Below are 50,811 nucleotides of genomic sequence, written 5' to 3'. Positions count from 1 at the left end.
AGGAATGCTTTTATGAAAGGCTCTCTAATGGAAATTAGCTCGTATTCCTATCACACGCGTGGAAAAATATGGAAACTTCTATGCAGCCAAACCGCATTTAACGGGAGCTGGAAATCAGGGTAAATTACCAGTATTCAGCGGCTTCATCCACTCAGCTAATGGTAGGCTAAAACGTCGGAAACGCTATCGATCACATTAACTACTTTTAAAACCGTAAGCCAATGAGTAAATACTGTAATCGACCTTAGAACATTTTAACAGACCGAAAATAATTTTTAAATACGAGGGCCATCCAGGAAGTAGATTACGTTTCCGTCTGCGTCCGCTAGGGGCGGGGCTAGCGCGGCCATCTTGGGGTCAGAGCGTTGCGCAGCTCAGTCTGCATCTAGCCGTGCTAGTGAGAGGTTCGTGCTGTGCTTCGTTCAGATACTGTGACGGTTTGAAATGTCTGCGTTAATTGAAAATCCCGCGAGCTGCGAGGTGCGCTCAGTAATAAGGTTTCTGACTGCAAAAAACTGTAAACCGATAGAAATCTATCGGCAGCTTCGTGAAGTGTATGGGGACAACATTATCACTGAAGGTGGAGTGCGTCAGTGGGTCATAAGATTTCAAAATGGCCGAACCAATGTTCACGACGAAGATCGAAGTGGGAGACCCAGCATAGTGACCGCCGAACTTCTCGAAAAAGTCGATGCTAAAGTCCGTGAAAATCGAAATTTCACAATAACGGGACTTTCTTTGAGTTTTCCACAAATTTCGCGAAGTTTGTTGCACGAAATCATCAGCGAAAAGCTTGGTTACCACAAGTTTTGTGCAAGATGGAAGGCAAGAAGAGGTAACGAAGTGGTTGAAGGCGCAGGCGGCCGAATTTTTCGACGAAGGAATTTCCAAGCTCGTACATCGCTACGATAAATGCCTTAATTTGTATGGTGACTATGTAGAAAAGTAGTATTTGAGTGTGGCTTTCATCTGTATATAATAAAATTTGTTTCCTATACTTTGTTTATTTTTTTATCCCAAAACGTAATCTACTTTCTGGATAGCCCTCGTATATTCTGTATTCACGATAAAAATGGCCAAAGAAATAAAAATAAAGGGCTTTAAAAAACTGTCGTTAGATGTTTTCTTAATCAAAATAATTTTCATTACGATTTGTAAGGTGTGATTTACGGAGAAGATCCTTATTGTTAATACAGATTAACACTAAAACTCATTAACATAAAAATTATTATACTAAGGATATGTCTTACAAGTTCAAGAACATAATACTAATTTTTGTAACATAACATACTGTTCAAACAGAATTCATCCTTCTGACTTTTTTGTTTCTGAGCTGATTATTCCTTTTCGCCTCACCTTATTTTGAGTAACAGTTAATAATAAATTTTAGAACCTTGCCTTTAAATTCAAACTAACGTATATTTAAAATATCCTTTGTCTACAATAAATGTGCCTAAACATTTGCATGAAAGAAGTTTCGAACGACAGATTCTGACTTGATTAATAAATCTGCGAAAGTTTCATAAGTAGCAATTAGCTGGAAAGCTATCAAACTTAGCAAAACGAGTTATGTTTAAGGGAATTACTAACGCGGGGGTGTGATTTCACTGTTAAATACTAAAAAATACTTGAACCGATTTTAAACATCAAAGTAAACATGCACGATGCTAGTACATGCAATTTCCCCCAATAAATTACTGAAAAATTACTGAAATCCATATGTGTGACTGCCAACATTTCAATAATTCAGTGTGATTACCCAAACCTGTTCAAGGTAATTTGCGACTCCATATTTTGGACAATATTATGGGCATACAAAGGACTTCGTGGAAGAAAAAGTATGCACCGATATTAAATTATTAGAAACAAGAAAACAAGAAAAAAGTGGTGGTGGGGGTAGGTAAAATTGTAAATATGTTGACACGAAAATTTATAACAGTTACTGATGTCTTGGAAAGACTAATGGGACGTCAGTTGTCCACCTTCATACACATTTACTGTCAAACAAATTTGTATTTTCTTTTAAACCTTAAATGTTTCCCAATTACGCAAAAAAAAGCAAATGTATTTAAAGAAAAACAAAAGAAAATTTATTTAAAGAAAAACAAAAGAAAATTTATTTAAAGAAAAACAAAAGCAAATGCATTTAAAGAAAAACAAGAGCAAATGCATTTAAAGAAAAACAAAAGCAAATTTATTTAAAGAAATATAAGTTGTATTACGCAGTTATGAATGCTTAACTGGAGAAACTCGGAAACATTTTTCATTTCTTTAAAGTGTTTTTAAAACCCTAATTAAAGTTACTTGATGTTGAAACAGCAATTTCAGAAACAGTATTCCCGACACACTATTTTTGTTCTGTTGACATCCTTGATTTGTTCCTTACATTAAATTCCCGTTAATATGAATAATACTACGCATATTATTACTTGCTCTAAAGTTAGATTGTATTAAGCAATTATTTTAATTCGAAAAACTCATATTTCACTGAGAATATAAATTGATATTCGAACCGATATTAATGTGTTCAATATTTTGTTTTCAAAAATTTCTTAAGTGCAAGTTTGGTGTCTTTTTTGTGCATTTTGAATAAGACCCAGAGGCCGAAGTCCTAAAAGAATGGGGGAAGCGTGTGAGGGAAAGATAGGGTGGATTATCCTCACGGTCGAGGAGGGAGAAATTGAGAGCCATCTGATTGGCTAGCTGTTAGGGCCAACCGGCGTTTACTAGAGTCATTTGAAGCTGGCCCTGCTCAAGAGTTCGGTCCAGTAGATACGAGGATTTGAACAGCTCTCCTTGAAAACAGCATCTATCTTTCCCCAGCGCGTAAGAGGTGAGTTTGTTTTCTCCATCCATTTTTCTCTCACAATCAGTTCGCTGTTTGGCAGACTGCGGGTTTCTGTCCGTTTCCGAATCAAAATGAAATTATTTTATTCTTAAAACTAAAATTTTATTGAATGTTTTGAAGGAGTTCAGTCATAGAGAATTTTATGTCTTTATACTCGTTAAAAGCCACTAACAACAAAAAGTCGTTAGGATATAAACATGTAGTCACGTATCTATTTTCTACTTTCTTTTGCTATAGTAGATCTTTCTCTCATTCTGTTTTATTCTTCAGAATAAAATGATCGTTACAAATAATTATAAAGTAAAATGTGTGAAATGTAATATTAGCACAGTTAGAAAGGAAATATGGTATGGCGTGAGAATAGGTTGTTGAAAACAATATGGAAGCTCACTATTTTTATTCTATTTCATTTTAAAAAGAGGCATTCTAGAAAGAGATATTTTCAGGTGCTGTTTATTGCTCAACATAAGAAGTGCGTGTGATTCAGTTATAAATTTGCAGTGAAATAATGAGAGATGAGACTGTCAGCATGAAAAGAAAATTTTAAACTGTGAGTTTAAGTGGTCCAAAATACTTACATGCTTACCTAGATTTTTGAAGTTGAAATGCAGGGCGTGCAAATATCCGCATGTTTCGATGTCGTCTGAAGAGCGCTGCATATCAGGAAATTGTGTTTCTCATATAAAATTTATCATGTTATTCTCCATTAAGAAACAACTTGCTTAGTTCCATCTAAATATAAAGAATAAAACTGATGACTAAAAGATATTATTCATCATTAGTCTACTATCTGAATGCAGATAATATCAGCCTCAACAGGCCTGGGCGTATACTGATGAAGAGTGCTCAGTTATTGAACTCAAAACTACATTGTCTTTAGCCAGACTATTGCAAAAATTTCCATGTCAGAATGTTTAAAAGCCGAATTACTTAGCAAATATCACAAAAAGGATTAAAAGTTAGCCATTTCATTTATAAAAATACTGCTGCTGTTGCTGTTGAAAATTATTTCCTTGTAGAACTTAAAACTGGGGGAAAAAATTAAAAATGTGAATGTTATGTTAATAAAAAGGACCAAATATCGCTGACATTAGTCAATTGAGTTGTTTGTTCTCACTCTGAGTAGGATCGAACTGGAATGTACGACATCTCTTCATGTCATTTCTCTATGCCTACTATCAATCCTATGAGTGGGAAAATAACATATTTTATTGTTATCCGAAAACTCTTTAAAGCGGCGCTTCAATAATTTCATGCATAACTTCAATACTTATGTTTTCAGAATGATTTTAGATATATAGCTATACTGACTAAGTGCATTCAAAATTCTCTCTGTTGCACTGAGTGTGAATAGAGAGATCATTGGCGATTTCTAGTGTTAGCTAGGGTTACCAAACAGGCGTCATGCATGAATCTACGTTTGTTTTTGGGGAACTGCCGACGCAAATGCACTGATGTGTAACCCCTAATAGTACTCTGCGTAACACGCTATTATGCTCTCAGTTCGAAAGAACGCGTTTCCTTTGATAGATACTTAACCGACTGTGAACTCTTGGAGGAAGTGGACTGACATCCCAGCACACACAAAAATCTGTTTTTGAAATTCACTTTGTATATATGAGTTTCAGAAAAACAATTGAGTGGTATAATGGATAAACAATAATAATGAAGTAAAACGAATCGAAATATTTTATACATTTTAAGGATCATTGAATGCTGTTTTTTTGCTTAAATATGTTGCATCCAAAACTACAAAACAGAGTTTCTTCCATACTTCATTAAATTTGAAGACTACGCTTAAATATGATGCCAGAATTTCAAATTCTGCATTTCAAGAATGACTTAAAGTTATTTGCTCATTTTCGGGCAAGCGTCAACAAGCTTGGAAAGTTGGGCAAGTCTCAACAAGCTTTTGAGTTTCTGAATTCTATAGTTCGCGTTTTGTTATATTGTAGCGTCTACCCGAAGAACCTGACCCACTGAGGTCAATGTTCGAGGGGCGAACAGGCCTCCTCCTCTTCCCAACCCCCACGGGTCTTGGGAAGTTGACCAGAAGAATGCAAGAGGAGAGGACGCTTAGTGTGCCTGAGCGAAGGATGGGGGGGGGGAGCACAATAATAAAAATATAATTGCAAATTTCCATCAAAGCTTTTCACTGCTGGTGATCCCATGTTGCTGAACATATTACAATATTTATAAATACTTATATTCTATTTTTTATAACTTTTTGACATAGTTTTTCACTGCACAGTCATAGAGTTGAGGTATGTTTTTTTCTGAACAAGTCTCCCAAACTTTGAAAGGAGTTTTTTGTATTATTTCCTAAGAAGAGATGAATGAAAACAATTTTAAAAGTAAACTTCACGCTATGAACAGTAGACAGAGATTCATTTTTCCAAGTACCAAAAATTGCTAAAATTCTAGACCTGCATTTTCATACGTTTGAAAATGAGGAATTCGCATGCGCTTAACCAGCGGTCCTCAAACTGTGTTTCCCGGAATCCCGAGTTTCTATGCAGCCCCTCGACTGGGCGGAGGGAAGGGTTCTGCAAATCAAATTCAAACCTAAAATGAATTTTTTAATGCCGTAGACTGCAAAACTAAACATCTAAAATAATTGATTTAATACTAATATTTTTATTTCTTTAGCTTCCTAGAATATTATTAACTAAATCAATTTTAATGAGCTAAATTTTAAAGGAATAATGATTTTATTTCCATTTCCCTCATAAAGGAAATGCACACATTGATATATTATGAATACTTTTTCAACATTTACTTTCCTGAGGATGATAAAAGTCCAATATATATAGAGAGAGTTATGGGTTCCCTTTATTGGTGAAGTTTCAAAACCACACTCACGAGGAACTGCTTTTTTCCATACCGATTATTCTCGAACTTCTCTGAGAATAATAATAGGCGCATTTAAGGTCTTAAGACTTAAACGTATTAAAGAATGGAAGTAATGTTGAGAAAGTGAATAAAAAAACATTTTTCCGCTATGAGCCATTTTCTGGCCTTTCTTTGGCTTCTTCAATGAGAAGAGATTACCAGCTCTTAAATCTTCTTTGAGTCACAATCATCTGCAGTTGCATGTTTATTTTAGATGATTATTCAATATTTAATTTTGAATCAAGGGAACATTTCCTGTTTTGATAAAGAAAGGATGTGAAATCTTTTTACATATGCTCATGCAGTTCATGTTTTATGCTTTTAAATCTGTATGTCGTTTGTATATGTATATTATTATTTCTGGTATCATTGTTACATGCAATCAGTTCAAAGACACTCTTAACTCCAGTGTACTGGTCTCACCATATGATTAGAGAAAATTTACACAACTAAAAGAATGAGGTGCAAATAACTTTTCATTGTTATTCTGTTTTGTGTTGAAGATGTCAGCATTCACGAAAAGGTTATTTAATAGAGCTACAGAATAAGAAATTTTGTTCCTTTAAATGGAAAACTTAATTGGAAAGTTGAAATCACTATATCATTTTCTCTAACTCATCATTTTACATGCAAAATGCATTAAAAGAAATATAGTAAGACGGCAAAGATATGTTTCGAATCAATTAAAATGAATTAATTAAATTAATTCAAATCATAAACTTATCTAAAATAACATTTAAATTAGTTCCAAATCAAGGAAGACTCTTAGTGGAATATCGAAAGAAACTGACTCTGTGGCTTTTGCAGTTTTTTGTTGCTATTTTTATGCTTTTTCTCATCACTAAATCTTTTTGCCATTCTGTGTTATTTTGTAAGTTTCATATTTTAAAAATAACTTCTATATCTTAAAATTTAGTACAATTTATCTTTTATTTTTTTCATAGCATGTTTATTTTAAATAATTTGCATTAATTTAAAGGAACGCGTATTTTTATAAATATGTAATAGTGCGATCAAAATTGTGTAAATCATATTTGTAATGATAAAGTACCTCCTTAGCAATCTCTACCCGTGACAGGTATTTATTTCTCATTATTTTACGTGTCTTCACATCATTTTTGAAATATATATGTAATCTAAGTTTTATAAATAGAATCTACTAGACCATATTAAGATTTACAGGAGTGTTTCTGATTTCCTAAGATACTGTTAGCTTTAAGTGGGGAAAGAGCTTTCGAACAGAATAGATTAAGAATCTGTTGGGTAAGCTTCGAACCCTCAACATAGGAGAGTAGCTCATATTAATTTAAATTGCTATTTACAACCTACTGAACCATAGCAAACTCATTTAACTATTATATTATTGAAGACCTGTCATGCTGAGGGAAGAATCTTTTCTCAGCTCTTGACTTGTTGCACCAGCTCCCAAATATCATTACTTGTGACTATAATTTTAATGTTTTGGTTGCCTTACTTCACATGCCAAGCATAATAAGTAGTAAATTATGCAATATGCGTAACTCCTGAAAATCAAAATGAATCATCGCTTATCATGTATTAGGCCAAAATTTTGCTCTCATTCTGTGAAATAAAAGTTACATATACAAAACTTCGTGACTATGAATATTTAAATGATACATATTGGGGAAAAAAAAACTGTAATGTATTTATAATCTTCAAGAGTTACTGCTCATTTTTTTCTAAATTTTTTTTTCTGGAATTATAATCGCTGACATAACATTTAATATCGAGAAGTAAATCTTAGAAACGATAGGCGTCAATCTTTCAAATTTCTAATCTAAAATCTTTTAAGGTACATATGAAGTGAGACTTTTTTTTCCCCATCTTGTTTGAGGTATTATTTCTAGGCTTCATTTAAGATGTAAAACAAGAACTGCGGAAACCATAGTGGCCCTTGTGAAAATAATTTGCTTTATTAAAGAGAAGGAATTAATAAAGAAAGATAGAAGAACTGCAAATTAATACAATGCTGATCTGTGCTTCAATAATGATCCATTTAGCAGGTATCATCAGCCAGCACTACTGTACCTAAGGAATGGTACCTTAATCTGCGCTTGAAAAATCAAATTATGCATTTCATAGCTTCGTATTCTTGAAGAAAGCTGAAAAAGCTTTGTGAAAGTCTTTTGATAACAGCTCTAACTTATGTCAATAATATAGCTGAAAGCGGAAGCGGTTTAGTTCCAAATCGCGGTTTCCCATCAGCCAACACTAATTAAGGCAGGGTTGAAATCCCGTGGAAGTAAACAACGGGGTTCCACATTTTCACAATACTGTCTGCATCCACTCTGTCAGCGAAAGATAGTAGTTTCAAACCACCATCCTTTCGCAAAAGGTTGATATTATGTGAGCCAATCGGTGCTGCTTTCGATGCGATCGTCCCAGATGCCTCAAGGGAAATTTCATTCAGCGCGGAGTGTGAAAGAAGATGGAGATTACAAACGGAAGAGGCACGAAACCAAGGTGTTGCATTTGCAGTCAAGCGAAAGGTTTTAAAAAGGGAGACTTAATAAAAATATTCTCGTGTTCTCTTTTACTATCTCTAATTGTTCGCACGTCATAAACAAGAATTCAAACATTAGTTTGAACAGCGTTCATTAATTCAAACATTAGATAGTTTCAAGAGTTGAAATCACACTTTTAGATAGAGCTTATACTAGGCGGGCGCACTTACAACACAAAACGAATTCAATCAGCACAATTATCTCTAAACATAAATATACTCAAGCATAGCATTAATACATACAATATATACATCCAAAGCAGGGTGAAACTTAGATCTCATGCGCCCAAAATGCTTTCTGGAAAATTTTTAAGTTATCTTTCTCAATTTTTTATTTGATGAATTTACTTACGTTTGTAAGGAAACATAGTTTTCAAATGATAGCTGTTAAATAATTCATTTTCTTATTTATACAACACGTTTGGTACCTTAGTTATTCAATTCGCAGTAAGCAGACTTATTATTAAAATCCGGGCCCAACAGCGGTCGAGCCAAGTCTCTGAACACTGGTAGTTCGGTCCGAGGTTCGAATCCCGCGAACGGGTTGGCTGCATGGGTGTTTTTCGCGGTTTTTCCCATGTGTAACGTGTATACAAGCCAGTTTCCCTTAGAAAGTCCTCCACGAAGGCATCCCTCCCCTTAGGCAGATAGCCCTCGAGGTTTTACCATAATCACACACACACGCATAGTATTAAAATCCGGAAACTCGGATTGCATGCAGAATTTATGGTATAATTGTAATCATTACGCATTTACAAGAAAATTAATCTATATCAGTTTTATTTCAAACTGTTGATTCTCAGAAGTTTTATTTCAAAATAAGGACATAATTTATGATCGCTGTCAAAAACACGGTATTAAAACATGGCTTTGTTTAAAAAATCCAGTTTGGGAATCTTTGTCAGCAGGCTGGAAATGGAAAAGTTTCTCAGTATTCAAAAGAGAGAATTTAGAAATTTCACACACACACACACACACAAAAAAAAAGAAAAAAAAAAGAAAAAAAAACCTTGAATAGATAGTTATTTGCACTCAGGCAAGATATATACATTGCATTTGAAAGTTAAAATGGGAATGTGCTTTTTTAAGAATATGGAGCCTTCTGCCTGCTTTGGAAAAGGAACTTTTATATCATGTCCTTCACAATATGCAATGATTTACGGCTCCTATACAGACGCTGTATACTGCGATGAACTTACTTTTACAGTTCCACTTACAAATGCTTTTTCTTGGGATAAGAAAGAAAAGCTGTATGATTTGTTTCTTTAACGTAACATATACTACGAAATTATCAGACTTATGAATCTACTCATGAAATGTATTTAATGCACTGCAGTATTGGTAGCTTTCATCGAATTTAAAATAAGACCAAGCTAAATTGCATTTTTAAATATTTGGAAGTGAGAATTACGTGCTGTGAATTTTTTGGGTGTTTCTCTTTTGGAAGAAGTACACTCCACATCAGTTATAGAGAATTGCCACTAAACACAGAATAGATTAGACTGCCATGTTTAAATTAATTTTCTCGAAGTTTTTATTGTTAATTTGAAACATATTCGTGACTTCGCTGTGAATTAAAAGATTTACCTTGTATTTATCTAATTCTCTTGTATTGCTTTAACAACTTGTACTTAACATAAGAACTTGTAGTTTGTGAATAATCTAGTTTCAGAATGACAACATGTATATATAATACAGAATAATAATGTATATATATGTAATCATGTATAACGTAGAACAATACTGCCTACTAAATTAATAATACTGGGTAGAAAAGAGTGCAGTTTCAGTGACATTTACAAGTAGCTGGTGTGTCCAAAAGAGAGCTGTTATTAGGATTATTGCTATTAAACAGGGTCGTCCTGCATTAAATTCTTAATAAATTAAGTAATATTAAATTAAATTAGAATTATTTTCTATGTAGATAATTAAAGTTATTGCTTCAAGATGAATACGTAATTAACATGGAACTATGTTAAACTTCTTATTACATTTACAATCGGATGCGAATGTTGCTTGCGCAAAGCTGCACCGAAAATTAATTGCAAACGGGTGAAAAGTAAGGATTTCCAGCAAATTGTTGAAACATGCAGCAAAAGCATACAACATATATGAAAAGCACAGAATGCGTAGGTCTGAAAGACACTATTTGAAAGATATATATATATATATATTTTACAAAGTGTTGCGACAAAAATTGTAAGTAATAACCCAAAACTGCATTAAATCGAAACATAGTCCTTTAGACGCTTGATGACAGAAAGAAACTGTGTAGTAAAAGCGAAAACAGTCTTTTTCACGTTCAGAAGTCGTGCCTACTTGACCACGCCTCTCTTTTAATCTCACTTACGCTATTTAATCAGCTTTTGACTGTGCATTACTTGACATCTGAATTAATAATTTCTGGAGTTGTTGAATGGAAGCCATTCGAAAAATACTCCCATGTGCGAAGAGCAAAGCCCTTTTTTTTCTTTTCTTTCTTAAGTCATCCTCCCGCATGTAGCGTGGGAAAAGAAAAAAGCGTAACTAAGCGAGTATTATCCTTTCCGAAGGCAAAACCACTTTTCTCTCCAGAGGGGGATGGAGGGGGAATTGCTTTGTCGGGGAAGGGGGAAAAGATATCCTCCGATGATTCACTCATTATCCTCAAAGGACTGTCACAGTTGGCAATAAAGAGCCATTTTTATATTCCTCAGGCCAGAAATGGTGCTTTGCTGTGTGTTAGATTGTTGGATACCAGATAATAATTTTAAGGATGTAGAATTTATTGATGAAATTAATTTCTCTTAAAAGATAGAAATATTGCGTGAATTCCTTAAAAGATTTTTTACTACAGTCAGGAAAAGTAGAGTACATTTGTGAACTAGTAAATAGTATCGCATTTGCTTATTTATGCAGTTAAAATACTTATTATTAAATCTATACAATAAAGGTTATCAATTTTCCAGGGAATGCCTTTCAATGGATTACAAGAAATAGCCATCAGTAGTTTCAAAAAGTTACAAACTTAAATGTAAGGAAAGTATGATTTCAGATTTATTTATTTAATTTTTTTTATGAAAAAGGAAACCCAATATCGCCAGAAGCAGTACCGCCGTATTTCGCGCTAACTCGGTGATGAGCAACGCCTTGATCAATGAAGACGTGTTCAGGGTAATATGAAAATGGTTATGATGCTATAGGAATGTATGTTAGAGGATCAGTGGGATGTGATACGTTTTTTGCGCTGCTAGTCTATTTCCGGAGGTGAGGAACGAATGCCATTGCTGCATCATACTGCGGTGTATGGCTGCTGTTTCGTACAGTCGGAATTTAGCTCCAAGTAACTTTCTCTTGTTTGGTCCTCTTAATTTTAGCTTTGACCTTTCTCGTACATTCACTTTAAATTTTCATTTGTTGGGGTAGGTACCAAGTATAGTCATATAGCTCTGTAATGTATCTTCCAATCTTTATTAATTGATGACAGAATCCCTGATCTTGCAAACCAGTAACTTGGACTGATTTTAAATCAATCAATTAATTTCACTATTTTAAAGTTGTTTTGCAGAATGCAAATAGAAACATAATTAAAAAATATATTGATTTATATTCGAAAATTTTACGATATCAGCAATCTCAGGTTGCTTCACGATGTACTAGTTGAGAAATGGAATTGTACTATATATATATAGACTGATCATGAAACCCACTTCAAACAGGATGTTCCTTTCTAGTCCCGTGTCGTACTTTCTTTTAAACAAAATCCTAGTTTTGTCCACTTTTTATGAGTACTTCAAATGCTTAAATGTTGATCAGTCATAACTGATCAGTACGTTTCTGTCGATGATACCTATCATGTTTGCGGAGACGCGCTGTTTGTCATCGACACGAAAGAAAGAAGTGTATTTATAATTAAAAAGCAGTGGGGAATTTTTATTTTTATTTATTTATTTATTTATTTATTTTAAATCCTGAAGAAGAAAGACTTGTGTTTGATCGCTTTTGAAACCGGGAAAGTTTTATTCAAAACCTTCGCCAAAATAAGGTTGATCGATCCTTTGTTTAATTTAAATTTCTGTATTTATGTGTTTTTCTTCCATTTGATAAAGCAACGTATGTTTGCAGCATTTGATATGTCCAAAAAGATGCTTCTTGCTGTGCGAATTTGCTGGTTACAGCATATCTACACCATTAACTTTTCGTTTTACGTTTTCCATCATTGTGTGAAATCAGTCAGTTAATAAACTTGGATATGTTATGAAGGTGAAAGCACACGTTCAGAAACGATGTTTGGAAAGAAATCTTCATTGAAGTGGTTAACTTGCATAACAATAAATTAAAAGTAATATGTTATAATCTTAATACTTTTTTGAAAATGTTCTTTTCCTCTTGTTAACCTTGTGTTAAGCGCGTGCGTTTGTGTTGCACAATTAATTAGACGATTGGCTGACAGATGTGTATCTAGAATAAGGAAAATCATTTTTGTGCTGCTGCCGCCACAAAAAACACCAAGAATTAACGTTCAGCTACTGAAAAATGCTACTGTGTTCAACACAATCAACACACTGTGTTGCAAACTTGTGACAAATATTACTGAGGGACACCTGTTACCCACGTGCTTAATCTACGATTATTTGTAGGCCATAAATGCAACTTGAGACGGAATAAATTTAATGGGAATATATCAGAAGATCAAAATTTGTCATCTAAAGTAAGTTGTTTGAAAAAATACTCATGATTTGGGCATGGTGATATGCAGTGTATTTCTACGTTCAGATAAGTGTTGTAGTTGCGGGTTTTCGGAAAATTTTTTCGAGTAAACCACTTTTGTAATAAAACAGTGTTGAATGAAATTGTGGCCAGTTTTTAATGAGAAGTATTTTCAGGTGCGTCATGAATTTGTTCACTTGCAGTAATTATAGGTAAAAACAAAAAGCCAAAATAATTTCAAGAACGTGGGTATTATATTTGTTTTCCATATTCAAATCCATATTTTCCTGTTTCGCAGCATTCTACTCCCTCCAGTTTGTATGTTTTGTGATACAAGGCGAAAAGAAAAATATTTGCGCTTAAAATGGGATTGTATGAAAAGGTACAAACGAAAGTTAATACAATAATTTGCTACACAAACAATTAATAATGTGGCAGAAATTGCAGAAGTTTTTAGCACGTTTTTATTTCATATATCTGAAGTTCTTCTATATATTTTGCTCTTTTTGTAAGATAGTCTCGTTAATGTATGACAGAGTAATAGGCTTTTGAATTCGGTTTCACTTGCCGAAGAGAAACTGATTAAAGTTTTTTTTTTTTTTTTTTTTTTTTTTTTTTTACGTACATTTACAGTTTTATATATAAATCATCATCAAGTGTAGCCATACTTGCTACCGATTTATATGAGCTGTTTTCATTTATTATATAGCAACTGACTTATACTTTATTTATACTTGGTACTGATATTAGATGTGTATATTCTCAGGGGAAATTTAGTTACTTATAGATATCAGAATGTTAAAATTATGAAATATTTTGTGAAAGTTCGTCGAGTTATATGTTTCATCTTAGTTAGGAATTTCGAAATTTAGTTAATTAGTCACTTTTATTTGTTAGCAAACTAAAAAAGTAACTTACAGCAAAGTCACTATCTTCATGGCAGTTCTAGCGAAGACATTTCTGCATTCTTTCTATCGTTAGGAATTTTTTTAATTATTTTTTTGGAGATGCTGTTCAGGTATTCATTCTTGCTTGGTTTTCATTCCACTTGAAATGCTTGAAAAGGACCAAAATACTGGATTCACATTTTCTGGGCCGAGCTAAAATTTGCGGAATAGCTGTAAGTGACCGTTTATAATCTCCATTTTCTCAGTCTCAAACGAAGAATGGAGTGAAGGATCTGTCACGCAACACTCATGATACAATAGAGCTCATTAGAAGAGGAAGTGGGTGAAATAATTGCTGAATACAATTATGCCAAGTCTCTTTTTCAATTCCCTGATTAATGAATAGTGGGAACCTCCATTGATACTTGAAAAGTTACAAATCTGTAGTCTTCTAATACTTCCCGAAATAATCGAGATTTTGAAAAACAAAAATTTATACTTTTTGTTTCATATATTACTTTCAGACTTGTGCGAAAGCGCCTTGTTAAGTATTCTGAAATAAACAGTTTATTACATTAAAAAAAAATTATATTGAAGTTTAGATATTTTTTTCGGGTTTTTATAAAGTTAAAATTTTGGGAATTTGTCTCAGCTACGTGGTCAAGGGATTTCTCCTATTTTGAGAATGATTGTAGTGTTCATACAATCATTCTAGATCTAGATCTTGATTCTAGTTCTAGATCTTTTCTTATTAGCTCTCTTTATTGACAGAGGTGGACATTCCAAGACAGCACTGCAACTTACTGCTATTGTTTCGAAATAATATGCAGATGATTAAATTTTTTTCCTTTCGCGTGAAATATAGTTTTAAATTGTGAGGGTCTTATTAATTTTTCAAGGTACTAAAACGCTTTGGTCATTTGTTATTGATTAGTTGATAGTTGCTGCAAAGAAAGGTTATACTGTACAACTTTTTTGTAATGCACATTTTTCCTGGTTTGACTGAAATTAAAAATTGAATATTTGCTTTACGACTTTGTAAATGGCAGAGCATTTTAAAGTAGGTAAAAAATAACCTGGCATGATTCAACAACTTGTATCGTGCAAATTTTACTTTCTAGAGCACAAAATGTATGCGCTACGGAAGCATACTGTTGCGTTCCATGTGATTACTCACATTCTCAAATCTAATGAGTAAAAAAAATTCGTAGTGGGGAAATGAAGTCTTAAAATAATGCAAATAAATGACATTTGCCCATCAAACTGTGTGTTTCTAATTGCTGCATAGTTCAGCATTCTGTTTTATTGTTAATTGTAACAAAATGTGCAGGGCCGTTGCCAGAGCCGGTGCAAACCATGTAGTCGCACCGGGCGGCAGAATTTAGGGGTAGCAAAAAATTTACAGTTGAGGAAGAAACCAGGCGGCAGAATTTTAAACTTCGGGGCAGTTTGCACCGGGCGGCAAAAAGCCTAACGCCGGTCCTGGTGTTGTGTTATATCATCAGTTAATGTAAAGATGTGTAATGTTACATGGTTGATTAATTAATTACGCCAAAGCACGCGACTGCTATCTGCCTTAAGAAGAGTGCTTTTGATGATGACTTTCTAAGGGATAACTCTTCATGTTACACAGAGCAGGGGGGGGGGGAAGCAGCCAGCCTGTTCGCCGGGAACCGAGCGCTGGGCGAATTACCATTATTAAGCAACCATAATGACTTGTTCATTGATGGGCTGTATAATGTTACATAATTTCTGTAACTTATAGTTTTTTTACTTTTAACTATCTTTGCTCAAAATTTGTATGAATATTCGGAAATAAGTTGCAGCTTCACGTTTTGCTTACTTTCAGGTACAACTTAAAGCGCAGATATGTTATAAGGATGTGATGATAGCTAATTTTTATTTGTACTGCTCTGTAATTCATAAACATGCAGTAACATATTATTTACTTTTCAGATTCAACTGACGTAAGTAATGGAAGGTACTAAGGATAAGAGCTCTAGATCAAGCTCGAAAATCAACTTGAATGAGTCTAGCGTCCCGTTACTGGAGGATGAGGTGACACTGAAAGAGGGCGAGAGCAAAGTGAACATAGAAATGGATACTCGCTCTTCCGAAAATGAAAAAGAAGATAGTGGAAAAGGGAAAGATGAAGAAGGCGATGGAAAAAATTCAGAGTCGAAAGAGGGTAAGGATGCCAAAAAGAAGGCTAAGAAAGAGAAAAAGAAGGAAAAGAAAGAAAAGCCTCACAAGCGGACATCTTCCTTGGCTGAAAAGTTAACAGCGGGTCTAAATTTGCTGGATAGGGATGACAAGAACGTGAATGATCATGTCAATGTAAGATTTTTATTTCATAACTATTCCTTCAGAAATCTGTTATGAACTCAAAAAAAGTGCAATTCGTTAGCTTGAAATCATGATACAGTCATTTCTGTAATGAGCTTAAGTCCAACTAAGAGCAAATTATAATACGTAACTTTTCTATAATTTTAAACGCGGTTATTCGTTTAAAATGAGTTATGAGTTAAAATGGTTATGAGTTTAAAGTATCAGTTAACATTACGGGACAAAAAACTTGGAATGAAGAAATAAGAAACAGTTAATAGTTCATTTGTTTCAACTTCAGAAATCATTATCAACTTAAAATATAACGATACAAAAAAGGGGGGAGGAAAGAAATGATTTGTTTTGGTAACATAAGCTAGTATCAGACTAAAACTTAAGAAGGTTAAAACAAACCTTTCTATTAAATCAGGAATTGAACATAAATGCACGACTCGTGCTTACTATCTCCACCAGCCACTTGTGGTGGGATAACCTAAAGAAATACTAAATTTAAATTAAGTAAGCTAGTAGTCTAAGCCTACACAATTCAAATTAACGTGAAGTTGGCTCAAAACTTCTTACCGGCGTAACAATTAAAATACCGGCAGCTATAGTGTAAAGCCGAATAATACAATCTTATCTGAACTAACTATCCTAGTGACGTGGCCTACAGCAGCAGAACACGCTGTGTCTTAAACTTCCGCAACCTTACTTTAAACACTGTCTTAATCTACCTCATTTACATTGTGGTAGGGAAATGAAAGCGAGAAGTGACAGTAAAGATCCAAAACATAAAATAACTGTTTAGTGAAAATAACAGCAATAACCTACACGCTTTTAAAAATTTTAAGAAAGATACAAGATGTTTACCATCCTACTCATTCTCTTTCTCCAACATGTAGTGCTTTCTACTGATTACTAGTGCCAGCATTAAGGTTCGACACCTCATTCAGTTTATGAAATAAAAAGCTATTTCCAGATTTTTTGCTCAACAAGATCATTAACTGATCGAAACCGAATGAACTACTTCATAATGTTGTTTACAAACCTAAACAAATCTCAAAGATGGACTGGCCGATAACTATATATTTAGCTGCCTTGAATTTAGAGTTCTGTTTATTCCCACTAATAAGAACTTCACATTTATGAGTTTACATTAAACCTTAGAATTTGGGCATGTTTTTAGCACAGCACTGATGAGAATTTTATAATTTTTTTTATATATATTTTAAACTTCATTAATTAATTTTTACCAGACTAAAGGAGGAATGCGTAAGGCTATCTCTTAAAATATTACCAAAAAAATTACAACTTAAACTATGTAATGGTTATGATAAAACTTTCATTTAAAATCGACAGACCAGTCTGTAATCAGCAGGACAAGTCTGTAACTAATATTAATTTCTATGCAGTATATGGAAATCAATATTTTTTATTGCTGTTATCAATGCTTATTCAAAAGAAATTATGTTTTTTTAATCCTCTCATCACTGCAAAAAGAAAGAGGGCTATAAAATGAATTTTGTTGAAATAATAAATATTTAACTTGAAAGGCATTTAAAATTTTTTTCGTGTTTGCCATCGAGACATTTTAATCTTTATTGCTGTAATAAATAGCATAAACTAGTATAAAGAAAAACAGGAGTTACGGAGTGGGTGGGGAAAAAAGGAACATTTGGAGAACTTACTAAACTAGTAAAGGTGTGGGATTATTTTAAGAACAGAGTTTTTAAGACGCGTTTCCTTTTACCAAAAAAAGTCCCATTAATCATTTTAATCTATTTCTCTAAATAAATATGACATGCAAAATAATAATAATAAAATTAAATAAACAGCATTGGAAAATATATTAAAGAAAAGACAGTGTTATAAAGAATTTTCATCATTTGTACAGCTGTTTGTAATAGAACGATTGTCATTACTAGTGAGCATTATAACAATCGTCAATGTAAATACAAAATTAATTGCAGAAATGGAGATTAGTAATGTCAGTTTCTTTGTAACATTCCAAGGATGGCATTAAGAAGTGGTTTTAAATGATGGCTTATTTAATATTATCATATAAAATATGAAGTGTAGCACATATACATAAAATTCCTTTTAACTTCTGTAGCGTATGCCACAGTGAATTTCGTTTAGTACATCAGGTAAAATAGCAGAAGACGAAAAAAAACGATTTCTGGTCTGAAGAGTGTACCATTTTGAAAAATGATTTTCGTGCATTAACTGTGCTCTTGTTACCCTAATGCCTGTAGTTTTTTTTTTTTTTTTTTTTAGTAGGGGATATGAAAAATGTTCAGTACCCTCGTTGGAACTCGAAACTTGGACCTGTCGAGTATGCTTCCAATTACACCACGAAGGCATGAGGAAAAAAGGAAGAAAATACCTTACATACACCCCCTTTTAAACGGCGACTGGAGACTATGGGATTCAATCGCTAAATCCTGGTTGTGACGAATTATTGTCTACAACTTTTAGTTAGTTATAACATTATTATTATTATTTTTGAGACAGGCTACATGTGCAGTGCTCTCGCCGGGACTCGTACCCTAGACTACTCGAATGCGCGTCGAGCATGCTTCCCATTACACCACGGCGGCATGCGGAAAAGAGGGAGAAAATAACTTATAAGCCTTTCGAAAAATGAGAACGGAAGATGCAAAATCGTTCGTTTGGTAGATTGATAATTACTTGCCCTGCTGGTTAACTTCTGTCTTTTAACGAAAGGATGGGAAATTTCGAGTTTATAGGTCACTCTCGTACATTTCTAGACGTAATAAGACTTCACTAATTTGAGAAAATGCAGACAGTGCAGACAGCTTTCTCATTTTTTTTTTTTTTTTTTTTTTAAAGAGAAGTTTAAACTCTTGTAAATTGGAAGTTATAGGAAAAATAATTCTATTTAAGGCTTGTTCGTTTTTTAGTTTAGCATAGCAGAATGAGCTCCTTATTTCCTAGTTTCGAAATATCTAGTATAATTTTATTACTAGATATAAATATCCAGTATAATTTTATTACTAGATATTTCGTTTTATAAGACAACAGTCCTAAAATAATATAACTTTTAATTGTTAATAGGGATGTATCAATAAAGAGAAAATTCTCCATATATCGAAGTCAGTCAGATCAATGTTCTAAATAGCCTAGGTTTTGTTTCTGTGAATAACTCAACTATCTACAAAAACAGAAAAAATTCACTTTCCTTTCGAAGTTTTAAAGAACAATTTCTTTAAAATTACTACTTGAAGATCTGTATTATACAGAGTGCCTTTTAGTAATAATGCTATTAAAAATGTAAATGAATTTACATAAAAATATGATATTCAGCAGAACAGCACGAACTGCATGGTTGATTTCTTTTCTCTCGTGAAACGAACTGTATGGGAAACTATTTCCTTCCTCTTAGTCATTACAGATCTTTTGATGCATCAGGTGAAAGTTTTAAAAAGTTGGAACTAACTTCATAATCACAAATTATTGCTTCAATGAAGTGACAGATTCAATCAATGAATGAGAAGTATGTCTTAAAGATAAAAGAAATGGAATGCAATTATTTTTAAAGCATGCATTATAGCAATTTTATTTTAGCGTAAATCAGATCTGAGAACACTAGTTAAAAAATTCGATGCTGATAAATTCTGAAGAATTCAACATCTGCTGTGGTTTTAAGAAAGAATTTCTTGGCTACATCGCTTCCAAGGAATCTTCAGTGACTTGCGACATTTCTGTTTAGGATTCAATGGACTGGTTTATTTGGATTTATCTGCCTAAGGGAAAGAAAGGGATGCCTTCGTGGGAGACATTTTAAGGGGACTGCATAATATCCATATTACGCATGGGAGAAACTACGAAAACTTCCAATTCAGTCCGTTAGCCGGGACGTGAACCACGGTAAAACTATCAATATTAAGCGAGTTTACCAGGCCACAGGCTTCAGTAATGGAATACTCGAATTTGCGTCCTGATATGTAGGTAGAGAAGCAATAGAAACAATCCAGCCCCACATACTGTAGGAAACCGTATTATAACCCTCCCTTGGAAGCTATTAAACGTGAAAATCGATAACTTTCAGCTATTACCTCTGGCAGTTTGAGTGAGGAAATTGTAAGTTCAAATTCTTTTACTATACTTGTTGGTACTTTGCTTAAAGACACTGCAAAATCCCATTCCTTTAGCATAATAATAAACGGCAGTATACCGCTTGTTGCTTCTTATCATATTTCAGTCAAGCTGTCTTTTTCTACCCAGTTAGCTCACCAAATCTATAGCCAGTCAAACAAATATGGAATACCATCGGCGTTATTTTACGTTTTCTCGTATTAATGTGTGGGATTATCACTGTGTATTTCTCAGTCGCGCATAATGTTAAGCGAATAATCGCTTGAGTTCGTGTAGATGAAACAACAAGCACAAAGGGTAAAATAACCCTTTATTATTCAGATAAAAGTTAACAGAACTCCGACTTGGAGTTTTACAATAAAGCCGAACACTCGGGCTTTGAACTTACGATATGAAGAACTAACTAATTAACGAAAGAGATACAGCCGAAGCTATCGAGATTCTAACCGAGTTGGCTCCTTAACTCTATTTGACTACGAAGCTATCAAGGGCCTGAGTACGACCGAGCATAATAACAGCTTTGCGGGAGAGTAGCCAAAAGGCAGACGCGCGCAAATCAGAAACTCTGATTCTCTCTAACTCAGCAAGTAGAACTTCGCGGTTAAATATCGCTATTCCTCATTATGTATTCAGAATGATTCTAAAACTACGTTCTGACCGGGAGTAGTAAGTTGAAGTGGAGAATTTGACAGGAAAGGAACTTTAACTTAAAATTTAACTGTTAATAAAATTAACATAATCCTTACAAATGTCTTACGTTTTTTTATACTATATTAATATCTTATGTTTTTCTCATATTAGTATCATCTGTTTTCTAGTATTAACATTTTACGCTTTCTGAAGATCCAGCAGCAAGAACTGGTGAGCAAAATAGCAGAAATGTAATAATGCACATTTATCAGTCCCACATTCGTTTCTTAAGCCGATTCGCTTTTTAATCAGTATTTGAATTACTGATTAAAGAGCACTGTACTGTCATTATATTAATTTGCCATTATGCACTGCCATTTATATTAACTACCAGCCGGATCAATTCCGCATCTTCCTATTTCATTCATGTGTTGATACTTCCATTTTTCATATAGGTTATTGATTTTTACCTTAATAATTCATTAAATAATTATTTAATTCATGACGCACTGAATTTGCTGCTTAACAATTTCACCACATTTTACTTAGCCTTTACTGAAATAATTTTCGTGGTGGCAGGTTTAATTTGCTTAAAGCTGAATTTTCAACAAATCTTTTTACAGTTATAAAGTTTTTTTAAGTAAAGAATATTACGAAAATAACCCTCCCAATATGTGTAGTTCCGTCAAAATAAAATTTTCGTATAGTCTCCGTAGAATAAGACTGCCCATTAGTAAGATTTTATTAGACTTTAATTACTTAAAAACTAGATGTCCCGTACCTTTATCTGTAAAATTCTTAGAGTTGTGTTTAAGGAATACCCTCAAAGTGTTAATCCACAAGTTTAATAATGAATGATAGTTTATTCAATGTTGAAATATTAAACAAACAAATTTTATTCTCTATAGCTGCTTCCTAAATTTGTTCTAAAAGTCTTGAATTTAAGAATAATTACAGCATGAAAAAAAAAAAAAAGTGTATTGAATAAATTCATTCTTGATTATCTTTGAGAATTTTGCACGTATAAGTAAGGTGGGAAAATGCAGCTAATCTATTCGAGCATCACTTGCTGCTCCAGAGCTGGTAATATGGTACCTGACGGTGGAAACACCCTGATGAAAGAAGTATGAGTTATTGAAAGAGTTACGGAAATGTTCCCTCCTTCATATACTGGCCTAGAGTTGCCGTATCATCCTTTATATAAGCACTTCTGAAATTTCGTATGCAAACGCTGCTTGAACGGCGTTTGCTGTAAGTTAGCTGCGTTTGTGATGTCACGCTATGTCTCTGTTGTAGTGTAATATGCGAGTAATTATCATTTTCCTTACGGTTAAGTTTTCATTGGCTGCTTTTTATATACATTTGCATACATATACACTTTCTTCAATAAATGATGTGAAAAGTCACAAAAAATAAGAGTTAAGAAACGTGCAAGATGGAAATATATTAAGGTTGGTTTATTTGATTATGGCAAAGCACATGAGGGTTATGTGATTAATAGAATGGATGCCTTCGTGGAGCGCCTTCTCTGGGAAACTGGCTCGTATACACGTTACACAAACGCATATACAGCCCGCGCGTTCCCCGGAATTTGAACTCCCCACCGAACTTTACCTTTCAGCGTTCGGCCGTTTGATGAGCCTGAAAAGGACAAGAACAGGTATGGAATAATACGTCAGCTGAAATTTTAATATGTACTCCATATTCTTTATACCCACATAATTTACATTAACTATTGACACATGTTTTTTTCTGTCAGGAAAACTAAAATAAAATGAAAAAATAGTGAAAAAAAGAGAATATTAAAAAAATATGGATATGAACGAGGATTTAAAAGCCCAAAATAAAATATTCAGAGGTTATCTTATAACCTTTATTAATGGGATCTTTCTAGAAACTTATACATTTTAAATTTTCCCTTTTGGGCAAATGCATTAATATGATCGCTTCCATAATTTGTTTTCATGAGCAGTTTCTTCTCCCTTCGTTAAATTTTCGTTTCATATAATGCTATGTATGTAGTGTATGTATAATGTGTTAATGGTACTGGAAGGAAAAATTTGCAGTTTCTACTCGCAAAAGAAGTTTTCGATTCAGAACGATATGTAATTTTATATGGAGAGGGGGGGGAGTATGCATATTTTTGCTATTCGAAGTCTGTACCAAGCCTTCCTGTAGATAATTTGGTACTGTTTCTTCTTTCATGAAGCATGCATTTTAAATTCGTTATACAGGAGTAAGTTCGTTGCGAGCCCCCCCTTTTTTTTGGCATTTTATGATACAAGGTAGCAGAAGAGGAAAAAATATTGTACAGCTTTTGTTGTGCCAAAATTTTAAGGTTTAATATTGTGCAAAATTCTCTTCCTCTCTCAAATATGTGAACACATTCAAAATTGTTTGTGAGTTTTGTTGCATAAAATTTGATAAAATCTTTATGTTACAGATTATTTATGAAAACCAATGTTCAATGTCTCAGTGATTTTTTGAGTTAAGTGCGAAACGGCAAAGATGTTGTCAATAGGAGTTATTAATAAAGAGATATCAGAGGATGAAATGCCATGATTTTGAGCCGAGGACGAAGGGGGGAGTAGATATCATCCCCACTGACATCTGTTTAGAAAACAGGGGTACAGTGGAAATGTCTTTATTATTACGCTCATTGAGAAGATAATACCTGACAAATCTCCCAAATTTGAAGCTTCATTTACAGTTCGTATCTACTCAAAAAATTAAATTTGAGTACTATTATTAAATAAAATCTTACTAATAAACCAAAGAAATAGATATAAGTAAGATAAAAAACAGTATGTAAATCAAAGCAATAGTCACTTAATCCACCCTGTCTATTTTAAAAGTAGTAATGCCTTTTTCTGGACTGCTGCATTTCTATATCAGTCCATATCACATGACTTGCATAACGCTGATGATGTAGCAAATTCGGAACTTAAATCAAAACTTTCTCTTAATAGGCTGCCATATTGGATAACTGCGCGCTTTTGCTTGTAGCTAGACGCTGGCGTCTTAACGGCTGCTTTTGTTTTTTAACGGCTACATTTCTTTCTATCGCAATAGTATCAAAAACGTAAATTTTCTTGAATAGGCATGATTAGAGTGCCAAGTGAATTGTGGCCGCAAATGTCAAATGAAATAAAGATGAATATTTAATTCACCTCGGCTGCTAACTTTTGCTTTTCAGTATGCATCAACATTCTACACCCAGGTGGCATGCCCTTTAGAATTTAAAATTTCTTTCATAACGAAATTCGCTTAACTTATGTGAAGGATGCATTCTTCGGACTGGTATGCTTTTGTTTTGGTTTTCAATATTCCAATAAACTATATGAAATGTATTCTTCTGTCTGCGTAGAATTCTCTTAGGAGAGTTATGCAGCACTTGAACGGCCACTAGAATGAAATGAAAATGGTACACCAAGGAGAAACAGACATATTTAATGAAGCATAACACTTTTAATTCGGCTGTTATCGCAAGCAACATAATTCTCATGTCACATACACCGATGATTTTGAAAACAATGTTATTCATCCCTACACTTGGTACGTTTATTTACCGTGTAGTAATGAGTAGTTTCCATTACATACAGTGATTCCGAAAAATATTGAGAATCTAGATTCTGCTTTAAAAGTAGCATGCAAAGAAGCTAAGTTTGAAAACATTTTCACTGTACTTTTTAAATAACATCAGGTAGCTTTGTTGAATTCTTAACAAAATGTGCCTAATTTTTTATCTAATAACCTAATCATTTTAAAAAATAAAACTTCTTTAATTGTTTAGTTAAACAACTTAAAAAAAGTTTTAATTTTTTTTTTTTTTTTTTTTTTTAAATTTATTTCTTGAAAACTGTTCAGCAAAATGGTTGTGCCAAATACAGTTCACAAATATACTGCTTATTTCCTGAGAAATTTAAACTTACAAATGCGGTGGTTCGAACTCGGGTCAAAGTCCGGAAAGAACAATATTTAATCAAAACCTGAATCGAAATAAGTGGCGGAAAAATATCGGAGCAAAAGTTTCAAAAGTTAATTCACTTAGTGCCGAGCAGATTGAATTAATGCAAACTGGGGACAATGAAATCCTCTTCAGATAGCAGGAACTGTTTTCTCTTCAAAGGTTAAATTTTTCGGTATATTAAGTGAAAAGACGTGAGCTCATACACGAGGCTGTAAGGTATTATAATTCTATTCATTTTGATCCTGATTCTGATATCATCGAGTTCGATCTAATGATTATCTATTTATCTTCTTCACATCCAGATTATTTGCTAGGGTATTCCTTAAATTCCAAGCTAATCGAAGTAGATTTAAACGTATCGAATATATTAAAAATACATTAATTACCACTGGAAGAATTGGAGAATTTACTATATGCTGGTTCTTTTTTGATGAACTCGGGAAACTGAGTACTTCAGTCTTAACACTGTTTCGTTGCTTTGAACAGCCATATGACCTCTTTGTCGCTACCATCTGAACTCAGCTGTTTGCCTCTCATTAAGGAACAACATATTCATTCTGACAGCCTCATCTAATAAGGGCATCGCGATTGTACTCAATCCTTTTTTCTTGAAAAGAATCTTAAAAAGCACTGGATATCTTTGTGTTGTACAAAGTTATAAAGCTTCGAGTGTGTTAAATTAACAGAAACTTTCTATGTTCTACTAAAGACAAAACGATATTTTGAAGTGCCTCGGATTGGAATTCATCCGAGATTTCTGGTAACTGTTTTATTGCACTCGTTATCATTAAAAATGAAAAACATAGTGCCTTTTTTATTTTATTTTTCCTTCTTAATATAAACAAACACATTTTATCCTTGAGCTAATATTACCTAATTAATCGCGTTAGTTAACTCTGTATTATGATTCAAGGAAAATTTGATGTTTAGTAAACAGCACTTGTGCCGTAAGAGAATACCAGCAGGGGTAAATCTAGCGGATACATTATCTAGAGAAGTAGTGTATCTTTCTAGTCCCTGAATTCTGATACTGAAATTCTGTACTTCTGATATAATAATAGTTAAATAAATTACTTCTAAGAAGAATTTTGTTCACCATGTTTTCTCAAATGAACAAAAGTCATTCAATATTTTAAAACATATGAAGTCATTATGATGTTCTTGAATGAGCTTCCTAGCTAATTTTTCTTGATAGTGAACAGCAGTAAGTGTTGTGACAGGAAATAGGTGAATGTTGCATTTATAAATCGCATACTTACTGATTGGGGGGGGGAGGAACTTCAATTCAACTTATCATCTGTATATTCCAGTCATGTCTTTTACATGTAATTATTTGATCATTTGAAAAATGGTTTGTTAAACAAAATAAAATAAGCATTTATAACAACGGGAATTTGTCATTAGTTATATTTTATGTGACACCTGCCTGAATTCAAATTTGACAGCCTTTTACTGTTTTTACCGAGTTTGTAACGAAATAAAAGAAAAACAAAAGTTACATTGCCCCCCCTCTCCAATTTGATTTCCTCAGCTATACTGATTTCCATTACTATATATTACAATACTGTAAAAACTTTTTGAGGGAAATTATTCTGATTTTTGAATTATCAATTTTGCACCTCGAAATTAGTCATCGTAACTTGCATAAATCAGTTTTAGTTGTCATAAAATATATACAGCTACTGATGTTAGGCAAGATTACGCTAAAACATGAAAGCATGTTCTGTTCTTTCTTTCTTTTGTGTGTGCCTGTGGGAGGCCAGGGATTAAAAATAATGTTTATTTAGAAATATAACGGATATCAAGGATAAATTTTGTTGTTTCCTAAGGTATCATCTCTTTTCTATTTTTTGAAATTCATCAAGCTTTTTAATTGTTAAAAATGTTAAATAAAGAAGATTATTGCCTGCTCACAGTCTCTTTTCCCCTTTTCAACTGGCGTGTTACCTCTTATCGTAGTTTATTTAATATAACTGACCTCGTGTTAGTTAACCCTCCACTTAGGTGAGGCGAGAGATGCCCGGAGTAATTTAGCATACTAATTGCAAATGAAGTAACTGCGTTTGGGGGTCAAACAAGGGAACATTTGGTGCAAGCTGAGACCGCATTCCGAACAGCGGAGCTTCAGAAGTGAAAATCCAAAACACCCTCAGAATGTTGTACAATGAGAGCCAATGAGTCTTTGTAGCACTTCGAGGTCAGACTGCCACTTATGCTTGGGGGCACTGTGGGTATGAAGGTCACTTGAAATTCCAGCTTCGATGACTCATTTGGGACGGTTTCTCCCCACCCATTCTTTTTTTGCTCCCTCCTTTTCCCCTTGTGCGTGTTCCCTCTGCTCCGTCGTCTTGCTCGTTAGTTCGGAATGAACCCTGCCCGTAAACTTATTTCCATTTTATTCACTGTTATTTCCTAATGGCCGGGATGCGAGGGAAAAAGAATTACCGAGCCGACCATTATTTCGAGCGAGGGGCGTGTGTTTTTAAATCTCGATTGTATGGAACTCTTGAATCGGTCGAATACATAATTTATTTTTGTGAATCTGAAATTCATAATTCCAAGCCTGCAGAACTTAACAAATCGGATTGAATCAAAAACTAGCTGTAAATTATTAGTTGAAGCATACGACGTGCTATCCATTGCTGAATATTTTTGAGATTCATTGCGTTATATTATTTTTAGCAATTAAATGATAGTATCTTTTATCGCAATTCTTAATTCAAATACCGTAATATATAGCATTGCCTAATATAATTAGAACTCTATTAAATGGAACTTTTCTTTTCGCTTCTCGCTTGTTTTCATGAAAAATTTCAATCACAATATTTCTTTGATTCAAAGACCAAACGCTGTGCAGCAACTCTTATTTGCATATTTAAATATAATAGGCCTCATGAGGGTCAAACAACTGATCATTTTGCAATTAAGGGGGATCGCTACTGCATGAAGCTAAGGAAGTGTGCTCAAAATTTACCATCTCTCCTTGTAATGTTATACTTAATTTAGATACTCGGCTAACCTTCTTCGACTGGCAGATCAGTTCGGTGTCTCGACTTTTAACTCCAACAACAAAGTAGTTACAAGAATCGCAAAATCAACTAGGGCATTTTTTTATACTTTGACTTTCCAAAACTAAAATGTTAAGAGAAATATGCTGATTTAATTCGCCAAATAACTTATAAAGCTCAATTATTATGCTAATTTATAATGAGTATGTTTGCGAGCAGTGGCGTAGCGAGAGGGGGGCAAGGGGGTGCATGATGCCCCGGGCGCCGCTCATACAGGGGCGCCAAATGGTCTCTAAACAAGATTTTCCGGAAAATTTCTATTTTTATTTTGATCGATTTCTGGAAAATATATTTAAAATTAATAACTATTGTAATATAATTAATTATTTTCTTGATTTGTCTGATAAAATGTGTAATAAAATGTTTGCAGTACATCAACCAAAACGTTCTTTCTGATCACTTTATTTCTCCAAAGTAGAGATATATATTTAAACGAAATGCACGTATATCTCCCGCTTTTTATTTTAAAACGATAACACGACCTTGTCCCGAATTTCTCAAATATATCCAGTTTCCAAAATCCAATTCCATAATCTGGAAATGACATTTTTTGAGATTCGTAACGCTTCCGCTACAATGGATTGCGTTTGACTCTCCTGTAAACGGCTGATGACCTTCCTGGCTACCAATTCAACTAAGCCATCTTCCTGAGACGTTGTATATTAACTTCTACGAAGCATTTAACGCATGTGAATTGTTTTTAATCTTCTATTACAAAAGGAATACTGCAGGTCGTTCCTTACTCCTTATCTAAAACGCATAGTTTTCGCCGTCACAGACTAAATTTGCATATTCCCAACTTTGTAAACGTTATAATTTTCCTTTATAATCTCTTCTATTTTCTTTTGTTCAAAAATGTTATCGATTATATGGTTATTTCATACCGAACCCACAATATCCCCTAATTGTTTTGAGCAGTGAATGTGACTGCATGACGTTACTCCGCAGTAGAAAAGAAACAGAACCTAAAACTCCACTACATATCTATAGAGAATATGTTTTTCCAAACCTAAGAGTCGCACTTTAAATACTACTTACTATGAACGTTCGTTCAGCAAATTAAAATAAATTTTCACATATTTACAATCAACGGTGGGACAAGATCTCCTAAGTCATCTAGCATTTTTAAGTGTGGAAAGAGAAAAATTTGGAAGGATCGACTTTGATGAAGTAAATGATAAATTTGCTTCATCCAAGGTAAGAAAAATATATACATAATAATTAATTTTATTCATGCATTATATTATTATTAATAAATATAAGAGCTCGACCAAGTCGAGGTGCACGTGATTGAAGCGAGATGAGGACAAATTAAAATTTTTAAGTTGGCTGGTAGTGTGTCTGACAATTTTAGATCTTTGGCACTCCAAGCATGAACGTGTCCAGTTGGCTATATCCTTTTGCATGCTAGGCCATACGAAACGTTGCTGTATGAGTTTCCTCGAAACCTTGATGCCAGGATGTGACAGACGATGTAACTGACTAAAAATGGCATGGCGAAACCCGGAGGGAACATAAAGTCGAAATCTTGAATCCTGAACATCACAATAAAGTGATTTTCCAGGTGACAGCTGCATAGGCTGCAAGTTGAGATTAGTGGAAGATTTTCTTTTCAAGAGGGTTTGTAGTTCTGAATCCCGGTGTTGTTCATCAGCAAGGGCAGCAAAGTTTATTGGCGAAGGAACGGCTAGTTCTTCAATACGAGGCAAGATGTCTGCTACAATATTCTGCGAACCCGCAATATAACAGATATCTGTTGAAAATTGCCCTATGAAGTCTAGGTGTCTCATTTGACGAGAAGAAGCTTTATTAGCTGCTGAAAGGAGGCTGCTGAAAAGTATAGATTAAGGGTTCGTGATCTGTGAAGATCATGAAAACGCGTCCCTATAGCATATGCCTATAGCATATAATATTTGACAGCTTCATAATTTCCTAATAATTCGCGATCGTAAGTGCTGTATCTGGTTTAGTGAGAGCTTTTTAGAAAAATATGAAAGTGGTTTCCATAATTCTTGACCTTTCTGTTTTAAAACTGCTCCTATACCTGTCGTTGATGCGTCAACGTGTAGAGATATTAAGTTATTTTTTGGAAGCAGAAGAGATGAAAAATATGCAACGCCTTCGCCAGGAATCAAAACGCGGACCTCTGGAGTACTGGCCCAGCGTGCAGAACCACTACACCACGAAGGCACGCTAGGAAAGCGGAAGAAATTCCTTATATACTCCCCTTTTTAAAGGGCGACTGGAGTTTTTAGGGGACGCAATCGCCAAATCCTGGGTGTGGAGAATCCTCATTCAACACCCCTTTTATTTCGGGCGCCACTGTAGAGACATTAGGATATTTGGAAGCAAGAGAGATTGAAAAAATAGCAATCGCCTTCGCCGGGAATCGAACCGAGGACCGCTGGAGTACCGGCCCAGCGTGCAGACCACTACACCACGAAAGCACGCTAGGAAAGCGGGAGAAATACCTTATAAACGTAGAGTGATAACGGTTTAGATGCGGAAGGATACTGCAGATTTGTTCCCGAAATTAAATCATTTTTGCATTTTTGGAATGCTTCGCGAGATTCTGCGGTCCAGGTTATAACATGTTTATCGTTTTACTTGATTCCAACCAAAAAAGAATTTAGAGGTGCTTGTATGGTTGTTGCATGAGGTAAGAAACGTCGATAAAATTTGAGCATAGCAAGAAATCTTCTTAAGTCGTTAGTCCTTCAGTGTAAATGGTTCGGGCATATCGCGGATAGTGGTGACTCTATCTGGAAGGGGTCGAACGCCATCAGAGGAAATTTCATGACCAATAAAACATACTCTTGGTTAGCCAAAAACGCATTTGGATGAATTAAGACTGACACCGTACCTTTGAAAACGTTCAAAAACTGTTCTCAAATGTGAAAGGTGTTCTTGCTCTGAAGAGGAGGCGATTAAGACGTCATCAAAATAAGGTACACAAAAGTCGAGGCCGTTTAACACCTGGTTCATGAAGCGTTGGTACGTTTGAGCAGCATTGCATAAGCCGAAATCATGACCGGAAACTCAAATAGTCCAAAAGGCGTAATAACCGCAGTTTTTGGAATATCAGTTGGCTTAACGGGCACTTGGTGATACGCCTGCTCAAGATCAATGGTTGTAAAAATAGCTTTTCACTCGAAAACTTGCATACAGTCTTGAATGTGAGGGACTGGGTAACGATCAGGAATTGTAGCTGCATTTAACCAGCGATAATCGCCACTTACCATTTCGTTTTCGAACTAGATGGAGCGGATTTACGCAGGAACTTTTTGAAGGACGGCAAATTCCCTGTTCCATCATGTATTGAAATTCCTCTTTGGCGGGTTTAAGCTTGTCCAGAGGTAAGCGGCTTGGTTTAGCGTCAATCGGAGGACCGGTAGTTTCAATATAATGTAATACATTCTGCTTGGGTTCGGAAATACCCATAACTGGGCGCGTGTTTGTAGGGAATTCTCTGAGAAGTTGATGTCGTGGGTAGTTACCGGAAATCAGTTTAATGCTCAAATCTTGACTATTGCGAATTACTCCCGGATAAGTTAAGTTGGTTGTGGAATCTATCAAACGGCGATTCTTAAGATCGGCAAGCAAAGAAAATTTTTTTAAAAAATCTGCGCCAATAATAGGACTTGAAACAGTAGCAATCATGAATGGCCATTGGAAGTTGCGGTGCAATCCTAAATCAACAGATATCAGGCGTTCACCAAAAGTTTGAATAGGAGTTACATTTGCTACATAAAGTTGTAACTTGGTAAGGTGCTTTTGTTCGTGAAAATGTGGTGGAACGACAGAAACATCAAAAGACAAGAACTACAAGAAACCTTAAGCCCGAATTCTTTTCGATGAGAAAAAGGCGTGCAATATTCCAGCCGCTGTCGTTCACAACTTCGAGCAACAGCCCTTCTGGTTTCCCTGGTCGTTATAACGACACGGTGGGCGGCATTTGTTTGCCTTGTTTCGAAATTTGTGGTGGTAAAAACAAATACCCGGAGGAGGGCTTTGATAACGTTTCCTCAGTTGGCTACGGCGTGTATTTCGACCACGTGATGTGGAACGGTTGCGCTGAAAAGGTTCAGCTTGGATGACTACTAACTGAGCAACCTGTTTGGACAAATCATCAATATAAGCTTGTAACGCCACAATACCTGGACCAGGAGCCTGCATTACGTGTATTTACGCTGGAATGGCCATCTCGTGAATTTTATCAGCGATTTTGGGAAGATTTTTAAGTGGCTCGCTACTGGCCGCTAAAATGGTTTGCATGTTAGATGGGAGTCTATTCATCCATAATGTTTTAAGAATGTTATCCGTTAGGTTACCGGCGACTAAATCTGACATTTTAGACAGCAAGTGAGAAGGCCTCATATCACCCAACCGTAAATCATGCAACAGCTGCTCGATTTTAACTGTCTCGGATTCTTCATAAACAGAAATTAATTTTTTTGTATTTGTTCGTCGTCGGTGGATTCAAAATTATTTCATGAGCTGATTGCAGTACCTCTGATTCTAACGCGGCTATCACTGTATAAAATTGAGTTTCGTCGGCAGTAATGTGACTCAACTGCGCATCCAATTGAATGAACCATAAACGATGGGTCTCGGCGAGAAAAAAGTGGTGGCTTAACTGCCACTCGCGCCAATTGCGAAGCAGCATCGTTGTCAACCACTTTAGATCAATCAAATATGCACAATAATAATATGTACAGAATATGCACAATAATAATATGTATAGAATATGCACAATAATAATATGTATAGAAAAATAATCAATATGTATATAGTGACACAGTTTCTTGGTATTTGAAATCAGAGATATTGGAGGCTCAAATGCAGCAGACGATATATGTAACCGCTGAAATTATGACAGAAATATGTTGACTCACCGGAATGCAGTAAAAAGCTTGAAATGACAGGTGAATGTCTTACTTCATCTCATCACACTGGATAACTTACTGCTGCTCAGAATTTAAACACATAAACTCCACATTCGTGCAACATTGAAGGTTGCTATTCGTAATAAATACGTGTCACCAATTATGGTAGTACAATTTTTTGAGACAGATCGTTAAACAATTATAACAATTGAATGGAATAAACATCATTTTTGTTTTTGGTTGCTATGGTTTATCAGACTCGCAGAGTTGAGTTGTAGTAGGCAAGTTGCCACATATCTATTTATCTATAATGTATAGTAAACTTTTAATTGTTTAAAAACTGTACTTTTTAAAAACACTTATATAAATATGTAAAATAAATAACACCTTTTTAACTAATTCTAGATCATCGTATGTCAGATTTTTCCGCCGACACAGATGCATTTCCGAATCCAAGGCTAGTGCAGTTAGGTAGTGACTAATCTTAATATATTTTTGAGTATTTTATGGCAGATTCAGCATTTTATTATTATTTGCATTATTTTCTTATTACGAATATATTCTATACACTATATTACTGAAAGTTTTTTTGTGGGGGGCGCCAAAAAATGAAGATGAAAAAGAAATTTTGCTTGTTTGGACTACATACAAATGCGTACGTACAAGTAAAGATAATTCGTTTGAATTTAAATTAAATTTTAATTAATTAACGCTTTCGTAAGTTATCTCTTTCAAGTTACTCGCTTAGAGCAGAGATTCTCAGCATGGGGTCCACAAAGCGTATGGAGATTGTATGTTACATTTGGATTTCTGTGTGAAATGCCACGGTAGTTTAAAGCTATTATTCCGCGTATTATTAAAATTTTTCGACAAATATTAATCATTTCCAATCGGTTATAAGTTATTTTCTCCCTCTTCCAGCATACCTTCGTGGTGTAACGGTAGCACACTCGGCGAGTATTCGAGAAGTTCAGGTTCGAGTCCCGGCGAGGGTCTTGCACATTTTTCACGTCTCTTGCTTCAAAATAACCTAATGACTCTACACGGTGAACAATTCCCGCCCGCAATCATATTCATTATTTGTCGACTGAGAAGTCAGTGACCTTTGATGTTTTCTTTCGACTTATGGAAATAACGACAGCTAATGATGCTGGAAACGGGGGGGGATTAAATCTTTTTTTAGCAAACATAACTTTAACTGGAGTAGTGAGTCATACATTTGCACAGAGCACCTGCTGTCCTACGTAATAAGGAGGCTTACCAGCTCAAATACAATAGGATTTTTTTTTTTTTTTTCCTACTGATAACCTAATATTTACTCCACAGACGTGAATGAGGGGAAAGGAAAGTTCGGCAAATCGATTGTTGTAATTGAAATTATAACTTAAATTTTTAAGAAAAGTTTCAGCCTTCTTATGTGGGGGGGTTGTTTTTAAAGAATAAAAAATAAGGAATTTCTTTGATTTAATATTCATGTGCTTTCCTCGCTAAAAAATCCCTTAACAGTTTGTTATACAGGAAGTCAGTATATTTAATAATATATTGACAGCACTAAGGAATATTAATAACAGTTATTCGTGTAACAAACATGTTTATATAAGCATGGTACATTGTATGGAAGAGGAATTATTTAGAAGCTTTGCTTTGTTAAAATTTAAAGTAAATAATACACTCTTGCAATTTTTTTTATTTTTATTTTTTTTTTTTTTTTTGTGCGTGTGTGAGTACTTTACCCTTAGCTTTTACTGGGACACACATGTGCAAAGAATCTCAGGTAATTTAAAAGCGAAAGAGAAGAATAATATATTATTTTCTTCAGTGCCGTTTTCACCTCTGATATATTTCCTCTTCTCTTACGGATGGGTAATGTCAGCTGCCTTGTTAATAATCTTCATCCCTGCCTTAGTTGCAAAGGAAAAAAATAAATACCCGGTAAAAAAAAAAAAGTACCCCATGCTGATGTAGCAGTAAAACATGAAGGCGTGTAAAAGGGGTCTGTATGGTAAAAAAAAAAAAAAAAATGCAGAAACTATGAATCATAGTGGTATCGTTAATAAAGTAACCCTCGAGTATCCTAGAATACGAATTAAGCAAAAGAAATGCTGAGAAAGTCATTTGTAATATTCGAAAACATCAGCTACTGAATGCAATTCCGTTTTTCAGCTTAGGGTAAAACATACTTTCATTACTTTATATCATCCTTGAGAGAATGTTTTCATGACAAAAATAAAAGGCTTCTGAGGAAAATTGGTTCGTATTTACATCACACATGGGAAAACTACGATAAAGAAATGATTAGTAAAATAAAAACAATTTTATATATTTACAAAACCCTCCAAAATTTTAGGCAAAATGACATTAAGTGACGACTTTAAATTAACGACGAATGAAAACGTATGAAGGAATGATGCTGTTAAAACGCGATTTCAAATAATTTTTGTTTTGTGCAACTTTTCGCTTCTCTTTCGAAACTATATATTAGGGGCATTTATATACTGGCTTCATTATTGTCATTTTATTTGATCAGATGATTAGAATTTTAGGGTTAACAATTATTTACAGTTACCATATACTAAATAGTTTTGTGCAATATAAAGGGAAATTATCAAATACTAAGTAGTATATTGATGTTAATGATTCTGTGTGCAACAAATAGTACTTGTAATGAAGCTTGCAGCATCGAGGTGTGACCGTCCAAACGTATGTCATTCCTTGATGACACTTGAAAAGAAATGATTACATATTTTTCATACAAATATTTTGAACAGATTAATAATCTGTTTGGTACAGACATCCTCATTTTTAGCTTGAGGCTGTTTAAATCTTAATGCGAAACGCGACGCCTGTTATGCTTGATGAATTTGTCAGACTTATAGTTTAATAAATAGGCAAGTGAGCTTAGGTTCTAGGAAAATTTATTTAAAAGTGGCCTTTTTCTTTCTTTTCTTTTCCCCCCCTCTCTCTCTCTCTCTTTTGTGACACTATATTCAAGAATTTTTTTCCTAGTCATTTAAATAAGAAACAGATTTTTTAACTTAGTTTCTGTACAAAGCTGCAATAGGCAATGTATTATGACGTTACTAAAAAGTAATATTCAAAAGGAGAAAAAAAGTATTTCATCTAATTTTAAATAACTTGTATCATTTTGAAGTATGCATACTTGACCTGCTAGATCAAACACAAATTATTCAATAAATGTACTTCCAAAACTCCAACTGATCGAACCTGCAGTAAGAGATTTTTTACGAAAAAATACCGAGGTGACTATGGACTCTGTTTGAAAGTTTGAATTCCACTTTATCATTGTCAATGCTACGAAACTAGGAAGATTTTTTGCTCTAAATTATGAATAATCTTTGATTGGGGACAAAATTTATAATTTAAGACATTATGCATAGAAATTTGTATTCTAATGCTGCTAAGGCAGGAAAATGAGTCCCTCCTCCTCCGGAAAATATTAGTAATAATAATAAATCGAAACAGCAATAACAACTTTAAATTTTACAAAAGTGTAGATGGCACTTGCTGCATCATCTCAGATATTACAATTTTAATTCTTGAATACGAAAACAAATGACCTTATAAAGAGTTTCGGCTTTATAGTAATGCATGTAAATTACCTAAATGTTTAATTAGCACATTGCCTTTAAATATTTATAGCACATACAGTATTACAATTTTTCTTTTAAAGCTAATATAGGTAAATTTCCAATAAATTTAGTCAAGTAGTAGCTGTGAAAAGTAGCTAATATTAAATCACCTTCACTAGCTTGCATAATTGGCTTTTAGTTTCGGATTCGATTATTTCTGCATTTAATTCTTAATTTCTATTGTGGTATTAAACCAGACTACACTGTGAGTTAAAATTTTTTCTTAATTATTTGGTTATGAATATTGCATATTTTACAAAATAGTATGTGTGAAGATTTTAAAACTGATTAATTATGCTTTCGTATAACATTTAGTTGTTTTTTAAATAATGCCAAATAATTTAAATAACTTTTAAGATCTAAAAACGTGAAAAGAAATTTTAGGTTATAGTAAATCCTAATTCTAGGGTAATGCCGCGTTAGCCATTATGCTCATGCAAATGAATTTCAGATATTTAATAAAGGCAACCAGTTGAGTGGATAAAAATCTACGATCGAGCTACCACAGCTAAACGTGGCCACCAAAGGCCACGGAGTCCGGTTTTCCATTTATTTAGAGTGAAAATGAAAAACAGTACCCATGATTCTTATATCAGTATGAATAAACTTTTCGTAAGTTTACTTCCTTGAAAGGAGAGGGGAGGAATACATCTATTATTGCGGTGTCTTCATACTTTAGTTTAAGAATCGTTGATGCCTTGAGGATAATCGTATTTATTGTTAACAATAGTTTAAGAAGATCTTGATCTTAAGCTAGAGTATTTTTAATTTCTCAAGGGTCAGGGGGATATTGTGGAGAATTCAAATACGCTGAAAACTTTTATTTGATCTATTATTAGTTAAACTGGTGTATTTGTCTGTGCAAATAATATTTTTATGTTTGTATATGATAAATTATCTCAATGTCATTCACTAACTTTTTGTGACGAATTTAGCTGTTGCAACACGGTCATAACGTTTTAGTATTCCTTTTTAAATTTCATATAAGCCACATAATGTTTGTTATAAGTAATATCACATTTTGATACATTTCAGATTTATTTAATGAAGTGCCGCTGAAACTTCATCTGTTTGAAATGAGTCATAAATGGAAAAAGTGTGAGAAGTCCGGACCTAAATCATAAGTTCGCATTTGATTCTTATGCAAATCAGCATATCTTCGCGGACCACTCTCTATTTTTAATGGCTATTTGTTATTATCGCAACAAAATGTTCAATGATTTCGTTTTTTTACAATAAACAGTGCTTAATCATAAAATGTCACAATTTTGTAATACAATACTTTCAAGTACTTCGGATATTGACATGAACGTTCACGAAATGACCGAAGGTGATGACTCCTTTGTTCAAACGTGCCTATCCTATTCATGGCATATAGCTGATTCCTTCCTAAATTTATACCACAAGGCTTTAAACGCCTCGAGACTGAACTCAGTGCCCTATTGTTGTTTAGAGACGAGGCCGCATCTCAAAGCTGAAACTGAGTACAAACGCACTTTTGAGGAACATGTATTGCTTTGAAATTTAAGAGCTTTCTCTAAGGTTATTCTTTTTTCGTGGCGAGTATGGAGTATATCTGCACTGATGTCGAGGTTGTTGGGGAAAAAAAAAAAAAAAAAAAAAGGTCTGGGTCATCCATTTGTGGAAATGATGTCGCTACGAATCGGTGCATGGGAATGAACCCATTCATACGTGACGTCACTGAGCTCAACTATCCAAAGTTTCCTATGATGACTCTTAAAACTGGCATTTTTAGTATGAGCTAGAGACATTTCTTTAACTCTTATAAGAAAAGCAAAGGCAGTTTAGTAATAAATGATTATAAAGATGTTTGCTATATTTTTCAGAAAAAGTATTTGGAGTATGTAATATATACTGGAGCAACATCTGGCAGTATGTGAATTGAATTTTTTTTTTTTTTTTTTTTTTTTTTTTGCTGAAATCGATGCGGTATCTGAGCATGTTATCGATTTCTACACAAAATACAATCGAAATTTTAGATAAATCGTACTAAATGTCGAAATGTAGAATTCAAAATAAATGGTAACTTTCCTCAACAAATCGAATTTCTGATTGTACGAATGCTTTTTTTATCCACGGCTGGGCGAAGTTCCCCGATTCAGCTCACAAATGAATACTTCCATAGGTATCGGAGTACCGTGAGCTAATAGAAAGCTGCAGTTAATTATGGATTGCGAAAATTAAACTACTGACTTATTATCCTTATTTTTAAAGACTGAAATTAAAAAAATTACGCATTAATTTGGCTGTTTAAATTATTATTAGCTTAAATGTATGAAAGCAGAGGTAAGTATAACTTACAGAATCATTTTGGAAAATGCTTTGCACATGAGGAAATAAGTCTAAAAAGCAGAATAAAATTTCTGAAAGAAAAAAAAAAAAAAAAAAAAAAAAAAAAAAGAAAGAAAGAAAAAGAAAAGTCACAATTAAAGCTAAAAGATAGTAAGAAATATCGATGAAATATATAAGAATTTGCTGATCTGATGATATTTAATGCAGAAAATTTAACAGAATATTATCTTAAATTCTAATGAAATTCTCATACATGCGTTATAGCATTAATCTAAATAAAATATTTGATCCATTCAAAAAAGTGCACGTTTCGTATTAGCTGTCTTAAGTTAACAGTCAGTGAGTGGATTTTAACTTTCGACAGGTAGATGTACAGCAGTCTATTTCGATTTGTGGGACAGGCAAAATCTGTTTCTGTTATAAGAGAACTCTAAATTGTACAGGATGAAATCCAAATTTTTGCTGACGAAGCATTCTGCTCCCCACCTTTCGCCGTGCTCTCGATCAAAACTGAGATGGAACGGATGATCTTGGAGTGCTGTACTTTTATCAAATTATTCAATTCAATCAAATCTCTTCTTCTTTCTAATAATGTCAGTTTCATTCGTTATTCATTTGTATGAAACTTAAGAATTTTTTTCTGACAAAAGCTTAATTCTAAGAAATGGCAAATGATGATATTTTATACGAACGTTTTAGCAAGGAAAGCTGTAAAGTCACTCCTTATCAGCAAGCATTGTAAAATTTACTCTCAGAAATTTGGAAGGATCTATTTAATCTATATAATATTTTTATACATAGGTTAATTGTATTTGGATTTACTAGATTATGGCATAGTACAGTAGGGCTATCTGCCTACGAGGCGTGTTCCTTTCGCCGATAACTTTTTAAGGGAAATTGGCTTGTATTCACTTTACACATGAAGTAAAACACAAATGGATATAGCATGTTCGTAGGGTATGTGAATACGGGCGAACTACTTGTGTCAGGTGATGTTATACTCTTAATTAATGGTGAGCCTGTGCTAGATATAAATGAACAGATTTCCTCACTGAGCAATAAAGTGAATGTTGCTACACATTGAGATGAAAGCGCTTCACAATTTAAACTTTGCTCAGATTTATCTGATAAATAGAATTGATGTTAGGTTAAAAAGCATCATTTTCATTAATTACTTATTTCTTGTAAGATGTTGAATTCATGCGACGTGCCTCGAAAAATAAAATTTTGTGCTTCAAGAACACATTTTAAAAGTAGTTAAAAACAGTGGAGTAGTAGTCCCCCCCAAAAAAAAATGAGGGAGGGGGAAAGGCGAATGGATTATGAGTAAATTACATAAAATATTGGTAAGAATTTCTTTTAAATGACGTTCAGTGCAGCTTATACAACTTTTTTAAACCCGAGAATTCATCTGAAATTATAAGGGAATGTAAAAAAGTGCGTTTCAAATTAAAAATGAAATTTCGTTCCAAATTATCGGTATTATTCATTTCATCAACCTTATAATAAATTTAATTACACTAAATAATTTTGAAAAAAAAAAAAGCAGTTAAAATTAGAGGTTAAACATATTTATTTATCTGTTACATTTAACGTAAAGCACACGTTTGGTTGTTCTATTAAAAAGCATATTCCGAAGCCAGCGAGTAACTGCATAATCAAGTGCTTTCTGTTTCAGCTAGGGCGAGTTGAAGATCCATTCTTGTAGCTTTACATTCATGCGCTCTCTGCTTTCTTAGATAATATGAATTTCGACAAATTAATCATCACCTGGAGTTACGTGTTCTGAGTTCTGATAGGCTTGCATATGTTATAAACCCCAGTGGAAGTCGCTGTAGCATTAGAAATAAAGACCTGAGCATCTATGCTTGTTTTTGAGAATTTTATTATAAACTTGAAAGTCTGACCGCAAGTGGCACTGTTTTCCGTTAAAATACCGAATGAGTAATGTGTTTGTTTGTAATGTGCCAACACATTATACTTAGTAAGTACATTTCAGAGACATCTATTTTTCAATCACTTACCATTAAGTGCGCAAACACAACAAATTTTGCGTTATGACTGACAGCTTTAACGTTTCCAAATATTATAACCATCTGTTCAAATATTGTTAATAAAAAAAATGTGCCAATAATCTGAGTTAAAGCTTTGACGTGATAGCGAGTTGTATGTGAAAACACGGGTAAGGAAAAAAAAATTAAAATAAACTTTTTTTTTTTAAACTAAAATAGTTTTGACGAATTTCAATTACAAACGGAGTCTCCGAAAGCATAGCTGAACAGCAAAGTTTTATTGGAGTCACTGATTTCGAAAATATACTTGAGGACTTTTTTGTTTTACATCCATACGCACTTTCTCTACCAAGTATTCGAAGTATTGTAAAAGAAACAAAGCTTACTAAAAGAAAAGTGTACGAAGTATTGTAATAAAAGAAACAAACAAAAAAAGCGAAAATATAAACTACTGAAGAATGCAAGCATTTTCTCGAGCATCCTAATTACCCTAAATTCCAAAGACTAACGCGATAAGCGTCAATTTCTCGTAACTGAACTCGGGTGATGTTGACTGCTGAGTTCTGTGGTCGCAGGACAAAGCGAGGACATATTCGAGGTTGTCACTCGGCACGTGCGCATTGAGTCTGCGTAATAAGCAGTTAAGTAGACCTCACCCACCCCCCGTTCAAATAAGGACCGGAAACATCTCATGTTACGCTTGAAACGCATAAACAGAAAACTTCTGGCAAGAAGGGAAGTAAACGACTGTTTTTAACTTTTGAGTAACAGATCTTGGCATTTCTTATATTTGCAGCTGGAAGAAGCTTGGACAACCATAATAATAATAATTTGTTAAACGATGTTAAATTACTTTTTTCGTACAGGGTATTTGTTGACTAACATCTTAATAATTTTAATGATTTTAACAGCAGACTGTTCGCCGTTACAATATCGCGCAATTTTCTCCTTCCTTCCTTATTAGGGAATTGGTTTGGTATTCCTATAAAGCGGATATAAAATTTCATTTTCAAATTCGAATTTCTCAAAAAATAGCATTCCTGTAAAACAGACTTAACGCCAAACAGAGAAAATTTCCTTTAAAACTCGGTTACTTCTTAATGTATAAAATCATCTCGGCGATTCTGAAAATGTTACGCAAAAAGTGCAATATATATCGGTTACATTGAAAATTTTTCACAAACAGTTGCTAGTTTTATGACATCAAGAATGGGCAGCGTAATGACGTCACCGGTTTCAGGAAGAGGCAAATTTCTTTTCTTCAATAACTAAATCGAATGTGTGCATAAAAGTAAGCTTCCTAAATTATCAGAAATTAAAACTTGAATAATTTGTGCAATTGCACTGGAAAGAAGTAGATATAAATCAAAAGGAAAACGGAGTTTTGCGAAAAGCCAAAACAAGCATAAGAATGAGCCAAATATAAACTATATGTCTTTCAATTTAAGTCCATAGAAATGGGAAAAAAATAATGAATTAATACGAAAATAAACTTTATAACATCTGATAGAAAATGTAGGTATTGTAACAGAACCTTGAGAAATCACCGATGTGATAAAAGAAGCGGTGGAAAATGTACTGAACGTATATCGTCGTCATGGGAGAGCATCGCTGCTTTTTGCGTAATCTTTTTTCGCAAAACCGCATTTTCTGTGTTATATTTGTAGGTGTTTTATTTGTAGGTGCAGAAATTGCTCATCTGATTTATGAGGAAGAATAATTAAATACTCATGCTAGCTTAGCAAACGTGCTTTTATTTATTTTTTCTTTTTAGTATATTGCAACGTAATTTAAAAGGGGAACTGCGTAAATTTTAAATTTTACTTAGTTTTTTCTTCACAGCTATTTGTCTGAATACTGCCGAGCCATTATTCAAAATACAGATTTCCTCTCCTTTCTTCTTTTTTCTCGTCCTTCTGTACTTTGCTTTACATATGCTATCCTAGAAGTGCTTCTGTTTGAAAACTGAAAATGATCTTTTTAAAAGACTCTTTCCCTTGGCTTTTAAATTTTCAAGTATGTTTAATTTGTAATGGAGCATTAGAACTAACCGCGGAAAATTCAGTACCAAACATTGAGGTACATGGTCGGAACAAAACAAATAATATAAATATTTGCAGGTGCTAAATATTGTAATATATAAGTAATTGTAAAATATTATTTGCAGTATAATGCACATGCATCTACATTTTTTTTTTTTTTTTTTAAGTTTTAGTAACTTACTGCGCTCTTTAAAGTTAATGTTATTTAGTGACTGCACTATTCTAGATTCAAAAATGAATTAGAAATATAACTGAGAACAGTGTTGGCATTTAAAACTGCTACTTAACTGAAATTATTTATCTGGTTGGCAGGAATTACGAAGGCAAGGAAAACTTAAATATTATTGACCAAGAATTCGAGATGAATTTACAACGCAATCGTAGAATATAAATAAGAGTATATATTTAGTGTCTTTTATCCTTTGTCAAGGTCATCGTTATTCCTATTCGGAGCTTTAGCGTTTCGTTTCCCAAATTTCTAACAGTAAGGACTGGGAAAACAAAACAAAAGAAAATAAATAAATAAATAAATAAATAATATTAAAAAAAATAAAAATAAATAAATAAATAAATAAAGAGAGGGCAGCACACCTTTCATTGAAACGAAGTGTCAATATGGTATTCAATGAAGCAATAGTCAAACTAAGTGGCAATATTTATCATTTTGTGGTTTATTTTTCTAGAGGGAAAAATCAGTATTTTTTCCTTCCACCGTGAAGTAATGAAAAGAAAGCTGAATGACCAAATTGAGATTAATTACAATATGGGAAAGATGTACGTAAATCGTTTACCTGTTCCAGTTTTTGACGTGAAACTAAAAATATAGCATATTTGACTCCAATTATGGGAAAAGGGTTCGGAAGTTAACAACCTGGTTGAATGCAAATGAGACAGAGGTTAGTTAGAAAAGTTTAAAGTAAGTTACATATTTCTGTAACTACAGTATCAAGTTTTATGGCAAGAAAAATGTTGCATTAGTTGAACAATTAGGGCAAAAGTAAATTTCAAGGAAGTAAAAGCCAGATTATTAATTTCCCACGATCTCAGTGCTTTAAAACCTGCTTGCGGAGAAGGGAGTGATGCAACAAACTAGGAAAAGACTTACTATATACAAATATGGATTAAATGAAAAGAATTTAATTACTAATAACTAAAAAAACGCTGAGCTGTTTAGGATACGTGAAAAAGTGACTACATAAAAATAAAGCAAAAGAATTCAATCAAAGACATAAAAATTTAAACCTACGTTTTTAAAAATAAATATAAAAAATATCAGACGGCTGCAAAAAAAATCATATGCTATGATTGCTAAAAAATTGAGTTATAGCATTATTTCATATTGAGTTTCGAATAAAAATTTCGTCGTGAATAGAGAAAATTTTCTGTTGATCTTCACAGAACTGTCATTAATTAAAAACTTTCGAACATCTATATTGTGTGCATTTTTATCATCAAAATTCTACTGTTTTTGAAATTAAGAATTTAAGTATACTTTACTTGAAACAAAATTTATCGCATTAGAAACCTGAATTAAAAACTGAACATATATAAAATTCATTTCGAAAACTTTTAGTTTAGAAATTTTTAAATGAAGAATGGAAATTGGAAATTTTCGTGTAAAACCATAATCGAAGTCTGCGCGTGCACGCGGTCAGGAAACGGTACTTGTTTTCTTGTGTTTGGAGGGTGATGATGCTGAAGAACAAATTGATACAAATATAATAATTAAATACGAATAGTTAAATTCCTGTCTTGTAAGTACGCTTAAAAGGTAGCCTCAGATTAGCCATTTATCACTTTACATCTGAAGATGTAGTAGATCATAGCTTCTCAAGGTTAACTCTGAGATCTAGAAGGACGTTACTTGTGCGATAATCAGTAAGGGGGCATTAAGAACCAAGTGGGCAACAACAAGAACATGTCTGGAAAATTTGGTTGTCTAAATTCTTTGGAAAAAAGTGCTTAAACGTTCATTTGTTGTACAACTTTTACATTTACGCATTAGAATCACACCAAATCATGTAAGTTGATCTTTTACACATGTTGGCCCAATCCACATGTATGTTCACCTCTTTTATTCCAAGGAAATAAAGTTACAAACTATCAGTTAAATATTCCAAAAACATGCACACGAATCCGAACTTGCAATGATGCCCAGTGTTCAAAATTACTATTACAAAAATATACTATTACACGTTCAAAATATACTATTACACGTGCTATGGGAGGAATCTGTACATGTTTGGTCAAGTTCATTGCCACAAATGCTTCAACTCTATAGTCATTACCATTTCGTTTTCGTATTGCGTGATGATTTTTAGTTAATAATTTAATACAATGCAATAAACCTAAAACTGCTTTAGCGTTTTCAGTCAGTGCCGATAAATCACATTTAGAGGATATCAAATACATCACTGTTACAAAACTGGGAGGCGATGGCGGGGAACTCAGAAGAGGGTGGTAATGATCCAAATAGGTTGAAAATTTTTGATGAAAATGAATAAAAAAATTCGTAAACGGCAAAAAGTACATTTGTAAATTTAAAACCTACTTCTCTTTTCGATCACACATTAAAAAGAAAGCTAATTTTTAAAGAGGTATTAAAAATGATCTGTATATTAATACTATTTTTTAAGTGAAGGACTTGATAATTCATGATTATAACGAAAATAAAGTAGTATGCTACTTTATCAGTTGGCCCACCAGCGGCCGAGCGGTAACGTCGCTGAACACTGGTTGTTCGGTCCGAGGTTCGAATCCCGCGAACGGGCTGCATGGATGTTTTCATAGTTTTCCCCATGTGTAACGTGTATACGAGCCAGTTTCCCTTAAAAAGTCCTCCACGAAGGTATAAGGCATACCTCCCTTAAGGCAGATAGCCCTCGAGTGCTTTGCCGTAATCTAATAAACCAAATCAAACTTTATGAGCTGCAACTTGTAATTGGTCAAATGGATAATACCTCTGAACTTTGGAATCGATTTTGAATGTCGGTGAACGGATAGACTAAATGGAAATCTTCCTGGTTTTCCCCACATGTAAAGTAAATACGAGACAGCTTGCCTTAGAAAGTCTCCCCACGAAAGCATTCTCTTGGTGTTTTTTACAGTATTAAATTAAACAAACACGATTTTAGATGAAGTGTAAATGTAGTTTAAATATCTCTTGAATCGAGGTCGTATGCCAATGATTCCTGTTTAAGATCTTATGAACCAAAATTTCAGATTTTAAAAATTATTAGTTAATTGACACGTTTTTCCTCCAAATGTAGTCAAAATTACATTAATTAAGTACTTCCTACTGAGTAAATAAATAAAGAAAAGCATCGATTACATAGGCCGTATATTTTTGAGTTTAGCATTTCTACAAATAATGACTTGAAAGCCGTATATATTTATGCTTATCTCGCATAAAGTTATCCCTTAGAAATTTGCATTCGAAATTTATTAGTGATGTCAGGAAATTTTTTAATACATCTAGCTGTATGTCTCGATTACATATTCAACTTTATTTGTTATTATTATTATTTTTTTCTCCTTATTTTAAGCTTAGGAATTTTTTTTTTTTTTTTTTTTTTTTTGTAAATAGGAGTTAACATGCCTCCCGCCTCCTCCTTGTAAGGTAAATCGAGACTTAAGTTATTACGCACTTCAACGTATTCAACTTAAATAGGCTGAGATTCAAACGAATATAAATTTTTTATTGGCTTTCGTGATATTTATATCGTTTCTAATAAAAAATTTCTGTTGATTTCATCGTATTTCATTTCAGTTGATCACCTAATTTTGTATTTACCATACTTCTTGAGCAATGCTAATTAGATATATCATATATCATGTTTCACGCAAGTGGTTTTTAGAGGTTATTTGAGTAATATAATCGTTTCAACACTTCAAGGAAATGAAGCCCGGATTTATTAAAAAGTTTTTTTTTCGTTATAATTTCAGTTAAATAAGTTCATAAGCTCATTTAAAGAAGAGAATTATTTATTTATTTCCAGCGGTTGTTTATTTTGCATGTTTTCGAGCATTTTCCTTTTTATAACACATGTATAGTTTTTGAGCATTTTTCTTTTGTGTACATGGTATATATTATAAACATTACAAATGTTTGTACTAAGGCATTTTCAGAGCAATGCTGTAATTCAGTTTCGAAAATGAATATTTTATTCTGTCTTTGCAGTATTTCATTGCAATATTTTATTAGACTTCCTTTATATATGAAACTTTTTCACAAGGATACAGAATTTAGTATAAGTATCTAATTAGAAGATAGCCTGGAAAAAAAATCGCTTCTGGAGGAGGGGGACCTATGTCTGATCGCCCTTGAAATTAATAGAATTTTATTCAAAATCTACATCAGCCTAAAATAGCCTTTTTGTATGATTTTAAATTAGTTTAAATATGTCTTTTAATTACCACACATGTGCAATGGACAGCAAGTAATAATATAGCATTGTAAAAGAAAGCATTTCAAACGAAGATTTAGTATTGCATTATATGTCATTGCTGAACCCAAAGTGCATAACTTGTAACGTTGTAGAATCGCCTTTATTAACTTTTCTGATCATAAAAATAGTGTAATTTAGTAAAGTAGCATTAATAGTATATACACTAATAGTATAATTTCTTTAAAACTATTATTTTTTTTTATCTTTATGACTATGAATTAATTGTAGATAGTATTTGGGTATCGCTCACTACTGTGAACTGGAAACACGTGCAGTACATTAATGATTAGAAGTGTAAAAAGTTTATTATGAATAGAAATGATATTTTACTGTGCTTCTTACATTCTTTTATTTACTTTTGCAGATTGTGTTTGAAGATGTTTTAGCAGAGCCAGCTGCAAATCATGGATTCGATGCTATTTGGCGATTAGCTTTCGTGGTGTTCTCTGGAACCAAGCTTTGGGTGTATCGTATACTGGCTGCCATATTGGCTATTCCATGTGGATTTTTTTGGGGTTTAATCTTCTCCCTCCTCGCTTTGCTCAACGTATGGGTGATCTCCCCTTCACTGCGAATCTTTGATGTCATCCTGCACATTCTGCACAGGGTAATTATTATTATGTTTCGAAGGTGTTACCTTTACGTTTGTCTGTTACTAAACATAATGTCAGATTTATGTTCTGATCTAGTTTAGGATCACTATATTTTCGGTCTTATTAAAAAAAAGTATAGATTTTAAATTAAAATATTTCGGTGCCAAGGATTCAACGTTATAATCAATAATCTATCCTACATTTAAAATTTATTTTGTCAATTCTTAAGCAACTTCTGTTGTTGTATATTTATCATAACTATAAAGAAGTTAGAAAATATTTGCAAACGAGAAAAAATAATGGAAACGGTGTTACTGCTATAGGTGAAAATTTTAGCTAAGAAGAATCACTCAGATCATTATCAGTCTCTCCACAATTGCGAGTACTTTTTATGTATGGTTTTATTTGTCCAATCAGTTACAGATAAGCATCCCTTCGTGCGTGTGACATCAAGAATAATTAAAATTATTTTCTTGTTTACTAAGAGTTATGACATTTTTTTTCTTAAAGCAGTTTTTTTTAACATACCTAAAAGTAATTAATGTTGGCAAACTGCTGTTTCATATTTTATCTTTCTGATTAAATCGATTTCCATATTTCCAGTAGCGTAAAGCTTCAGCCCTTTGCATCACATGTCAAATAGTCATTACCCCAAAATTTTGTCAAAATTTTATTTTATCTAAGTGGTACATTTTAAACAATAGGTAAAACTAAAAACTGGACATTTAAATTTTAGTATTCTATAAATTTAGACATAAATTTAAAGTTTATTATATTTAATGAGAAAGCATTATCTATTATATAAATAAAATGAATAAATCCGTAATCTATTCAGAACAACAAGATTATTTATATCTATGTTAATACATAAATTAACATTTTTAAATAGATATGTATGAGGCTTTTATTTAATGTAAGGAAACATTTCTAATGATTTCGCTTGATTTACGTTACCTCCCCCACCCAAGCTTTAATTAGGTTCCGGGATTTTTAGCCTTTTGTTGCAATTTGAGTCTAGTAGCCAAAAGTCGATAATCCAGCCCCATGAAACTGCACTTTGAGACCGTACAAGGGAAAAATTACCCATCAGTTGATAAATTCTACTTTAAACCGAAATTCTGTAATGTTGTAAAAGCATTCATTCTGTCAATTTTTCTGCAATAGTGGTGTTAGAATTAATTATTTTAGCTTGAAGAGGCTAGAGAAAATGCATAATTTAAAGATAAGTTTACCGCATAATTTATTTTCTATGTTTTTAAGCTGTTGTCACACATAAAAGTGATTTGGGACGAGCAACTCTTTTGCGTAATTTTCTTTGTCACATGATGTGTAACCGACTGCAGCGACCAATGGAATCACAATAAGTAATAGTTACTCCAATGATGGGCATGAAGTTTTGATACTGGTATCTATCTGATTGTTGAACGACGAACAATTTACAACTTTTCCCCGATGAGGGGAAAAAAAATCGCGTGGTGGTAAATGTTGTAAAAAAGCACTTGCCAGACAGTTGATTGTCCCACTCAGGAAAATATGTGGCAACACTTATACAGGAGTGAAAAGCTAATATTGCTAATGTCCGTTATTATTATTATTATTATTATTATTATTATTATTATTATTTCAGGTATGGAGTGGAATTGTGCGAACACTCTTGGATCCTATTTTTCAGTCTATTGGCCAAGTCTGCTCAAATATCAACATAGTAAACACGAGACAACTTATCCAGGAAGTTTAAAAGGAACTCTCTTGCTTTATTTTTATGTAATAAGCTAAAAGCTTAGAGTACATGTTGTAAAGCATTTGATCAAGTGCCTTTGGAGAGTACAGATTTTATATAAATACTTTATCATACTTTTTGTAAACAATTTATCTACAAGATTTTTCATTTTTCTACTTTTATTTTCTATTACTTGAATTTTTTAGACGTTTCATATTCAGAAATTTTGTAAACATATTCAACGTTTTATGTTCATGACTGAGAGGGAAGTTCGTAATTTAAAGCAATTCTAAAACATTACTTATGCTTTTATGTGGGAAAATCTTTTAATTTTATGTGTAATCATTTATTAAAATCAGTCTGAAATTTAAAGCATATTGTTATACTGTATTAAATAGATTGATTTCAGACTTTCCACAAAGCTTAAAATTAAAGAGAGAATGTGTAGTTAAGCGCTTTTCTATTCATCTAATCTTCATCTGGTATAAATTCATTGTGTAAATTACGATATTTTTTTATCGTCATGTTGTCTTTAAAGCCATGGATTTTCATACTTATGTGTTCCCTTGTGTCATTCATAGCTTCGTGTATTATTCATATGAAAGCTTGCTAATAAAAGAGCAATTCTGAAGATTGTATTTGTTTGTTCATTTTAAGAAATATTTATGTAGACACTTTATCTGTTCCTTGTAGCGCATTCACACGCAGAGAAAAGCTGCTGACGAATTCAAGTAATTCAACTCTTTATGATTTGCGAGAGTTGGCTCGCTCCACGGACCGCAATAAGATGAACAGTTTAGGTTTTATCGATTTTACTAAATTGCATTGCAGGGGGAATAACAATGCTGGCATACTTCATGCATGTCGACAAAAAAGTCTAGAAGTGGTTATTTTGATGAATACGGTGCCGGAAAGTTTTTCAAAAATTCAATTTATCATCTTTAGATAGTAAAAAAAAAAAAAAAAAAGAGATGTATAATGATTAACATCACATACTTTTTAAAATGGCACAGAAGATTTCGCTTTTATGGAAGGTTCATATAAAATTCGCCTATAAGATACTTTGTTACAACTAACAAAACCTAAAATTCTTGTAGCTCGTGTCTAAAGGAGGTAAGCCAGTATTTTACCTCACAATAAAATTAACTTCTGCGTGAATCAGTTTTGCATTCTTGATTTTCAAAATCCTTTCGTA

The 50,811-nt window shown here is 33.4% G+C and overlaps 1 protein-coding gene across 1 annotated transcript; it reads left to right on the top strand.

Moving 5' to 3' along the window:
- The first annotated feature begins 2,676 nt into the window (after positions 1-2,676).
- On the top strand, positions 2,677-50,252 carry LOC118193837 (caveolin-1-like). The gene is made up of 4 exons (XM_035364988.2): positions 2,677-2,833; positions 15,797-16,177; positions 47,668-47,910; positions 49,524-50,252. Exons 2-4 carry the CDS (start codon positions 15,815-15,817, stop codon positions 49,632-49,634), a joined length of 717 nt encoding a protein of 238 aa, XP_035220879.1. The 5' UTR covers positions 2,677-2,833; positions 15,797-15,814; the 3' UTR covers positions 49,635-50,252.
- The last annotated feature ends 559 nt before the right edge of the window (positions 50,253-50,811 follow it).

This window comes from Stegodyphus dumicola, chromosome X1 (genome assembly GCF_044657685.1).
Source record: "Stegodyphus dumicola isolate Sdum_Otavi_A_Nest chromosome X1, ASM4465768v1".
NCBI classification, from domain to species: Eukaryota; Metazoa; Arthropoda; class Arachnida; order Araneae; family Eresidae; genus Stegodyphus; species Stegodyphus dumicola.
This window is presented reverse-complemented; position numbering and strand designations above follow the sequence as displayed.

Excerpts from the sequence above, each read along its gene's own strand:
- LOC118193837 (XM_035364988.2), top strand. The coding sequence starts at position 15,815 with ATGGAAGGTACTAAGGATAAGAGCTCTAGATCAAGCTCGAAAATCAAC. Across the intron at positions 16,178-47,667 it reads ACGTGAATGATCATGTCAAT|ATTGTGTTTGAAGATGTTTT; the intron begins GTAAGATTTTTA and ends TTACTTTTGCAG. Across the intron at positions 47,911-49,523 it reads TCCTGCACATTCTGCACAGG|GTATGGAGTGGAATTGTGCG; the intron begins GTAATTATTATT and ends TTATTATTTCAG.